This window comes from Eleutherodactylus coqui, chromosome 3, assembly GCF_035609145.1.
Source record: "Eleutherodactylus coqui strain aEleCoq1 chromosome 3, aEleCoq1.hap1, whole genome shotgun sequence".
Lineage (NCBI taxonomy): Eukaryota > Metazoa > Chordata > Amphibia > Anura > Eleutherodactylidae > Eleutherodactylus > Eleutherodactylus coqui.
In genome coordinates, this window is record NC_089839.1 from 123,879,732 (window position 1) to 123,951,820 (window position 72,089).

A 72,089-nucleotide genomic window follows, 5' to 3' on the forward strand; every position below is an offset into this window, starting at 1 on the left:
GAATTGAATAATCGACTTGGGACCCATTAACTTTTCCTATTTATGGCATAATCAATGCCTGTGCCAAGTTTCAAGTTTCTATGTGAGAAAATGACATTGCGTACGTAAAATTTGGACGCTAATTCTTTTGCGCATAGAATTGAATAATGGATTTGGGACCCATTAGCTTTTCCTATTTATGACATTCAATGCCAGTGCCAAATTTCAAGTTTCTATGTGAGAAAATTACATTCCGTACGTAAAATTTGGACGCTAATTCTTTGGCGCATAGAATTGAATAATCGAGTTGGGACCCATTAGCTTTTCCTATTTATGACATAATCAATGCTCGTGCCAAATTTCAAGTTTCTATGACATTGGGAAGCGAGAAAATTGGATTCCGTACGTAAAATTTGGACGCTAATTCTTTGGCGCATAGAATTGAATAATCCAGTTGGGACCCATTAGCTTTTCCTATTTATGACATAATCAATGCTCCTGCCAAATTTCCTGTTTCTGCGACATCGGGAAGTGAGAGAATTAGTGGCAACGATGGAAATCGAACGATCTACGTGGGGGGGTCGTAACTGTCGACGATGCTCGCATGCGTGCCATTTATCATAGAATATTTGTACTATGCCTATAATCTTCCCAGGAGTGCACTCAACAACTTCCCAAAGTTTCATGGCGATTGGATGAATGGTGTAGTAGCGCATAAAGGACAAACACACACACAGACAGACAGACACGCATACATTCAATTTTATATATATAGATAAATGGGCTCCATAGTCACCTGTAGATATGGAGAATGGAGAAGATTAATTGACATCAATGCAATTGGCGGCGACAGATTCCTCCTTATGGTCTGTATTCAGACAACGTGGAGTCAATATTTATGACCATGTGCAACTGTTTGATGTCTGCTTCACACAGGAACGTGCTGGTGCCTTTTTCTTATTAGCTTTTGGAAGCTAGAATGAGAAGTTTTGGAATCTAGGAGGACAAGCTCTTGGAAGCTCTGTTGGAAGGCTGAGAAGCTCTGCGTAGTGTGGACACTTCAGAGACAGAATGAGAATGTCATCTGTTGAACCCCCAGAAGTGAGGAGAGCCTTTGGTGATGGTAATATGTGATCTGTAACCAGGGGCATACCTAAGTGCTCAGGGGCCCGGGTGCAAAAGTTCAGCTCGGGGCCCCCCCTGGGCCTCCACCCCACATTCCCCCGTACCCATACCTAACTTGTGCTGCAAACATGATCTGCCCCTTGGTGTAATCTTTCCAAACGTGACCCATTTCCTGAACATGAAAATTTGTTTGCAGCCCCGCAGGCCACTCTCACACACACTGCTTTTTACCGCCGTGTCCCGAGCGCCATACTAACCACGGTACAACACTCCCATTGATTTTAATGAGCTTACATAAAATCTGCGCTCAAACAAGGTGTTTCTAACGCTGTGATTTTTGAGAGCTGTCTGTTCTATTTTTGCATTTTCGTGGTTTTTAACACATCTCATCACCTATCACAATGATGGGGTGCATTAAAAAGTGCGGTCACACGCTGTAATCTGTGTTCGAAAACGCTCCTCGAAATTCAGGTAAAAATGCCACAATTTCAAGCTGCGTTTTCTGAACACATGTGATAGCGGCCTTAGGGTGGGTCATGTTTTTGTTGTACTTAATAAAGAAAAAACACATAAAAAACCTATGACAGAGTTAGATAGACATGAGAGATAGACAGATAGACATGAGAGATAGACAGACAGATACACACAAATATATATATCTCCTTACCCCAGGGCCCGGTCCACTTCTCCACCATGTGACAGCAGCAGGAGAGGCAAACTCAGAAGCTTCCCGTTCAGCAGGAAGCAGGGGGCAGCACATGTTCACATGATCACTGTGCCCTGCCAGCCCATGTGACTACCTCCCTCCTCCCCTGCCAGCCCATGTGACTACCTCCCTCCTCCCCTGCCGGCCCATGTGACTTCCCCCCTGCTCTGCCGGGATTCCTCTCAGGCTGGCCGTTTTGGCTGCCGCATGATGGGAATCTTGCTGCAGACAAAACCGCCAGCCATTAATGCACTGCATGTGCATGTGGGTATTGCGGAGGGCGACCCCAGCACCCCCTGACGCTACGCCCATGTCTGTAACTTCTAGGTAATGTAACTTGCTATCTTTACACTTTGTAATGTGATGTCTGCAACTATTATTTTTTTGGATATAGCTATCATCATCTGTATGCAGGTATTATTTGTATATAGATCCAATAGTTTACAAACATAGGACAATTATTCACCACTATGCTTGATTATTATACATTTAAACAAACAATATAATATCAAACATTGCAAGTCAAATGAATCAAGTTTACAACTCAATATTAGATTTATCATCAGTAAGGGCCCCTTCCCACGAACAGATTTCCGCCGCGTAAGGCCACCTGCAGACGAGCGGGTCGGATCCATGAATCCTCGCCATGGGACCCGACCCCAGCACCTGCAGGGAGGAGCGCGTACTTACCCACGCCCGGCGGCCCCGTCTCTTTCATGAGCCGGCTGCCAGGCAGCCGGCGCATGTGCAGACTGGAGCCGGCGGCTGGGTGAGTGACATTTCTGTGCGGGGCTCTGCGAGTCCCGCACAAAAATAGGCCATGCCGCGGTTTGTTTTCCGCGCGAGATTTCGCGCAGCCAAACCGCGGCCGTCTGCATAGGAGTGGGTATTGTAATGCACTCCTATGCAGGCTTTCAGTGGCGGAAATTCCGCGGGAAATCCTGCCGTGGGATTTCCGCCCGTGTGCAGGCGGCCTAATTAGCGGCAGAAATCCGCTGCGTTGCCCGCAGCTATTAGGTTCAATAGAACCTAATAGCTCAGCGCTCACGGTGCGGAATTCACCCAACCTCATCCGTGGCATGCTCTATTTGCCGTGGGTCTACGCGCGGACGACTTCCATTGCAGTCAATGGAAGCCCGTCCGTCACGCTATCTTCCGCTGTAGCACAGCGGAAGATAGCGTGAAACCGCTTCCCCGCCTACCGCCACCGCGTCATATGATTCGGCCGGCACGTCATATGACATGGCTGGCCACGTCATATGACGCAGTGGGCGTGTCATATGACATGGCTGGCCACGTCATATGACGCAGTGGGTGTGTCATGTGACGTGGCCCACGTGTCACATGACGCTGCAGCGCGTCACGCCGAAGCATCATGCGGGAGCGAGGACGTCGGATCCGCAGGTAAGTTTGGGGGTCTCTGGGGGGCGCCGTGATGGGCTCCACTGCGGAATTCACAGCTGTGTGCAGCCGGCCTAACAGTTATTTGTTTAGCACGTGTTATTAAACACTGCAAGTCAAGTTGATCAAATTTATAACACAACTAGCTGATATACCCGGCTTCGCCCGAGTTAATTTGGTACTGGTGTTTATCTGGTGTTAACACGGAAAATCTTATGAAGTCGTGGTTACTTTAGAGATACTGAGGAAAAACACATGTTCACCATTTTGCATAGTTCTCTGCGTTACCCAGGAACACCACGTGGAGGTAACCATGCGACGTTTCCTTCATATAAAATGACATCAGGAAGTGAGAGAATTAGATTACGTACATAAAATTTGGACGCTAATTCTTTTGCGCTTAGAATTGAATAATCGAGTTGGGACCCATTAACTTTTCATATTTATGACACAATCAATGCTTGTGCCAAATTTCATGTTTCTATGACATCAGGAAGTGAGAGAATTAGATTACGTACATAAAATTTGGACGCTAATTCTTTTGCACTTAGAATTGAATAATCGAGTTGGGACCCATTAACTTTTCATATTTATGACACAATCAATGCTTGTGCCAAATTTCATGTTTCTATGACATTGGGAAGTGAGAGATTTAGATTATGTACGTAAAATTTGCACGCTAATTCTTTTGCGCATAGAATTGAATAATGGAGTTGGGACCCATTAGCTTTCCCTATTTATGACATAATCAATGCTCGTGCCAAATTTCCCGTTTCTATTACACCGGAAAGTGAGAAAATTACATTCCGCACGTAAAATTTGGACGCTAAGTCTTTTGCGCATAGAATTGAATAATCGAGTTGGGACCTATTCGCTTTTCCTATTTATGACATAATCAATGCTCGTGCCAAATTTCACTTTTCTATGACACCGGAAAGTGAGAAAATTACATTCCGCACGTAAAATTTGGACGCCAATTCTTTTGCGCTAGAATTGAATATTCGAGTTGAGACCCATTTGCTTTTCCTATTTATGACATAATCAATGCTCGTGCCAAATTTCATGTTTCTATGACACCGGAAAGTGGGAAAATTACATTCCGCACGTAAAATTTGGACGCTAAATCTTTTGCGCATAGAATTGAATAATGGAGTTGGGACCCATTAGCTTTTCCTATTTATGGCATAATCAATGCTCGTGCCAAATTTCCTGTTTCTATGACACTGGAAAGTGAAGAAATGACATTCCGCACGTAAAATTTCGACGCCAATTCTTTTGCGCATAGAATTGAATAATCAAGTTGGGACCTATTAACTTTTCCTATTTATGACATAATCTATGCTCGTGCCAAATTTCATGTTTCTATGACACCAGAAAGTGAGAAAATTAGATTCCGTACGTAAAATTTGGACGCCAATTCCTTTGCGCCTAGAATTGAATAATCGAGTTGGAACCCATTAGCTTTTCCCATTTATGACATAATCAATGCTTGTGCCAAATTTCCCGTTTCTATGACACCGGAAAGTGAGAAAATTACATTCCGCACGTAAAATTTGGACGCTAATTCTTTTGCGCATAGAATTGAATAATCGAGTTGGGACCCATTAGCTTTTCCTTTTTATGACATAATCAATGCTCCTGCCAAATTTCCCGTTTCTATGACATTGGGAAGTGAGTGATTTAGATTATGTACGTTAAATTTCGACGCCAATTCTTTTGCGCTAGAATTGAATAATCGAGTTGGGACCCAATTTATTTTCCTATTTTGGAGATAATCTATGCTTGCGCCAAATTTCATGTTTCTACGACATTGGGAAGTTGGAGAACTTTTGGCGAGTCAGTCAGTGAGTCAGTCAGTGAGTCAGTCAGTGAGTCAGTCAGTGAGTCAGTCAGTGAGTCAGTCAGTGAGGGCTTTCAGTGAGGGCTTTCAGCATATATATATATATATATACACTACCGTTCAAAAGTTTGGGGTCACATTGAAATGTCCTTATTTTTGAAGGAAAAGCACTGTACTTTTCAATGAAGATAACTTTAAACTAGTCCTAACTTTAAACAAATGCACTCTATACATTGCTAATGTGGTAAATGACTATTCTAGCTGCAAATGCCTGTTTTTTTGTGCAATATCTACAAAGGTGAATAGAGGCCCATTTCCAGCAACTATCACTCCAGTGTTCTAATGGTACAATGTGTTTGCTCATTGGCTCAGAAGGCTAATTGATGATGTTCACACATCTGAAAACAGTCTAGCTCGTTACAGAAGCTACAAAACTGACCTTCCTGTGAGCAGATTGAGTTTCTGGAGCATCACATTTGTGGGGTCAATTAAACGCTCAAAATGGCCAGAAAAAGAGAACTTTCATCTGAAACTCGACAGTCTATTCTTGTTCTTAGAAATGAAGGCTATTCCATGCGAGAAATTGCTAAAAAATTGAAGATTTCCTACAACGGTGTGTACTACTCCCTTCAGAGGACAGCACAAACAGGCTCTAACCAGAGTAGAAAAAGAAGTGGGAGGCCGCGTTGCACAACTAAGCAAGAAGATAAGCACATTAGAGTCTCTAGTTTGAGAAACAGACGCCTCACAGGTACCCAACTGGCATCTTCATTAAATAGTACCCGCAAAACACCAGTGTCAACATCTACAGTGAAGAGGCGGCTGCGGGATTTTGGGCTTCAGGGCAGAGTGGCAAAGAAAAAGCCATATCTGAGACTGGCCAATAAAAGAAAAAGATTAAGATGGGCAAAAGAACACAGACATTGGACAGAGGAAGACTGGAAAAAAGTGTTGTGGACGGATGAATCCAAGTTTGAGGTGTTTGGATCACAAAGAAGAACGTTTGTGAGATGCAGAACAAATGAAAAGATGCTGGAAGAATGCCTGACGCCATCTGTTAAGCATGGTGGAGGTAATGTGATGGTCTGGGGTTGCTTTGGTGCTGGTAAGGTGGGAGATTTGTACAGGGTAAAAGGGATTCTGAATAAGGAAGGCTATCACTCCATTTTGCAACGCCATGCCATACCCAGTGGACAGCGCTTGATTGAAACCAATTTCATCCTACAACAGGACAATGACCCTAAACACACCTCCAAATTGTGCAAGAACTATTTACAGCAGAAGCAGGCAGCTGGTATTCTATCGGTAATGGAGTGGCCAGCGCAGTCACCAGATCTGAACCCCATTGAGCTGTTGTGGGAGCAGCTTGACCGTATGGTACGCCAGAAGTGCCCATCCAACCAATCCAACTTGTGGGAGATGCTTCTAGAAGCGTGGGGTGCAATTTCACAAGCTTACCTCAACAAATTAACAGCTAGAATGTCAAAGGTGTGCAATGCTGTAATTGCTGCAAAAGGAGGATTCTTTGACGAAAGCAAAGTTTGATGTAAAAACAATGTTATTTCAAATACAAATCATTATTTCTAACCTTGTCAATGTCTTGACTCTATTTTCTATTCATTTCACAACGCATGGTGGTGAATAAGTGTGACTTTTCATGGAAAACACAAAATTGTTTGGGTGACCCCAAACTTTTGAACGGTAGTGTGTATATATATATATATATATATATATAGAGAGAGAGAGAGAGAGAGAGAGAGAGAGAGAGAGAGAGAGAGAGATAGATAATCTTAGATTTGTCATAATCATTTCATCAGTAGTTGCGCATTTACAACATCCCATTTCAAGATTTGTCACACTTTTTCACAAGTATATTATGCAATATATATTCACATCATTTTAATAGTTTCCCAACAGAACAAAAACCAAATACATATACTATTAGTCCAACTCATGTAAATGAATTTGTACATAGCAATATCCCAGCACACAGTCATCAATTATGTGTATCTCACAAGCACACTTTCTCTGCCTTCAATCCATTCATTCAATATGCAGGGAAGTCTCCTATGTACACAAAGAACCATACATTTGTATTACACTCTGCATTTTCTCAGATGTAGGTGCAAACCTGAGTCTTGGATTTCCTTTTGTGTCCAACGACTTACTCAATTTGGAATGTTTACACCCTTCCAGATTAATTCTGATTTGATTATATGCGTATAAGAAGATTTCACACTGACACAGGTTCAGCATGTATAAGCTTCCTCAATTCTGCTTTAATGTTGGGCGCGCAGCCTCTTTTAAAAGAGTTTAACATATCTGCCCATCTGGGCAGGTCAAAGATTACATAGATACAACGTATTGTTTGATTATTGGATAAGCATCTTGCAATTCTTCCATCCTCCGGTCATCTGTAATTGGCCATCAGATGGTGAACGAGATGAGTGGGTTGTCTTGGACCCACGTGTGGTTCCTTCAATATGATTGGATATTACAGCTTGAACTATTAATTGCATAAATTTCCCGTGTTATTTGCATAAGTTTCCAGTAAAACTGCTTGGGTTATTATTGCGGTAGCTGTTTCAGACTGCGGTTATCTATGTCTGATTTCTACTTCTTCTAAAATTACAAAACAGATGGAAAATGTAACGTGTTTATACTATATATCATCTTGTCAGCGTTTTGAGAACAGAAGTTTCATTAAAGGAAGTAGATACATTGGATACATGAAAAAAGGCATATCTATATTTGTATCAGTAATGGAAAAGTACTAGCATTTAGTATACAGAATAAAAACAGGTTCATTGTCCACTACAAAGGTCCACAGTATAGGTCCAAAATATAGATATATTGGGTTTCCACTACAGACCTCCCTTAAAACTATCTGTTTCACTAAACTCACCACACTCCATGTCCCTACTCTGTCCCACCCCAATCCCCCACCGTTGACCCTAGACCTGCATTGTGTTGTAGACTGGAGCTACTGCTGCCATGGGGGTATAGGATGGTTCGACATCATCATATTCTGGATCCATGATGACGACATTTGCACTGACAGTGGGCTTTTTGTTGGACATCATAGTGAAACAGGTGGACCGGGTAGTCATCAGGGTCGGAATTCACTGTATGCAACAAACAACAGAAATTAGGACAATTATAATGGCAACAAATATAGTTATCTTTTTTTTTTTAATCAGGAGTAACCTCTTATGTAGAACCCGCCTTCTTGACACTACCTCGATTCATCCACAAAGAGTTCAAAATTAGGGCTATCTAATGCCTGATCAACATGACTGAACCTCTGCCCTATTAGTACGTGCGTGATCATATCTATCAGTCTGGAAGGAAGAAACTACAAGGTGATTATTCCCACTTCACTTTCCCAGAGGCGGCAAGGTAACAGGACCAGGGGCGTTGTAACACCGGCATGTTGCGTGGACATATGCAGAGTGCACTGCAGATAAAAATAAGCAAAATCTTAGCGAAAACCTATCACAGTGTTCTAAATACACAATGTTTTAAAACTTATTTTTTATATATTTTTTCTTCTCCTGTTAGGTACCTTACTGAGGAAACAGACTAAGGTTAGCTCTTTTTAGTTAGTGCGGTCAGCTTCTTAATGGCAACTGCGTCTTTACCTGCGGGTCACGTGTTGTCTGGAATGTAGGTACAAGTCACCCCTATCATCTTACAGACACTCCCCTTTTTGGCTAAAATCGTACTTAGTGCCATTCTATTTTGAAAAGTCATAGTCGAGGTAGGTCCTATTGGTCGACTAGTCCCTATAAGGCATCTCTAGTATAATTTATAAATCGCTGCTAATTATAATAAACATAATTAATCCAGTCAACATTTTATTTACTATAATGATCAGAAAAATGGACTCGAATCTAGCTCTAATTTTTAAAACTCGTCAGGTACTCCCCTTGGCTGTCCTATGACGTCAATGTACATGTGTAGGTCAAAACTACCACCAGGAGCCTCTCTTCTCACTCTAGTGTGCTATTACAATGCTAGTAGTGTGCACAGGTACGCACGGCGTGGGACTCCCTGATCTTCACCCACACCAATGTCCCTCCTGGAGATAGCCCGGATGGTGGACACGTCCAGGCAGCCAACACTGACCCTACACTACCTAGTGACAAGACTGGAAAGAACCGCCGTGCCTATGCAGAAAACAAGGATAGACCAACATGACAGGATAACTATAGAACACAGCAGAGTTGGATCGAGATAAAGTAACTATTGGGGGTAACCTCATTATCCTCAATGCTGTCTGACAGGATATGGAGGAGCATAAGGGCTTTACTAAGGCACACTCCCCTGTCCAATTACTTTCCAGACATGATGTCACATTATTTCACCTATGAAGTGTGTACCTTCGTTTACCTTATTCACTTCCGGTACCCTGTATCTGTAGATTACCTCATTCATGAGCTTCTGTGTGGTTACCTGCTCATTTACCTTAGTATCAGGGTGGGCCTCAAACCTGAAAAAGACTCGAGCAACAACAAGCACATATTCATACTCCCCAACAGGTGTGAGCTGAATGTGGTCAAATTGGCAATCTCTGAAATAGGTAGAGTGGTCCAGGCAAGTGTTATATGGCCACCTTACTTCTGTCCTGACTCGCATATGGCAAAGATCATGCAAACTGGACAAATGATGCAGCAGCTACAGAGAACCCAGGTGTCACCCATTCTTGTTCAGTGTCAATGTCATTGCTGCTTTTGATTCTGTGTACCAGTTGGGCCATCATGGGGAACAGGGACCTCTGTAGGCAAGTTCTGCTGACTGTTCGCCATACGCCGTCCTGTTCTGTTGCTCCCGTCTTTTAGCCCATCTTGCTTTCCTTCCTCGTTGGCTTGTAACTGTAAAGTCCTTGACATATCAATGTCCAAAGTTTTGTCAATGTCCAAAGTTTTTATCAAAGTCCAAAGGTTTTATCAATGTCCAAAGTTTTTACCACTGACTCATGCTGTCAGTATCTTTTCTTTCTTTCACGGCTTGATGGCCGCTGCCTTTACTGTACTGTCGGCGAGGGTGTCGTCTCTTGCTTCTCCATTGTAGAAATCGGTGTGAGCTCTCCATTGCCAGGTAGTAGTAGTAGGGTTTCCATGAGACTCTGCACCGCTGCACCATTCTTAATTGGCTGTCCTGCTGAGATAACAAGCTCTCTGGCCTTCCATATTGGGCCATAATTATGAGCTATGCCAAATGCATTCCAGGAGTCAGTGTAAAGAGTTGCCGTCTTACCTTCTACCACTCTACACGCCTCAGTGAGGGCCTTCGGTTCCGCTTCTTGCACTGAGACATGCGGAGGCAGAGCTTCTGCGTTTAGGACATCTTGTTGTGTGACCTCTGCATATCTGGTTCGGAGTCATCAATCCTCACCCTGGTACCATCTACAAAAGAAAACTCAAAATATACATCATTAACAGTGGATTCTAATAACAGTTTTTGTCAGAATCTTGTTGCACAGAATTTTAAAAAATTTAAAAATAGCTGATCTGCCATACTCAGATCACCTATGCCTCCCCTCCCCTGTTTGAACCGGAATACCTGATTAAAAGAAGAGTAGCCAGGTTCAAGGTAGTACAACATCGGAAAGAAATATTGGGGGAGGCATGGAAAGAGCACATTGTAGCCAGATCTAATAGGCCAGAGATAAGTGCTTGGGTTGCACTTGCATGAGTATGTTCTGGATGTCATTTGGGGTGTGGACCACTAGGGGGTAGTCCAATACCAACTTAGAAGATTTGTCAACCATTGCCTGTACTGCTGCCACTGCACAAACACATGAGGGAGCTCCTCGAGTCACTGGATCCAACCTCATGGAGTAGTATCTCAGTGGCCGTGGTTGTCCTCCGTGCTTTTGTGTCAATACTGTCGTATGGGCGGCAGTATGAAACAAGGCCCAGAAAGGTGCGGAATTTGGCAACGGATGTAGGTACAGGTATGGCCTGGCCAGGAGAACAACCTTTCTTGCAGAACTTGGTTAGTCTTTGGAGGCCTCCAGGCCTTACAACTTCTGCAAGGGAAATTAACAGTGAAATTGTGGCCGGTCGGTAGTTTTTCCAAAGCATCAGCACACAGCACCTAACATGCGTGGCTAACCCTTCACCCCTTTTTTTTTTTTTTTAAACTAGGGGGATACTGTTTGACCCAGGGGTGTGTATCTGGGTCTCATATATATTATCATGGTGGGTATACTCAATTTCCCTATGCCTGTCTTGTGGGTGTCAGGAACCATGGAAAGCTGAGTTTCCGCAGTGGCTATCAGTGCCAATAACAGAGACATGCCTTCCATCCGGGCAGCCTTATTTAAAATGTGATATTCTTTAAGAGAATTCATTATTAATTTAATCTGATCCTGCCGGCAATGTCATCAATTTTGAGACAGGAGAAAAAAACAAAACTTTTTCCTGGCTATCTATGATTCTCACCCCCTCGTTATACAAGAGACCCATTACGTATTCTTGCATCATCTAGCTCCACCCCTCTGAATTTGGCTGATCACTTGCTTCCTTATTTTCTCATTTAAGGGTTGCAGTCCTCGAATACACATCACAAACAAGTAAAGTCTTATGCATCACACAATTTACATTTTTTCAATTTACGGGTCAACCTGCCCCGTCCCTCCTGTGAATACCAGGCCTGATCGTTACCTGCCTGTTTCCCATTCTTCGGCTTCTCCGCTTAACTTAGATCTACCTCTTACTCCCTGTAATTATTTATTTTAACTTCTATTAAATTTAACTATTTAAACTAGTCTAAACTATTTAAATTTAACTTCCCTGTGACTGCAGCACCAGTAACTTCCTCTTTTTAAAATCTCTCCCTCCCGTGACAGCCCCTCCTTTCTCTAACACAGACCAGAAGAGACAGACAGGATTATAAGGTAGAATGTGGTTAATTTACTTTTACAACAGGTTTGTCCCAGGTTGTTGAGTGACTGAGATATTATTCTATTTCCTTATTTACTGAACTGTTATATTGAATGCTGGTGTCTTTGGTATGCATTGGTACCGACGCCATTTCAGCCCGCCTTCTCTTCCTTTGACTGACATTAACGTCTAATGTATAACTACTATGTTGTAACTTTATGGTCACAGCTGTGACCACCTAACATTGTATGTGGTATCTGGCAAACATAGATGTATTTTCTAGTGGGCACGGCGGACTATGCAGTTTGTTACAGTTTGTAACGCTTGTATTCTTAAAAGCCCCCACAGGATGTGAGTGGCATATAACTTCTTACATTTGTATGACGGACGTATAACAAAGATTAGATTACATAACAAGACCAGTAGTTGTAGTACATAACAAGAACAGTAGTTGTTATTTGTCACGGCACATGAATTTGCTTTCTCCTCTATCGCTTGGGTTTAATCCACATGCTCTAACAATTTAGTACAACACAGAACATCCAACTGTGACTCTAGCCACCGGTAAAAATGCACTTTACAATACTTCTATCTTTACCTGCCTTTGTAAGACAGTATAACTCATTATATTCCTTTATTTTATTAAACAACAAAGTTATTTCCTCCTGGAGAATGAGGAAGTAAGGGGGTCTGAAGGCTGCAGATTCGGTCAAGCAGCCTTTCTCTCTCACTAAAATTTCAATCATGGCAGCCAGATTCATGATTATAGAAGTCTCCTCAGACGCCGGACACAGTATGTCCCGCCCTAGAGTCTCTAGCATTTCTGTCGCTACACAGTTTATTAATCTACCCTCAGACAGAGGGATCCACTCATGAACGTTCAAACGATAAACAAATATTTGTGGACACACACAAATAGACAGAGCACCAGTACGGCTGGCTTAGTCTCACTGCCCCTCGGGATGCTGTCTGGCAGTTCCCTCACTCCTAGGTCTCTTACCAGACTTTACCGAAGCAGCGGTACCTGTCCAGACGTTTGACAGTTCCCTGACTCTTAGGTTTTGTAACCAAACCGACCCGAGCAGGAACACCTGGTCAAACTCTCCTGACAGGTCCCTTACTCTTAGGTTTTCGTCACCAAACCTGACCCGAGCAGGGACGCCTGTCCAGGGTCTTCCTCTCCCTTAGGGCAACTTACTGACCTCGCCAATCGACCAGTACTCTCAAGACAACAGGCATGCAAACATTCCTTTTATATCTTATGACAGGTTCTTAAAAATATCTGTCGTGCGAATCCAAATCGATCGGCCTTGACACGGCACATAGGCAAACTTGGAGTCAGCCACACAGGTATAGATAATTAATTTATCTTACCATGTTCTGATGATTTGTTGGGCCCGCCAAGTCCAAGGTTGCCTATGTCCGCGCCTTGCGTCTGATCTGTTTGGAGCCAATCGATCAATCCCCGTATGGGCCACCAACTGTCGTGGATTTCCTTTTGTGTCCAACAACTTACTCAATTTGGAATGTTTACACCCTTCCAGATTAATTCTGAATTGATTATATGCGCATAAGAAGATTTCACACTGACACAGGTTCAGCATGTATAAGCTTCCTCAATTCTGCTTTAATGTTGGGCGCGCAGCCTCTTTTAAAAGAGTTTAACATATCTGCCCATCTGGGCAGGTCAAAGATTACATAGATACAACGTATTGTTTGATTATTGGATAAGCATCTTGCAATTCTTCCATCCTCCGGTCATCTGTAATTGGCCATCAGGTGGTGAACGAGATGAGTGGGTTGTCTTGGACCCACGTGTGGTTCCTTCGATATGATTGGATATTACAGCTTGAACTATTAATTGCATAAATTTCCCGTGTTATTTGCATAAGTTTCCAGTAAAACTGCTTGGGTTATTATTGCAGTAGCTGTTTCAGACTGTGGTTATCTATGTCTGATTTCTACTTCTTCTAAAATTACAAAACAGATGGAAAATGTAACGTGTTTATACTATATATCATCTTGTCAGCGTTTTGAGAACAGAAGTTTCATTAAAGGAAGTAGATACATTGGATACATGAAAAAAGGCATATCTATATTTGTATCAGTAATGGAAAAGTACTGGCATTTAGTATACAGAATAAAAACAGGTTCATTGTCCACTACAAAAGGTCCACAGTATCGGTCCAAAATATAGATATATTGGGTTTCCACTACACCTGTTACAAGGATCCACAAACATTTAACATATACAAAAACAAATATTAAACAAGGGTCTTTCTGCAGCTAATATGCATAAGAAAGACACTGTCTGTTTTTTCCACACATATGAGTTCTTCTGAACTCAATATGCACTGAAGCTCCAAAAATGAAAATTCAAAAACCTTGTCTGAATTTAGACCTTTTTTTGGTTGTTTTTTTACAAAAGCATAACTAAAGGTCCATTTACATTGAGCAATGATCTCTCAAAAGTCACTAAAAAGCGATCGTTTGAGCGATAATCGTTGCGTCTAAACACACGGCCATCGTGCACTTTTCGTGCACTGCTAGCTGATCGTTAAATTCAGTCCAACCTAAAAATTGTCATTCAGCCTTATCAGCAGTTCTCCATGGGTAGTGCTGATATTATTGTTTCCCTGCTGGTGATTGGGGCGGGGAGGCTGACAGCAGCAAGACCCAGACATAAGGTAGTGAGGGCAGAGACCCAGACATCCAGCAGTGCAGAGCATGCTAATTAGGGTGTCATGGCAACGGGGATACAGCGCGGGATAGCATCCGCCGTGTCCCCATCAACCCGATTACCCAGGCGCCGCCCCCTGCGCACGGGAGCATATGCCTGGAGCCAGCGTCCGGGACCCCCGGCGGCCGGTGAGGTCACAAGGACCGGAACTCCCTTGCGCTATACCCCAGCAGCCCGGGTGACAGGACCAGCTGTGCGGGCACAGAGCCCCAGAGAATCGGTGGTCCTGACACTTCTTTGTTCTTAGTTCCCGACATTTTTGTACTATGGTGGATTTTCTTAAATACTGACATTTTCACACTATGCCAAATTATCAAAATGAATTCTTTAAATTTCAGATTTTCAGAATTTTGCTTTAAAATAACTATTGCTCTCTGCGTAATCGTGTTCACAGTGCCATTTATGTATTGCTGCAAGGAGCAAAACTTAAGTTCAGACTACGCTTTTAAGAGAGTACAACACTCTGGAAGGTTTAACAATAAGAATTTATTCAAGCCAAATGATAATCAAGCATAGTGGTGAATAATTGTCCTACGTTTGTAAACTATTGGATCTATATACAAAGTATAATACCTATATACAAATGATAATAGCTATTTACAAAACATAATGGTTGCAGACGTCACATCACAAAGTATAAAGTTAGCAAGTTACATTACATCATTAGCTACACATTATTACCTAAAAGTTACAAATCACATATTGCCATCACCAAAGATTCCCCGCACTTATAGGGGTTCAACAGATGACATTCTCATTCCGTCTCTGAAGTGTCCATACTACACAGAGCTTCTCAGCCTTCCATCAGAGCTTCCAAGTGCATCCCACAATACAGGATTATAATTCACACTGACATGACAGTGGGTTGCCCCGTATCTTAACAATGGCTGACATCTTGGGCTACCCCAGAAGTCCATAACAAACTGTATAAAGTTGTAATCCTGTATTATGGGATGCACCCATCTATTGGCTGGCTTCTGTGGTATCGTTCACATTGCAGATTTAGTTACATGCAGTTGCTCCTCCCCAATCTGGGCTGGGTTGAGTGGGTGGCTGCATATACGTCTGCAGTGGACAGTTTAGCTCCCCTGGTTTATAGTCTGGCTTGCTGCATATTGCTAGGTTCTACGGCTATTGCACCGACCCTACAACCATTGGGCCGGTCTTATGGTGATCGTGCCTGTTAGCGGCTATCGTGCCTGCTTCGCACCTTATCAGGTATTGCATGTTTGGCTTTTTTCCAGTGAAATATGTTTTTGTGTTCCCCCTCACCTCTGTGATTTTAATTTACTTTGCAGTAAGATAGTGTAGGTTCTGACGGATGCGATGGGGCCTAGAATGCACTGTGTACTGGATAAGCCAAGAGCAGCTACCAGGACCTGTGATGCAGCACCATCATGTGATCATCTTTGTAGATGGAGTCAGGAATCACATCACCAGGAGCGGATCACTGCATCCAGAAGTGTGCTGTGCTGGTTGTCATCCCTGCTGGGTAAACTGAAGGCATAAGGATGTAGTAGAGCTGTGGTGTGAGATGTCCGAAAATCAGATTGAATGTGAATGTAGCACAGCTGTGTGTGTGATGTATGGGAATCAGGATGGATGTAGTTGAGGTGTGTATGTGTGATGTGTGAAAATAAGAATGGTTTTCAATGTACCACAGCTGTATGCGCCATTTGTGGGAATCAGCATGAATGTAGTAGAGCTGTTTGTGTAAAGTGTGGGAATCAATATGGATGTAGTAAAGCTGTGTGTGTGTCATGTGTGCAGATCAGCATGGATGTAGTAGAGCTGTGTGTGTAATGTGTGGGAATCAAGATGCATGTACCACAGTTGTGAGTGTAATGTGTGCAAATCAGCATGAATATAGTACAGCTGTGTGCATCATGTGTGGGAATGAGGATTGATGTAGTAGAGCTGTTTGTGTAATGTGTGGAAATCAAGATGGATGTAGTTAAGCTGTTTGTGTAATGTGTGAAATTCAGGTTGGACGTAGTAGAGCTGTGTGTGTAATGTCTGTGCATCAGTATGGATGTATTAGAGCTGTGTATGTAATGTCTGTGCAATAGTATGGTTATAGAAGAGCTGTGTGTGTAATCTGTGGGGATCAGGATGGATGTAGTACAGCTGTGTGTGCCATGTGTGGGAATAAGGATTAATGTAGCACAGGTGTTTGTATAATGTCTGAAAATTAGGATAGATATAGCAGAGCTGTGTGATGTCTGAAAATCAACTTGGATGTAGTATAGCTGTGTGTGTGATGTCTGGGAACCACGATGGATGTAGCAGAGCTGTGTATGTGATGTCTGAAAATCAGGATAGATTTAGCATTAGAGATGAGTGAGCATACTTGCTAAGGGCAATTACTTGAGCGAGTATTGTCCTTAGCGAGTACCTGCCCTCTCGGAAGAAAAGATTCGAGTGCCGGCAGGGGTGAGCGGTGAGTTGCGGGGGTGAGCAGGAGGGAGCGGAGGGAGATCTCCCTCCCCCCCTCCCCCGATCTCCCTGCCGCTCCCCGCCCTCCGCCGGCACCTAAATCTTTTTTTCCGAGTGGGCAGGTACTCGCTAAGGGCAATACTCGCTTAAGTAATTGCTCTTAGCGAGTATGCTCGCTCATCTCTATTTAGCATGTAGCACAGCTGTGTGGCGCATTGCACCACCAGAAACACTGGTACTATAATTTCCTAATAAAGTATGTTATATATAAAAATCTCTATGGTATGCAGAGGCATAACTACCACTATAGCATTTGCAATGGGTTCCGTCTCTCAGGTGGGGGTGCTATAAAACAAAAGTTCAACCTAAACTCATCTCTATTATTCCCACTGCCACTCACGTCTCTCATTCCTTTGCATTCCAGCAGCTATTCACTTGCCTTACTTTACATTCCCTAAACCTAATATATATTTACACTTATATATTGTTATATATAATATACAGTTAGACCCCACACTCAATCTGTCTAGTAACACTCACTTTTATATAAATTTACAAAAGCCACACACACTTGCAATCCCATTTCGCAAGATCAAAATGAGAAACAAGACTGTTTGGAGATGTTCTAAATAGCCATCTTAATAAACTTTAGCTTTGATCACAACTGAAACACGTGGAGGAGTCAACTGCACCTCCAGTTATAAAAGTACAGGTAAATCATAGGAACTACAAATTATTATTCAGTACTTGTGAATAGTTGGTCAACACTGCTGTAAATTCTTCCTTAGTTGTCAGATTTAGAGAATGGAACCAACTGTGCATGCTTCCCCTCCTATAAGCAGAGTTACTACAGTTACTATGCTGTCTGATCAGTAGTCCAGAGAAAGGGAACAGTGAGGCTTACAGCCCATGTAGATCTACCCTGATTGCAAAACAGTGGACCAGCATTTCAGCCACAGGACAAACAGCAGGGAGTGCTACCAGAGATGAATGTGAGTTAAATATATATGTAACAAAAAATTATAGTGGGTGTATATTGCTTTCTATCACTGACTACTTGCACACACTCTCGCCCAGACCAAGTTTTCTAATTTTATATACCAACCTTTTATAAGGGACAATGTCGAACACTCTGCCAAAATCAAGATATACAAGATCCAATAACTCTCCACAGTCCAGTCTAGAACTTATGTACTCATAGACGCTGATCAAAGTTGTTTGATTAATGCTGATATGGAGTTACCCAAAAATAAAATACTATAACTTGAGGGAGTACTGTGTCACATTTGCCAAATATACAGAAGAGAGACAGAACCAGGGTTGCAAGGTAATAGCATTTTTTGTGGACTGTGTAGTACTTGAAGGTGATTTTTCACATGACAACTGCTCAGTACTATTAACTATAGAAAAAAACTGCTTATTCAAGCTATGTAATGCACATATATTTTATTTTAGGAGGAGGAGAACATTTATCTTTTGCGGCTTTTTACAGAGAAGCAGTCACAAATGTTTAAAGACTTTTGGCAACAACTTGAATCCTGTATCTGTAAGCTGAAAAATGATGTGGCATCCATTGTGAAGAAAAAAAGACAAGATGTTGCTTTTGAAAGAAGTTAATCTTGTGATATTCACTTATACTTCATTTTAGGTATTCTTATGACTGACAGGCACAATTCAAAAATATAAATATTTTACAATATTGATATGCCTGCAAACCATACCCAAGGCAGGCTGACTTGTGGCAGAACCAGAAATCAAGACCCAATAGCAAGATTTGAAACAGGGCACTCTCCCTTTTTATGAAAGTCAGAGGTGTAGAACCAATATATTTTCTTGCAAAATGTTTTTTAAATTTTTTTTTATTTGTTAATCATTCAATAGAATACAAGAACATTTGCACAGTATTGACGAGAAGCATCACTTTACATGCTGATCACGCAGGATCACTTAGACAGAAAATTACATATTTCTTAAACAAACGACTCCGTGCTGAATTGTACAGTATTTTCCTGCCATCTGCTTTTGTTTCTTAACTTGGTTTTTACTTTTTTTTTATTTGGTGGCCGGAGCAGTAGCTTTCTATCATGAGGAAGTTTTTAGGACAGTCTTGACTCATAATGTCTCCTCCGGGGGGGGTCCGGTGGGAGGAAGGGGTATGGATATGGGAGGGTTCAGGAGAGGGTAGATGAAGTGGATATGTTTACTACAAGAGACAGACCAGGATTCGTTTTGCCTTATAGTCGGAGTTCCCAGCCCCTAGCTTTCTCTCCGCTCACCACTAGCATGCCCAGTGTTCCCCTCAGTTCCTCCATTAGGTACCATTCTGCATATCTAAAGGGAGTTATTATTGTGGATATGTCTGTTTCTGAGGAGTGGGAAGTAAGAAATCCCTTCCATTTTTGAAGTGTTTTTTGCACACTTATTCTTGTGCCTTTTTACTTCTATTCTTTCTATGGTCATTACTTCTGCTACCTCGGGGAGTGTATGTGAAAGCCAGTGTTTTAAGATTGTATGCTTGGTGGCTAGGAAGAACACATGGAGAAAGGGTGGGATTGATCTGGATTATGGTTTTCTCCAGCAGGTTTCGGGGTATTTTGTAGCTTCCAAATTGTATAGTGTGCACACATCATCGACCAGACACAAATGCTGGTCTAAAACCGGGAGAGTCTCTACACTGTGTAGAGGCTCAGGCTTTTTATTATAACACATCATAATCGCCCTTTAATGGGCGTGCAACAGATTACATCAGTAACATATAAGATTCTCATTTGTCGGATCATATAGAATCTCCCGCCTCTCTGCCCACCCTTCCTCAAGTCTTGATGTAGCGTGGACTTTGTCCTAGCTGAAGGCATTTCTGTGTGCGTGTCAACTCATTGTTTAACTAACTTCAGTATGGGGGGGGTGGAAGAGGGCTAGGTAAACACTCAGTATTGGATACAGGTATGCATATAACACTATGACCCTTAACTCTTAGAGGCTTCTTGTGCAACTTTATGTACTCAGCTAACATTACATCACACATTTCACCATCCCATTGTCTAGCAAATAGCATGATGAAATTGTGTGGCCATTACCCTCCACTAAGTTAAAAGTCATTACAGCTGCATAATACATTTGGTTTATACAAATCAATAGACATTTTATACTAACTAATCATCATGTCTATCACAGGGTAGATGGATGTTTTGTGATATCTGTTGTCTGCTGCAGTTCGGCATGGGAGAGTAGAGAAAGCCTGTTCACACCTATTTTTATCTTCCATGTAGTTTGGATATAGTGTGCGATCATTTCCCAAAATCGTTTCGTTTGCGTGCATGACCATATAGCATGCTCAAAGTCTGTGTCCGGAAGGCCACATTTTAGGCAATTTATCAGTCTGTCATGATTTGCTGCTGTGGCTGGAATGTTAAAACCATATATGGCATAATGCATTTTTTTGAAAAAAAAGACTCTTTTTACACCTCATGTTTGCATATCATGTTCCAGCTTCGAAGAAGCTCAGTCTCTAAAGCCTCCCTCACACAATTGTTTTTGTACAGAGTTTAGCGCTGCGTTTTCAGCACTGCACTAAATGCTGTACAACTCTCCCATTCATTTCAGAGGGACTGCTCACACAAGGCTGAAAATGCAGTATTTCCAACGCTGCTTTTTGAAAGCGTTGCATGATCTATTCTTGGCCGTTTTCAGCTGTGTCTCCCATTGAAATGAATGGGCTGCATTTTCAGCACTGCTGAAAATGCAGCACAACTTTGTACTGCAATTTTATAGCATTAAACGCAGATTGCTATCCCAGCAAATCTTAAAAAAAGTTTCTAGCTTCCTTGGCTACATTTTCAGCTGTGCTAAAAACGCAGCCAAAACGCTGTCAAAACGCATGCTAATGCTACTGAAAATGTAGTAAATGCAGCATTGAAAAATGCAGCGTTTTTACAAATGCCTGTGTGAGGGAGGCCTTAGTCATCCTTGGACATGAGGAAGTGGAGGCCGTAGGCCTTCCTCAGTTCCTTTCACATGATTATGGTATCTCAGTAAGGGCTCCTTTCCACTGGTGATAGCGATATCTGTGAGAAAATTGCAATGTTAAAGTCGCAAGCTTCTGTGTTACGATGCGAGAATCTGTTTTGCCATTGCACTGTATAGGCGACAGAAAAATGCAAAACGCTGAAACAATCCTCCTGCTGCGATTTTTAATCCTCGCATCGCAGCTTGCCCTCAAACATCGCTAGTGGAAAGGTTGTCATTGAACAACATGTGTGGGACTTTCTTGCGAGAGCTCGCTCTCTCACATCGCACTGAAAACATGCGATTACCTTGCCAGTGGAAAGGAGCCCTTAGTGTGATTTTTTATGTCTGCTGGGAGGGTCGCATAGGCTGTATAAGTCCCAGGGTGCAGCTAAGTTATATTCAATTTATCTGCAGATTTATGCATCAGTCTTCTTTATCTAGTCTAGTATGTGGTGAGTCAGGCAAGTTATGTTCTGACTTCTTATATTTGGAAAGTTTATTCCTCCCTACTCCTTATCCAGCTATAGCTTTTTGAGTGAGATGCAGGTTTTTCTGCCTGCTCAGATAAATTTAGTGAATTCTGAGATTAAGAGGGTCATGTCTCGATGTTTGAGCAGTAGGGGATTGCTGCATTGGGAAGAAGTTTTGAGAAGCTCATCATTTTTATGAGGTGGCATCATCCCAATAGGGATAGCGGCAGGTGTAGCCATTGCTTTAGTTCTTTCTTTATTTTGTCAAATAGTGGTAGTTTAGCGTGTAAATGGAGCTTGGTGTTATTCCTATTTCTATATATATAGTAGCTGATATACCCGGCTTCGCCCGAGTTAATTTGGTACTGGTATTTATCTGGTGTTCATATGGAAAATCTTATGAAGTCGTGGTTACTTTAGAGATACCGAGGAAAAACATATGTTCACCATTTTGCATAGTTCTCTGCGTTACCCAGGAAACACCCCACGGGGAGGTAACCATGCGACGTTTCCTTTATATAAAATGACATCAGGAAGTGAGAGAATTTGATTAGGTACCTAAAATTTGCACACTAATTCTTTTGCGCTTAGAATTGAATAATCGAGTTGGGACCCATTAGCTTTTCCTATTTATGACATAATCAATGCTCCTGCTAAATTTCCCATTTCTATGACACCGGAAAGTGAAAAAAATTACATTCCGCACGTAAAATTTCGACGCTAATTCTTTTGCGCATAGAATTGAATAATGGAGTTGGGACCCATTAGATTTTCCTACTTATGACATAATCAATGCTCCTGCCAAATTTCCCGTTTCTATGACACCGGAAAGTGAAAAAATTACATTCGTATGTAAAATTTGGACGCTAATTATTTTGCGCATAGAATTAAATAATCAAGTTGGGACCCATTAGCTTTTCCTATTTATGACATAATCAATGCTCGTGCCAAATTTCCCGTTTCTATGACACCGGAAAGTGAAAAAATTACATTCCGCACGTAAAATTTCGACACTAATTCTTTTGCGCTTAGAATTGAATAATCGAGTTGGGACCCATTAGCTTTTACTATTTATGACATAATCAATGCTCGTGCCAAATTTCACGTTTCTATGACACCGGAAAGTGAAAAAATTACATTCCGCACATAAAATTTCGATGCCAATTCTTTTGCGCTAGAATTGAATAATCGAGTTGGGACCTACGAACTTTTCCTACTTATGACATAATCAATGCTCGTGCCAAATTTCGAGTTTCTATAACACCGGGAAGTGAGAGAATTAGATTCCGTATGTAAAATTTGGACGCTAATTCTTTTGCGCATAGAATTGAATAATCGAGTTGGGACCCATTAACTTTTCCTATTTATGTCATAATCAATGCTCCTGCCAAATTTCGAGTTTCTATAACACCGGGAAGTGAGAGAATTAGATTCCGTACGTAAAATTTGGACGCTAATTCTTTTGCGCATAGAATTGAATAATCGTGTTGGGACCCATTAACTTTTCCCATTTATGACATAATCAATGCTCGGGCCAAATTTTAAGTTTCTATGACATTGGAAAATGACAGATTTAGATTACGTATGTAAAATTTCGACGCCAATTCTTTTGTGCTAGAATTGAATAATCGAGTTGGGACCAAATTACTTTTCCTATTTTGGAGATAATCTATGCGTGTGCCAAATTTCATGTTTCTACGATATCGGGAAGTTAGAGAACTTTTGGCGAGTCAGTTAGTCAGTGAGTGAGTCAGTGAGAGCTTTCGTATTTATATATATAGATATAAAGACGAAAGCCCTCACTGACTCACTCACTGACTCGCCACTAATTCTCCAACTTCCCAATGTCGCAGAAACATGAAATTTGGCACAAGCATAGATTATGTCCTAATTAGGAAAAGCTAATGGGTCCCAACTCGATTATTCAATTGTAGCACAAAAGAATTACTGTCCAAATTTTATGTACGGAATCTAATTCTCTCACTTCCCGATGTCATAGAAACATGAAATTTGGCACAAGCATAGATTATGTCCAATATAGGAAAAGTAAAGAGGTCCCAACTCGATTATTCAATTCTAGCACAAAAGAATTAGCGTACAAATTTTACATACATAATTTAATTCTCTCACTTCCCGATGTCGTCGAAACATGAAATTTGGCATGAGCATTGCTTATGTCATAAATAGGAAAAGCTAATGGGTCCCAACTCGATTATTCAATTCTAAGTGCAAAAGAATTAGCGTCCAAATTTTACGTACGTAATCTAATTCTCTCACTTTCCGATGTCATAGAAAATTGCAATTAGGCACGAGCATTGAATATCTTATAAATAGCAAAAGTTAAGGGTTTCTAACTCGATTATTCAATTCTAGCGCAAAAGAATTAGCGTCCAAATTTTACTTACGGAATCTAATTCTCTCACTTGAAATTTGGCAAGAGCATTGAATATGTCATAAATAGGAAAAGTTAATGGGTTTCATTTCAATTATTCAATTCTAAGCACAAAATAATTAGCGTCCAAATTTTATGTACGGAATCTTATTCTCTCACTTCCCAATGGCATAGAAACTTGAAATTTGGCACGAGCATAGACTGTCATAAATAGGAAAAGGTAATGGGTCCCAACTTGATTATTCAATTCTAAGCACAAAAGAATTAGCGTCCAAAATTTACGTACAAAGTCTAATTCTCTCATTTCCCGATGTCATAGAAATTTGATATTTGGCACGAGCATTCATTATGTCATAAATAGGAAAAGTTAAATGGGTCTCAACTCGATTATTCAATTCTAAGCACAAAAGAATTAGCATCCAAATTTTACATAGGAATCTAATTCTCTTACTTCCTGATGTTGTAGAAACATAAATTTGGCACAGGCATAGATTATGCCATAAGTGGGGAAAAGCTAATGGGTCCCAACTCGATTATTTAATTCTAAGCGCAAAAGAATTAGCGTCCAAATCTTACGTACGTAATCTAATTCCCTCACTTCCTGATATCAGAAATCTGAAATTTGGCACAATCATAAATAAGAAAAGTTAATGGGTCCTAACTCTATTATTCAATTCTATGTGCAAAAGAATTAGCGTTCAAATTTTACATACGGAATCTAATTCTCTCACTTCCCGATGCAACAAATAATTAAACAAATTTTTACCGCACAAATGTGAAATTTGCCATGACCGTTCTTTGCGTACTAAATATTGGAAATTTAAAGGGTTGCAACTTGATTATTCAATCCTATGCATAAAAGTGAGTGACCCCCTCTGTCATGTAACTAATATCACACATCTGCACTGCACAAACTTGAAATTTAGCATGACCATTCCTATTTTATGTAACTAATAACATATCTGTACCCCGCAATGTATGGGACAGTTATCTTCTCAGCAAAACAAAAGGCATTTAGAAATATGAATATATACTGACAGGAATAAAACTGACTGTTGTATGTATTGGAAGACTGTCAAGTACAAAATGAAGTGGACATGGACTGCTGGGATGGAGTATGCCTTTAAGTATAACAAGGGGCTGCAACCTTCAGTCTGGGAAGGAAATTTGAATAAAAAGGGGTGTTACCTTTCAGGGTAAAAATGAGCAGCGTGTGAGGTGGCACATTCTGTGGGGTGACATTTTCACATACAGTCTGAGATAAATCTCTCTATCTGCCTATACACTGAGAGGAATGTATCTGATTATGTTATAAATAGGAAAAGCTAATGGGTCCCAACTAGAGATGAGCGAACGTACTCGTCCGAGCTTGATACCCGTTCGAGTATTAGCGTGTTCGAGATGCTAGTTACTAGAGGCGAGCACCACGCGATGTTCGAGTTACGTTCACTTTCATCTCTGAGACGTTAGCGCGCTTTTCTGGCCAATAGAAAGACAGGGAAGGCATTACAACTTCCCCCTACGACGTTCAAGCCCTATACCACCCCCCTGCAGTGAGTGGCCGGCGAGATCAGGTGTCACCCGAGTATATAAATCGGCCCCTCCCGCGGCTCACCACAGATGCATTCTGACAGAGATCAGGGAAAGTGCTGCTGATGCCGGAGCTGCTATAGGGAGTGTGTTAGATTGATTTTAGGCTTCAAGAACGCCAACGGTCCCTTCTTAGGGCCACATCTGACCATGTGCAGTACTGTTGAGGCTGCTTTTTGCAGTGTTGCAAATTTTTTTTTTTGTTTGTATATCGGCCGTGCAAAGCATTGCGTCCAGAGCATTGCGTCCTACAGTAATTTTACATAGTCCACGGCCAGTAGTGGTGGTGAGGCAGGGACAGTGAAAGACATATCCAGTCTATATAGGCAGTGGGCTTTCCAAAAAAAATTGGGAAAGAAAATCTATTTGGGCTGCCTGTGACCGTCCTGACTGTACTGCGTCTCTGCTGGGGGTAGTTGTCCTAATTCATACTCAGCCAGCTAAGTGTTACAGCAGGCTTGCGCAAAATTCTTTCCTGGCTCTGCGTTGCCTCTTACATCACCGCTGTCATCCTGTCCAGAGTGAAACAGTCTGCAGTAATTTTACATAGTCCACGGCCAGTAGTGGTGGTGAGGCAGGGACAGTGAAAGACATATCCAGTCTATATAGGCAGTGGGCTTTTCCAAAAAAATTGGGAAAAAAAATCTATTTGGGCTGCCTGTGACCGTCCTGACTGTACTGCGTCTCTGCTGGGGGTAGTTGTCCTAATTCATACGCAGCCAGCTAAGTGTTACAGCAGGCTTGCGCAAAATTCTTTCCTGCCTCTGCTGTGCGTTCCGTAAGCGAAGTCAGCCTTCAACCACAGGCCAATAAGCGGCACATTTAATTACAGCGTTCTGTTTCTGCACTACTGGTAATACAGCATGCTGAGGGGTAGGGGTAGGCCTAGAGGACGTGGACGCGGGCGAGGACGCGGAGGCCCAACTCAGGGTGTGGGCACAGGCAGAGCTCCTGATCCAGGTGTATCGCAGCCGACTGCTGAGGGATTAGGAGAGAGGCACGTTTCTGGCGTCCCCACATTCATCTCACAATTAATGGGCCCACGCGGTAGACCTTTATTAGAAAATGAGCAGTGTGAGCAGGCCCTGTCGTGGATGGCAGAAAGTGCATCCAGCAATCTATCGACCACCCAGAATTCTGCGCCGTCCACTGCTGCAACTCTGAATCCTCTGGCTGCTGCTCCTCCTTCCTCCCAGCCTCCTCACTCCATTACAATGACACATTCTGAGGAGCAGGCAGACTCCCAGGAACTGTTCTCGGGCCCCTGCTCAGAATGGGCAGCAATGGTTCCGAATCCTCTCCCACTGGAGGAGTTTGTCGTGACCGATGCCCAACCTTTGGAAAGTTCCCGGGGTCTGGCAGATGAGGCTGGGGACTTCCGGCAACTGTCTCAAGAGCTTTCAGTGGGTGGAGGAGGACGATGACGATGAGACACAGTTGTCTATCACTCAGGTAGTAGTAATTGGAGTAAGTCCGAGGGAGGAGCGCACAGAGGATTCGGAGGAAGAGCAGCAGGACGATGAGGTGACTAACCCCACCTGGTTTGCTACGCCTACTGAGGACAGGTCTTCAGAGGGGGAGGCAAATGCAGCAGCAGGGCAGGTTGGAAGAGGCAGTGCGGTGGCCAGGGGTAGAGGCAGGGCCAGACCGAATAATCCACCAACTGTTTCCCAAAGCGCCCCCTCGCGCCATGCCACCCTGCAGAGACCGAGGTGCTCAAAGGTCTGGCAGTTTTTCACTGAGAGTGCAGACGACCGACGAACAGTGGTGTGCAACCTTTGTCGCGCCAAGATCAGCCGGGGAGCCACCACCACCAGCATGCGCAGACATATGATGGCCAAGCACCCCACAAGGTGGGATGAAGGCCGATCACCGCCTCTGGTTTGCACCGCTGCCTCTTCCGCTGTGCCCCAACCTGCCACTGAGATCCAACCCCCCTCTCAGGACACAGGCACTACCCCCTCCTGGCCTGCACCCAAACCCTCACCTCCGCTGTCCTCGGCCCCATCCACCAATGTCTCGCACCGCACCGTCCAGCCGTCGCTAGCGCAAGTGTTGGAGCGCAAGCGCAAGTACGCCGCCACGCACCCGCACACTCAAGCGTTAAACGTGCACATAGCCAAATTTATCAGCCTTGAGATGCTGCCGTATAGGGTTGTGGAAAAGGAGGCTTTCAAAGGTATGATGGCGGCGGCCCGGTGCTACTCAGTTCCCAGTCGCCACTACTTTTCCCGATGTGCCATCCCAGCCCTGCACGACCACGTCTCCCGCAACATTGTACGCACCCTCACCAACGCGGTTACTGCCAAGGTCCACTTAACAACAGACACGTGGACAAGCACAGGCGAGCAGGGCCACTATATCTCCCTGATGGCACATTGGGTGAATTTAGTGGAGGCTGCGACAGAGTCAGAGCCTGGGACCGCTCACGTCCTACCCACCCCCAGAATTGCGGGCCCCAGCTCGGTGGTGGTATCTGCGGTGGTGTATGCTTCCTCCACTAAACCACCCTCCTCCTCCTACGGAACCTCTGTCTCGCAATCAAGATGTGTCAGCAGCAGCACGTCGCCAGCAGTCGGTGTCGCGCGGCACGGCAGCACAGCAGTGGGCAAGCGTCACCAGGCCGTGCTGAAACTACTCAGCTTAGGAGAGAAGAGGCACGCGGCCCACAAACTGCTGCAGGGTCTGACAGAGCAGACCGACCGCTGGCTTGCGCCGCTGAGCCTAAACCGGGCATGGTCGTGTGTGACAACAGCCGTAACCTGGTGGCGGCTCTGCAGCTTGGCAGCCTCACGCACGTGCCATGCCTGGCCCATGTCTTTAATTTGGTGGTTCAGCGCTTTCTGAAAAGCTACCCACGCTTGTCAGACCTGCTCGGAAAGGTGCGCCGGCTCAGCGCACATTTCCGCAAGTCCCACACGGACGATGCCACCCTGCGCACCCTGCAACATCGGTTTCATCTGCCAGTGTACCGACTGCTGTGCGACGTGCCCACACGGGGGAACTCTACGCTCCACATGTTGGCCAGGCTCTATGAGCAGCGTAGAGCTATAGTGGAATACCAACTCCAACATGGGCGACGCAGTGGGAGTCAGCCTCCTCAATTCTTTACAGAAGAGTGGGCCTGGTTGGCAGACATCTGCCAGGTCCTTGGAAACTTTGAGGAGTCTACCCAGATGGTGAGCGGCGATGCTGCAATCATTAGCGTCACCATTCCTCTGCTATGCCTCTTGAGAAGTTCCCTGCAAATCATAAAGGCAGACGCTTTGCGCTTGGAAACAGAGGCGGGGGAAGACAGTATGTCGCTGGATAGTCAGAGCACCCTCCTGTCTAGATCTCAGCGCGTTGAGGAGGAGGAGGAGCATGAGGAGGATGAGGAGGAGGGAGAAGAGACAGCTTGGCCCACTGCTGAGGGTACCCATGCTGCTTGCCTGTCATCCTTTCAGCGTGTATGGCCTGAGGAGAAGGAGGAAGAGGATCGTGAAAGTGATCTTCCTAGTGAGGACAGACATGTGTTGCATACAGGTACCCTGGCACACATGGCTGACTTCATGTTAGGATGCCTTTCTCATGACCCTCACGTTACACGCATTCTGGCCACTACGGATTACTGGGTGTACACACTGCTCGACCAATGGTATAAGGAGAACCTTTCCACTCTCATACCCGAAGAGGAAAGGGGTTCGAAAGTGATGCTATACCACAGGACCCTGGCGAACAAACGGATGGTAAAACTCCCATCCGACAGTGCTAGTGGCCGAAGGCGCAGTTCCGAGGGCCAGGTAGCAGGGGAGGCGCGGAGATCAGGCAGCATGTACAGCACAGGCAGGGGAACACTCTAAGGCCTTTGACAGCTTTCTGGCTCCCCAGCAAGACTGTCACCGCTCCCCAGTCAAGGCTGAGTTGGCAGGAGCACTGTAAAAGGATGGTGAGGGAGTACGTAGCCGATCGCACGACCGTCCTCCGTGACGCCTCTGCCCCCTACAACTACTGGGTGTTGAAGCTGGACACGTGGCCTGAACTTGCGCTGTATGCCCTGGAGGTGCTTGCTTGTCCTGCGGCTAGCGTCTTGTCGGAGAGGGTGTTTAGTGCGGCTGGGGGAATCATCACAGATAAGCGTACCCGCCTGCCAACCGACAGTGCCGACAGGCTTACACTCATCAAGATGAACAAAGCCTGGATTTCCCCAGAGTTATCTTCTCCACCAGCGGACAGCAGCGATACCTAAACAATACGTAGGCTGCACCCGCGGATGGAAGCATTGTTCTCTATCACCATCAAAAACGTGGACCTTTTAGCTTCATCAATCTGTGTATAATATTCATCCTCCTCCTCCTGCTCCTCCTCCTGAAACCTGACATAATCACGCCGAACGGGCAATTTTTCTTAGGCCCACAAGGCTCAGTCATATAATTTTTGTAAGCAATTTTTATACGTGTCAATGCTCATTAAAGCGTTGAAACTTGCACCTGAACCAATTTTTATTTTAACTGGGCTGCCTCCAGGCTTAGTTACAAATTAAGCCACATTAACCAAAGCGATTAATGGGTTTCACCTGCCCTCTTGGTTGGGCATGGGCAATTTTTCTGACGTACATTAGTACTGTTGGTACATCAATTTTTGGGGCCCTTGCCTACAGTGTAATCCAATTAATTTTTTGCCCACCTGCATTAAAGCTGATGTTACATCAGCTGTGCTGGGCACTGCAATGGGATATATTTATGTACCGCCGGTGGCTTCCTGGCACCCACCCATGCTGTCGGTCCACACGGAGTTGTAACTGCATGTGTCCACTTCTAAAGAACCCCAGTCTGACTGGGGCATGCAGTGTGGGCCGAAGCCCACCTGCATTAAACATGACATTACCTCAGCTGTGATGGGCACTGCAATGGGATATATTTATGTACCGTCGGTGGGTTCCAGGGAGCCACCCATGCTGTCGGTCCACACGGAGTTGTAACTGCATGTGTCCATTTCTAAAGAACCCCAGTCTGACTGGGGCATGCAGTGTGGGCCGAAGCCCACCTGCATTTAACATGACATTACCTCAGCTGTGATGGGCAATGCAATGGGATATATTTATGTACCGCCGGTGGCTTCCTGGCACCCACCCATGCTGTCGGTCCACACGGAGTTGTAACTGCATGTGTCCACTTCTAAAGAACCCCAGTCTGACTGGGGCATGCAGTGTGGGCCGAAGCCCACCTGCATTTAATCGGACGTTACCTCAGCTGTGATGGGCACTGCAATGGGATACATTTAATGTACAGCCGGTGGGTTCCAGGGAGCCACCCATGCTGTGTGTGCACACGGAATTCCCATTGCGGAGTTGTACCTGCCTGTGACTATTTATAAAAAACCGCGGTCTGACAGGGGCATGCAGACACCTTGACAGAATGAATAGTGTGTGGCACATAGGTTCCCCATTGCTATGCCCACGTGTGCAGCTCCTGATGGCGGTGGCACAGGATTATATTTCTCATTGCTTCTGTACAGCATTGTGGGCTATCGCCCCGCCCCTTTTAAAGAGGGTCGCTGCCTAGCCGTGCCAACCCTCTGCAGTGTGTGCCTGCGGTTCCTCCTCATGGTAGACGCACTTATAAATAGACATGAGGGTGGTGTGGCATGAGGGCAGCTGAAGGCTGCGCAGGGACACTTTGGTGTGCGCTGTGGACACTGGGTCGTGCGGGGGAGGGGGGGAGGGTTGGGCAGCATGTAACCCAGGAGAAGTGGCAGCGGAGTGTCATGCAGGCAGTGATTGTGCTTTGTTGGAGGTAGTGTGGTGCTTAGCTAAGGTATGCATTGCTAATGAGGGCTTTTCAGAAGTAAAAATTGTTGGGAGGGGGAGGGCCCACTCTTGCCGCTATTGTGGCTTAATAGTGGGACCTGGGAACTTGAGATGCAGCCCAACATGTAGCCCCTCACCTGCCCTATCCATTGCTGTGTCGTTCCCATCACTTTCTTGAATTGCCCAGATTTTCACAAATGGAAACCTTAGCGAGCATCGGAGATATACAAAAATGCTCGAGTCGCCCATTGACTTCAATGGGGTTCGTTACTCGAAACGAACCCTCGAGCATCGCGAAAATTTCGTCCCGAGTAACGAGCACCCGAGCATTTTGGTGCTAGCTCATCTCTAATCCCAACTCGACTATTCAATTCTAAGCGCAAAAGAATAATTTTGGCACGAGTACTGATTATGTCATAAATATGAAAAGTTAATGGGTCCCAACTCGATTATTCAATTCTAAGCGCAAAAGAATTAGCGTCCACATTTTATGTACGTAATCTAATTCTCTCACTTCCTGATGTTGCTTTATATAAAGGAAATCTTGCATGGTTACCTCCATGTGGTGTTTCCTGGGTAACGCAAAGAATCATGCAAAATGGTGAACATATGTTTTTCCTCAGTATCTCTAAAGTAACCACAATTTCATAAGATTTTCCATGTGAACACCAGATAAACACCAGTACCAAATTAACTTGGGCGAAGCTGGGTATATCAGCTAGTTAATTCATAAATATGTGATGAGGGGGGTTTGCTATGTTGGTCGGCCAATCGAGTGACATCCATAGCACAGTAGAACAAGACACACCTAGTTCTATGATTTCACTTTTCAGGGGATTTATTTTATAGTCGGAGAAGACCCCGTATTCAGCTATTATTTTTAATAGCAGCTTCAGGTGCCTTTCTGGGTGTTCTAGAAACAGTAGAATATTGTCTGCGAATAGGGTCAGCTTCAATTCGTGGTAGCCTATATTTATGCCCTTATACACATCTGAGTCAATTTTTTATTTAGTGTCTATAGTGCTAGGTCAATTAGCTTGGTGATAGTGGGCAGCCCTTTCTTGTGCCTTTGTGGAGTTCAAATGGGGCTTACAAAAAGCCTGGCATGTGTATTCTGGCTTCGGACTTGCGGAATAAAATTTCAATGTAGGTTCTAAAGGTTGTCACGTTTGCCGGGCACACTTCGCTACAGCACAGACACAGGATGACATTCAGAACGCAAAAAAGAATACACCAATGCTGGACAATGCTGGACAGTGAACACCACTCCAGGAACATTAGATGGAAAAAAAACTGTCCCTTACCAAACAGGTAAGTGAGGAGCCCCTGCCTACAATCAGAGTAATTGTCCTGATAAGGACAGCTCCGCTGTCTTTTCCTGGGCCCTGACTATCCCTTGCAAAAACCCCTGAAAAGGTGCACGGATGCAGCAAAACAAAATACAGGTAAAAAAACAACAGAAATGATAACTAGTACTTATCTGAATAGGAAGCATTTCACCCAGCATAGAGGCACCAACCACTCCTCTATAGAACTGAAAACAGCAGGGAGAAGAGGGCGTGGAATATAAAGCTCTTCACACCAACTGGTAGGTAGAGCAGCTAGAGAAACACACCCCAAACCCTCTCTTAGGCCTCATGTCCACGGGGAAAATAAAATTAAAAAACCGCAGCAGATCACCCGCATGTGTGATCTGCACCTAAAATTTCCCTTTGGAATGCATTGACCACCCGCGGGTAGATAAATAGCCGCGGATGGTATTTTAAAGTGATTTAAAAATTTCATGAGCATGAAAAAAATCGCGACATGCTCCATTTAAGTGCGGATCATGCATGCAAGAGCTCATAGCTCAAATTGATCTCCCGCATGAAAAAAAAGGAATTTGCGCTCATCCGCAGCAGAAATCGGCGTTACATATCCGCAGCGGACCTGATTTTCCCTGTGGACATGAAGCCTTAGGTATGACTAATAGCATACAAATATGCAGTAAACAGACAGCAATCTCTGCACAACATGCATTAACCCTTGTCACCATGTCACAACACCATCGCTACAGACAAGCCGTGACAGTTCCTTTGATGTTCATTTTGTTTAGCACCAAGGTCAGCCAGTCCCAATTTACATTATTGAATGTCTTTTCTGCATCCACTGCTAGTAGGATTGGGCTGTGCTTCTTTGATTGGGGCAAGTGATTTAGGCACACTCATCTTGCATCGAATGGTGCCAGGACTTTGCGGATGTTTGTGACTGCCGAGCGGCCTTTCAAAAGCCCTACCTGTGCCGGGCCTACTAGCGAGGTCATGTGTTTGCTGAGTCTGTCAGCCATGATTTTAGACAATAGTTTGGTATCCTGGTTGATGAGTGATATTGGGCAGTATGATTCTGAGAGTTCCCTGTCTTCGTTTGATTTTAGGATTAGTTTTCTGTGTGCTAGGTTGACTTGGTCAGACTGCTTAGCGTTTTGCAGTATTGGGTTGAAAAGAATTGTTAGCTTGAGGGATATCCTTATCTTGAAGGACTTCCCTCAGGTATCACACCTGGGTATCTATCTGGGCCTGGTGCATTATTGTTGGATAATTGTGTTATTGCCTGTTTGACCTCCTCCTCTGTTATTTGTTCATTTAGTTATGCTAGTTGCGTTTGACTTAGGGTGGACAAAAAAAGCTCCTTTAGAAATTCTTTCCCGCATTCCTTGTTTGTCCGGGGCTTGTATAGTGTTGCGAAATATCTCTGCAGTATTGAGTTTATGTACCTTGGGTGTTTTTGTGTTTGGCTGTTTTTGTCTCTCATGGATGTTGTGTGTGTTGGGATAGTGTCCTTTCGCTAGTCCCACCAAAAGCTGGCTGCTTTGTTGCTGTGTTTGTATAGCACTGTTTGCAGGTATTTTTGGTGCGATCTTTATTTCCTATCTAGCCAGGGTTCAAAGTCAGCTTTAGCGAGACACCATTTTTCTTGGTCTTGTGTCATCTGTGCCTGCAAGAATGCTGTATATATTTCACGAAGTTTGATACTTGTCTCATCATAGTGTGTTTATCTTTTTGCATAGTTTGGACATGTACCCCATTAGGTTGCCCTATATGACAGCTTTCGCTGTTTCCCACAATAGGGTGGGGCTTGCCATGTGTCCCTTGTAGTGTTCCACGTAATCTAGCCACCATATTTCAAGTGCTGCTAGGAAGTTTTCATCTTTGGTTAACTAGGCTGGAAATCTTCATATGAATTCAGTGCCCTTTTGGGTATGTATTTTGTAGCTTTATCAATACTGGTGAGTGGTCAGAGATTACCATGTCTTTGTGTGCCAGATGTTGCGATACGAGTAGGAGGTCAATGTGTGACCATGATTGGTGTGTGTGAGCAAAATTAGTATTCCCTGCCTCCAGGTTGTAGATATTTCCGTGTGTTACATAGGTCAGCAATTTGTGTGAGAGGTTTTAGTGTTCTGTCTCTCTTGCGTACTAGTTGGGACATTCCCCTTCGGTCTTCTAGCATATTCATTACTGCATTTATGTCCCCGCCAAACACTTTTTGGTCCATAGGGTAATTGTCGTTCTATTTGAAGAAGAGATTATTCACTTCATTTGGGGCATAAATGCTGTACTTGGTTCCCTCGTGCTCTAGGAGCACGTGAGACTATCTGCCCTCGTTATTATTGTCCGTAATCAGGATGTCCTGGAAGGATTTGTTAATTAGGATAATGACCTGCTTTTCCATTTACAGCTGATGATCCAACTACTGCACCCACCATGTTTTTTTCAGGCGGTAGAATTCTTTCTCTAACAGGTGTGTCTCTTGTAGCAAAACTAGGTCAGGTCCGAATTTTTTGAGGTGACGTAGCACCATATTCCTCTTGTGGAGAGAGCATAGGCCTTCAGCATTCCACAACATGATATGTATCTTGTGGTTTCTTGGCTATGTAGGCTGTTGGTGTATTGCCACCCTTCTGTTTAAATGATCTGGTTTGGGTGTGGGTGGGTGGGGTAAGTGTTCTGTTGTCCAGATTGTCAATTTTGTCCACCATTCTCTGGTTGTTTGATTGTTCCTGCAATGTTTGTCTTAGATTTTCTATCTCTCTTTGCTGCTGTCGCATTGATTGTTCCAGTTTGTCTGTTCATTTGGAGCTGGCCGCTAGTTGAGCAAAGATGCGAATGAGAGAGGTTTGCAGGGCTTGTTCTATATTTTTTTGTTTGTTAGGCATTATGCATGCTGACACTTCTGCTATGATTTGTTGTATTTCTAGACCTCTGCTGTGTGGTGTTCGGGTTGGTTGCTTGTGCCCGATGCTTGTTTTTTCTGGGCTGCTGTGGTGTCGGATGTCTTTGGAGACACTGACATTCTATCCTTCCTTACAGTCCTGAGTATAAATAGATAATGGGAGTGATCTCTGTACTGACCCCTGATATATCTATACATAGGAATAAAAAAGACTGGTGGTGATGGTGCAACACTCCAAGTTAGAAAATACTGATAATGACGAAGCGGTGTAGAAAATTCTCCCTTTATTGAATAAAGTACGTGGCCAGCAACTGAAAACGCAATTCAGGGATAACTGCTTTGTCAGTTCAGCTGGTATTAGAATATAAAAAACACATTAGGAAATAGGGATTAGGGTTAGAGGTGAAGAGTAAAAAGTGAAGACTAAAAAAACGTACATAGAGGGGGAAAAAGTGCCTGTGTGTGTAAATGTATAATACTAGCTGATATACCCGGCTTCGCCCGAGTTAATTTGGTACTGGTGTTTATCTGGTGTTCAGACGGAAAATCTTATGAAGTCGTGGTTACTTTAGAGATACTGAGGAAAAACATATGTTCACCATTTTGCATAGTTCTCTGCGTTACCCAGGAAACACCACGTGGAGGTAACCATGCGACGCTTCCTTCATATAAAAGGACATCAGGAAGTGAGAGAAATAGATTACGTACATAAAATTTGGACACTAATTCTTTTGCGCTTAGAATTGAATAATCGAGTTAGGACCTATTAACTTTTCATATTTATGACACCATCAATGCTTGTGCCAAATTTCATGTTTCTATGACATTGGGAAGTGAGAGATTTGGATTATGTACGTAAAATTTGGACGCTAATTCTTTTGCGCATAGAATTGAATAATGGAGTTGGGACCCATTAGCTTTTCCTATTTATGACATAATCAATGCTCGTGCCAAATTTCCCATTTCTATGACACCGGAATGTGAGAAAATTGGATTCTGTACGTAAAATTTGGACGCTATTTCTTTTGCGCATAGAATTGCATAATGGAGTTGGGACCCATTAGCTTTTCCTATTTATGACATAATCAATGCTTGTGCCAAATTTCCTGTTTCTATTACACCAGAAAGTGAAGAAATTACATTCCCCACGTAAAATTTCGACGCCAATTCTTTTGCTCTAGCATTGAATAATGGAGTTGGGACCTATTAACTTTTCCTATTTATGACATAATTAATGCTCGTGCCAAATGTCATGTTTCTATGACACCAGAAAGTGAGAAAATTACATTCCGCACGTAAAATTTGGACGCTAATTCTTTTGCGCATAGAATTGAATATTCGAGTTGAGACCCATTAGCTTTTTTTTATGACAATCAATGCTCCTGCCAAATTTCACGTTTCTATGACATTGGGAAGTGAGATTTAGATTATGTACGTAAAATTTTGACGCCAATTCTTTTGCTCATAGAATTGAATAATCGAGTTGGGACCCAATTTCTTTTCCTATTTTGGAGATAATCTATGCTTGTGCCAAATTTCATGTTTCTACGACATCAGGAAGTTGGAGAACTTTTGGCGAGTCAGTCAGTCAGCTTTATATATCTAGACAGATATAGATATATAGATATATAGATATATAGATATATAGATAAAGCTGAAAGCACTGACTCACTGACTCACTGACTCACTGACTCACTCGCCAAAAGCATTGATTGTCATTAATAGGAAAAGCTAATGGGTCCCAACTCCATTATTTAATTCTATGCGCAAAACAATTAGCGTCCAAATTTTACGTACATAATCTAAATCTCTCACTTCCCAATGTGGTAGAAACATGAAATTTGTCACGGGCATTGATTATGTCATAAATAGGAAAAGTTAATAGGTCCCAACTCGATTAATCAATTCTATGCGCAAAAGAATTAGCGTCCACATTTTACGTGCGGAATGTAATTTTTTCACTCTCCGGTGTCATAGAAACGGGAAATTTGGCAGGAGCATTGATTATGTCATAAGTAGGAAAAGCTAATAGGTCCCAACTCGATTATTCAATTCTAAGCGCAAAAGAACTAGTGTCCAAATTTTATGTACGTAATCAAATTCTCTCACTTCCTGATGTCATTTTATATAAAGGAAACGTCGCATGGTTACCTCCCCGTGGTATTTCCTGGGTAAAGCAGAGAACTATGCAAAATGGTGAACATGTGTTTTTCCTCAGTATCTCTAAAGTAAGCACGACTTCATAAGATTTTCCGTGTGAACACCAGATAAACACCAGTACCAAATTAACTCGGGCGAAGCCGGGTATATCAGCTAGTTACATATATATGCAAGTTTAGATGTATATTTATACATTTATGTTTACAACACATTAATACATATAAAATATAGTTGATGAGAAAATGTATATGCATAAAAATATTTAAAAAACAATACAGATAAAATAAATGACCTTGAATATCTTGTAGACACAATAAAAACTGTACAAAATGATGACAAAAGCATGTGTATTAATAAGTGTACAAATATATATATATATATAATTGTAAAACTATAATATAACTCAATTTAGTGTATAAAAGATGCTATAATATATAAATCACTATATTCCCTGTGTCTATAAGATATACATGGTATTTTATTTCATTTATATTTAATATTCTTATGTATATACATTTCATCAACTATCTTTTCTATGTATTAATACATGTACATTTATTTCCATCTAGACACACACACATATGTGTGTGTATATTATATATATATTATACACACACACACATACATACATACATACATACACACACATATACACACACACACACACACACACACACATATGTGTGTGTGTATGCGAAAGCCCTCACTGATTGACTGACGCACTGATTCACCACTAATTCTATAGCTTCCTGATAATGTACAAACATGAAAAATTGGCACAACCATTCTTTAGGTCATAAATAGGAAAAGTAAAGGGGTCACAACTTGATTATTCAATACTAAGTGAAAAAGTAAGTGCACTCCTATGTAATGTTCCTAATGTACGGTACCAGATCTTTGTTTTCATTATATGTAATGTTCCTAATGTAATTCCCTAACTTCCTGGTGTCGTACAAACCTGAAATTTGGCAAGACTATTCTTTAGCTGCTATATAAGAAAAGTAAATCACAACTTGATTATTCAATGCTAAGTGCAAAAGTAAGTGACCCCCCTATGTTATGTAACTTCCTGGTGTACAAACATGAAATTTGGCATGACCATTCTTTATGTCCTAAATAGCAAAAGTAAAAGGGTCACAACTTGATTATTCAATTATAAATGCAAACATAAGTGACCCCTTATACAATGTAAATAAGAACACACATCTGTACTACACAAATGTGAAATTTGGCATGAGCATTCTTTAGGCTGTACATAGGAAAAGCAAAGGGCTCGCAACTTGATTGAATTCTATTTTAAGTGCAAAAGTAAGTGACCAAAGATGTTATGTACCTAATTTAATTCTCTAACTTGCAGGTGTTGTACAAATGTGAAATTTGCTATGACCATTATTTACATCCTAATAAAGAAAAGTAAAGGGGTTGCAACTTCAATATTCAATTCTAAGCGTGAACAACTGAAAATCTGCGATACATGACATAGTTCTTTCATAAAAACCATAAAGCCTAGGAAAATAATTGGTATACTGTCATAAATGTATATGACCAAATTCTTCTGTGACATTCAGACTTGAAGTTGCCCTTCATTATGATAACTGTCATCTGCTCTTCCTGTGTGTGTCACATTCCTTAGCTCAGTACTACCGTGTTTCCCCAAAAATAAGACAGTGTCATATTAATTTAGGTTTAACTTTTTTTACACGTATAGCTACCTGGACACTATTTTAATTGACCTTTTTAATTAACTGTTAGCAGGGCTTAATTTTGGAGTAGGGCTTATATTTTAAGCGTCCTCAAAAAGCCTGAAAAATCATTTTGCATCCTCAAAAATTCTGGAAAATCATACTATGTCTTATTTTCAGGAAAACAGGGTACTTAGTTTGTATATTCTAACTAGCTGATATACCCGGCTTCGCCCGAGTTAATTTGGTACTGGTGTTTATCTGGTGTTCAGATGGAAAATCTTATGAAGTCGTGGTTACTTTAGAGATACCGAGGAAAAACATATGTTCACCATTTTGCATAGTTCTCTGCGTTACCCAGGAAACACCACGGGGAGGTAACCATGCGACGTTTTGCTTTATATAAAATGAGATCAGGAAGTGAGAGAATTTGATTACGTATGTAAAATTTGGACGCTAATTCTTTTGCGCATAGAATTAAATAATAGAGTTGGGACCCATTAGCTTTTCCTATTTATGACATAATCAATGCCCGTGCCAAATTTCATGTTTCTATCACATTGGGAAGTACGAGATTTAGATTATGTACGTAAAATTTGGACGCTAATTCTTTTGCGCATAGAATTGAATAATGGAGTTGGGACCCATTAGCTTTTCCTATTTATGACATAATCAATGCTCGTGCCAAATTTCCTGTTTCTATGACACCGGAAAGTGAGAAAATTACATTCCGCACGTAAAATTTGGACGCTAATTCTTTTGCACATAGAATTGAATAATCAAGTTGGGACCCATTAGCGTTTCCTATTTATGACATAATTAATGCTTGTGCCAAATTTCACGTTTCTATGACACCGGAAAGTGAAAAAATTACATTCCGTACGTAAAATTTGGACGCTAATTCTTTTGCGCATAAAATTGAATAATCGAGTTGGGACCTATGAACTTTTCCTATTTATGACAATCAATGCTCGTGCCAAAATTCCCGTTTCTATGACACCGGAAAGTGAGAAAATTACATTCCGTACGTAAAATTTTGACGCTAATTCTTTTGCGCATAGAATTGAATAATCAAGTTGGGACCCATAAGCATTTCCTATTTATGACATAATCAATGCTCGTGCCCAATTTCCCATTTCTATGACACCAGAAAGTGAAAAAATTACATTCTGTATGTAAAATTTCAACGCCAATTCTTTTGTGCTAGAATTGAATAATCGAGTTGGGACCCATTAGCTTTTCCTATTTATGACATAATCAATGCCCGTGCCAAATTTTAAGTTTCTAAGGCATTGGGAAGTGACAGATTTAGATTATGTACATAAAATTTTGACGCCAATTCTTTTGCGCTAGAATTGAATAATCGAGTTGAGACCCAATTACTTTTCCTATTTTGGAGATAATCTATGCTCGTGCCAAAATTCATGTTTCTACGATATCGGGAAGTTGGAGAACTTTTGGCGAGTCAGTCAGTCAGTCAGTGAGGGCTTTCAGCTTTATATATATAGATATCAACTGAAATAGGTTTTCATACGCTGGCCATGTACTTTATTCAATAAACGGAGATGTTTCTGCACCACTTTGTTACTATCAATATTTTCTAACTTAAAGTTTTGTGCCATCACTGTCAGTCTTTGAATCCTACTTTCTCAATTCTTGCTTCTCTGTGTAATATGCAAATAAGGGAGATGGAGATGGAACAATACTTCCACGGTGCCACCGATTGGAGTCTGGCTTTGCTTTCAATTTCCAGTCATTGCAAGGCTTGTATAAGGAGTCTGACATTGATGAAGAAATGTTGTTTTCCAATAGGTGGCACTGTGGAGGTATTGTTCCATCTGCCTTATTTGCATATTACCCAGAGGAGCATGAATGGCCATTTAAATCTCCTCTCACACACACTCATCATCTAGGTGCTCTCCCTAAGGAGAAAAGATAGTGTTTCTGACCTCTATCACAGGCCTCTCTCTAGCAAAGCCAAAATCCTGCTGCACACTGATGAGGGGCAAGCACCCTGAAAAAGCTGTCTGTGTCTGGCCTTGCTTTCAATTCGGGTCATTGTTACAAGGCTTGTATAAAGAGTTTGACATTGACTTGAAGGAATGCTGCCTTGTGATAGGTTGCACTGTGGAACTATTGTTCCATATCCCTTATTAGTTTATATAGAGGGATGACCCCATGTACTTCACGTTACCAAGCAGCCCTAGTAGGATTTTTTTGGGTGTTTACAGTTAATCAATACCACTTTTTTAAGCTCAAAAGAACTGCAATTTGTATAGTGTATGTGTTACTGTGTCAACCGGAATGTCTTCCACAAGGACAAGTAGTCAAACTTTAGGATGCATGAGGCCCCTAGGTGTAACTCCATAAATTCAAGGACATCCCTCAACCATTTTGGACAGTCTGCATTGGGAATTAGGCCCATGGTACACAAGCGAGTGGGAGTATAATAGATTCTGTGCAGGAACTTGACTTGGATTAACCTGTCTCTTGCGCTAATCAAGGGCGACCCTGAGGTGGCCAGGAGGCCGCTTCAGTTATCAGAATCTAGGTCTGGTATGTCTAAGCCCCATTTTTCAAGAGTCCCATCTCTCAGTAAAACAAGACCCCTATTCAGTTTTCTATAGAAAACGGAGAATGGCTTCAAATTGTTGGCCATCTGTGCCAGCTCTTCTAGTCGGGTCAGTGCAAGGGGTATGGTCAGACCTCCGAATTGGGCTCCAAGGGCATGACGGAGTTGGAAGTATCTGAAGAGGGAGTTATTAGGAAGGTCCAATCATATCTGTAGTTGTGAGAAGGTACTAAGAACACCATTCTCAACCACATCCGAAAGGGTAAGAAGGTGATGAAGGCAGCACTCCACACAGCAACTTATAATAAGTGTACGACCTTTATTAAGCCCATGGTCCTGAGCGTCAGCGACGTTTCAACCCAAACTGGGTCTTTCTCAAGGTTGAAATGACGCTGATGCTCAGGACCATGGGCTTAATAAAGGTTGTATACTTACCGTATATTCCGGCGTATAAGGCGACGGGGTGTATAAGACAACCCCCCAACTGTCACCTTATACGCCAGGAATACAACGGAGCAAATAAAAAAATCATTACTCACCTTCCCCGGCGTTCTGCGGCGCTGCTGCAGGCTGTCGCTCCCTCCTGGTCCCCGGCAGAGCATTGCTTTCTGGACGCAGGGCCGTCAGCCAATCACAGCCATTCAATGACATCATTGAATGGCTGTGATTGGCTAAAACACACGTGCCTTCAGCCAATCATTGATTGGCTAAAACACACGTGCCTTCAGCCAATCACAGTCATTCAATGATGTCATTGAATGGCTGTGATTGGCTGACAGCGTGTGTTAGCCAATCACAGTATTAGCTTTCTGGAGGCGGGGATTTCAAGCCCTGCGTCCAGAAAGCAATGCTCTGCCGGGGACCAGGAGGGAGCGACAGCCTGCAGCAGTGCCGCAGAATGTCGGGGGAGGTGAGTAATGATTTTTTTATTTTTTTTTTGACACTTTCTTTTTTTTGTATTACCGGCGTATAAGACGACTCCCGACTTCAGAGCAGATTTTTCGGGGTTCAAAAGTCGTCTTATACGCCGGTATATATGGTATTATAAGTCGCTGTGTGGAGTGCTGCCTTCATCACCTTCTTTCTCTGGATTACATGGGATTTGGGATCCAGTCCCTTCTAAGGCGTGCACCATTTGTTCTGGGTTCCTAAGAGTGTGGCGAGTGCTGGTGAGAGCTGCTGACAAAAACTGTGTCTTTGTAAACATCCGAAAGGGTAGTTATCGCATGATGCCTCTAGAAGATAATGTCCGTCACTTCTTGCAAGTTTGGGAGGTTGTAAATGTGGGTGATGACCATGAAATGTTCGCCATTTTGTGTATTTTCTGTTGTAATCTGTGAAGATAGGGGAAGGGAACATCCTCCACAAGAATTGATGGAGCAGCAGGTCTGACTGGTTTCTTGACCAGTGGAAAACTTATACAAGGCTCAAGTTACAGCCACATGGCCAAAAGGAATGTCTTTGTGTTAAAGGACAGGAAATGCCTGGATAGAAATAGGAAGTATCTCCTTTGGACAACAAGTCAAGAATGAATAGAGCATGCTCAATGGAAGCTCCTCCCTGGTGAATACGCTCACAGCTACCTCACAAATACCTCCCTATGAGAATGACCTATCAGCACTAGAGTTGAGCGAACGTACTCGTTTCGAGTAATTACTCGATCGAGCACCGCGATTTTCGAGTACTTCCGTACTCGGGTGAAAAGATTCGGGGGGCGGGGTGAGGCGTGGCGGAGCGGGGGGTAGCAGCGGGGAACAGGGGGAGCCCTCTCTCTCCCCCCACTCCAACCCCTCACTCACCCACGGTGCCCCCCGAATCTTTTCGCCCGAGTACGGAAGTACTCGAAAATTGCGGTGCTCGGGCGAAAAAGGGGCGTGGCCGAGTAGGTTCGCTCATCTCTAATCAGCACATAAAATGCTGTAACTGGACCCTGAATGACCAAACTTCCTGTGTTTGAAACCTTATATAAACTTTTACCCGCCTAAATAAAGGTTAGATCCCTTTTGGTGTACACAATGTAGATGTGTGTTCTGTTCATTTGGGGGGGGGGGGGCTCCAGGCCTGTATATTAATCAAATCTAATATGGCACCCACAGTATATCGAATAGCGAAAATTGCACTAACAAACAATTCTTAAATAATAGTTACATTGATACTCCCATTACCAAGAACCTTATGCATACGTCATCTGTTTTGTGCATTAACCCGAGAAGCAGCGGTGAAAAAAATTCAGAGAACAGGGGGCCTCTTGGAAACCACACTGTGAGAGGGTTTCATCACAGGTCCAAAATTCTTCTAACTGTCCAAAACCCTCTCCTGTCTTTTATAGTTAGTATGAATTATTGCTTGAATATTTGCATTACAAATATCAATGCATAGATTTGTTTCTCAGAAAATGCCACAATCTGAAATAACCATTCCTCAAATAGAACCATATCAGACAAATAAAACGGACTCTTAAAAATGACAAAACTAAGCTCCAAGTATACAGAAAATCCTATTTACACACAGATAATCTTTCAAAAGACTAAAAGATCAGTAATAAGAATAATAAGTCTCGGCAGAATCAAATGTGCAAATCCATGAACAAATTTATTTACCCATCACAAAAACACAGCAACGTTTCAACCTGTGGCTTTTTTCAAGCTTAGTTACAATATCCTACATTTATATAGACCAACACTTAAACCAGACAACCAATGAAAAACAATACATACAAAGTTACCACCCCTTCACAGGTGCTACAACACATATTCACATACATTACTCTGTAGGTGCCAGTGCTCCAGATTCTCCCCTGCTCCTCCATAGCTGCTCGTCTCTTCTGGCGTCCAAATAGAGCTCCCGTGCATGCGCGGGATCAGACCCATGATGCTAATGCAAGGGGATAATCAGTATCGCGAGGGTTACCCACCACATCACTCCTCACTGCCCTTTCACATAGGCAGCGCATGCGTGAGGATATCATCTGCCCCATAACAGCGCAATGCCTCAGTTGCTAAGATACCACCTTAAAGCCGTACAAGCGCACCTCCATGCAGCGATAAAAACTGCAGAGACACTATATAGAGATGACAAAGCGGCATGATTGTGAAGCAGAGGGCACCCATAATGGGTATCTCTTACAAATCATGTAATAGAAATGCTCTCCACTTCCACTCCATACACATAATCCGTTTGCAGAGCACTAACGGCTCTCACTGTAAAATGTACACATCATCTATTACCATACTGATGATGTATACTCTAATGCATACACACATATATCCAACGTATCAAGTAGCTATAACAAACGAGAGAAAAAACAATCATGCATAAATTTTTAATATAGATTTTTCATTATATTGAATTCCCACTATCACAAGATAGACCCCTCTTCCTGTTGAAAATATCCAGAGACGAGTTAGAGGAAGATACACTGGAGAAATCGGTTATGTATACCTGCAAATCAAGAAATACATGTACATTTTTTTAAATGGCAATGTAGAATCTAAAATCCAATTATTCTGATCCAAAGTCAAAAGATTTAAATATGTGGCATGTACGCATGTTCCAAATTAAATCCTCTGGGGAACATAGTGTCCAGCTTATAGAGCCAATTGAGCTCACATTTTTTGAGCTGTAAACAGCGGAATCCCCCGCTTGGCAGTGAAGGGAAATGATCTAATCGCCCGATACTTAAACTGGTTGATGGAGTGTGGGCACTCCACAAAGTGTTTAGACAGCGGCAATTCCAAGTTTCTTCTTCTAATCGTACTGGTTGTCTGCTTTAAGTGTTGGTCTATATAAATATTGTATATTGTAACGAAGCTTGAAAAAGGCTACGTCGCTGTGTTTGTCATGGGTGAATAAATCTGTACATGGATTTGCATCTCTGATGCTGCCGAGACTCTTATTCTTATTACTGGACTATTCTTGGGAGCGAGGATTTGGTCTCCTACACACTTTGGCTCTTGCATCTCTTAGCCCCACCTACAGTAAGGTTTTTAGTGGTGCTGCTCATGTAAACTTTATTACTACATTAAAACTGAAAGATCAGTGTTCATTTTGCATATAGTACTAATAGGCACTAATTGCTACTATTACTTTTATCAGCTTCATTTGAATGCAAATGAGCCTCTGGGACCTGTTGCAAAACACAGCAAGAGGTCTGAGCTCTGTAATTAGCCCCACTGTTCAGCCTCAGGCTGTTAAGAAAAAATAATGTTAACTCTAGCTCCCCATAGAGAATTCAGCACCATTGACAGCATACGGCCCTGCTTATCAGCTGTTCTGCCGAACAATGGTTTTCAAGCAGAACTGAAAACCCTCGTTTGGCAGAAAACTGAAAGATGGGCACATTTAGACAACGATTATCGCTCAAAAGATGGCTTTTGAGCGATAATTGTTGCGTCTAAACTGGCCTTTAGGCCCCAGTTCAGTCTTAAGAGAAAATGATAATAGATTTGCATGATTAATTAGACTATAGAGTCTTGTGATTCTATTGACAATGCTGGTAGAATTACAAGACAATGGTGACACTATGTCCAGATACTAACATAGGTCAGGGAAGTCTATAAGACTCAGTTATACAATCTTTCTAATTTATACATTGAACATTGATGGCTGTTGGAATACAAAATGGAGGGCTCCAAATAGCCAATTATATTTGCACCACACCAGGGAAAACTGTTTAGATATATACCTATAATATTTGTCTGTATCCGAGCCACCGGGAAACAGTACAGCGTTTGCATCCATTTAATGAAGCTCACCCCAAAACCGAAATGATTCCTCACCTTCCACAGATATCTCCATTGCACTGAAGCAAAGGCCTTAGCTTGGTCGATGAAGACTAGTGTATGTTTTCCCCAGTTGGAGTGCCATAATGCAAAGTTAGCGAAACGTCATCTAACATTCATGGTCACACTCTTGCCTGGCATGAATCCCGATTAGTCAGCATGTATGATGTGACTAAGGGCCCTATTGATGCGTTTTATTGCCAGTATTTTTGATAGGATTAGCTAGGATTAATATAGTTAGGAGGGAGATGGGTTGGCATGAACTGCAGTCCCTGGGTTTTTCCCAGGTTTGGAGATTAAAACTATCAGGGCCTTGCACTTGGTTGCTGTCAGAATACCTTCCCAAAGCATTCTTTTATATAACTCAGGGAGTTTTGGCGCTATGAATTCCGTATTTCTTTTGTACCTCTCGATTGGGAGTCTGTCCGGGCTTGGGGATTTCCTGTTCTGGAAGGATTGGATAGCCTCTACTATCTCCTCCAGCTCTAATTTCCCATATAGCATAGTCACGCTACTCTGGAGCAATGTCGGGAATGTAATAGTGTTGAGATAAGTGCTTAGGTTTTAACCAGGGCAATTGAGTTTAGACACATACAGGGTTGTATTGAATTTAGTGAATGTATTATTGATAAGCTCAGGGTCCGTGATCCTGCCTCCAGACAGGTCCCAGACCACCACAATTGGGAATATGGTATTGGCTTCACTAGCAAGATAAGCTGAAAATCTACTATTTTTGTCCCCTTGGTCAAAATTGCCGTGTTGAGTGTGCAAGAGCTTTTTCTTGATGTATTCAAGCAATAGTAGTCTATATTGTCGTATATTTTTAAACACAGTGGTTGGCTTCAGTGGGGTTCCTAGCATAGCAAGCCTCTGCCTTAGAAAGGCAGCATTCTAAGCTGTCTTTCCTACTGTAGGGACTTCCTATGGGCACAGACAGCTTCTGCAAAAAAGCCCACTGCTAAAGGCCTCCCAGACCACAGACTCTGACACCGAAGCAACATTAACTCCCTAAATGGTCTCCGCCTCCTGATTAGTATAGAAACAGACCTCCTGTTGATCTAGCCATAGAAAATTAAGCTTCCATGGGGGCCGAATTTCCGCCCCCTCCTTCAAACTGAGAACTAGCTGGTATGGTGAGTGATCAGAAATACCTCGAGGCAAGTAAGAGATGTCACACACCAAGAGAAGAAACTGGGGACCCAAAGCACAAATCTATTCTGGAAAAAGAGCAGTGTGACACTGACTGTCAGTATGCAGTCTCAGAGACAACATGTCCTCCAGCAGGTAAGGGGAAGCCCATGATGGTAATTGGGTTCCCACTGAGGTCATCTGACGAAGACGGTCTTGTACCGGGTTCATAAGTTGGTTAAAATCTTCCATCAGTATTAAAGGGCCTGCTTTCAAGAGCACCAGTCTAGCATTGATGTCATGCAACATTTAAGTGTCAGTTGAGGAAGGTATATAAACATTAACTATGGTTAGGAGTTGCCCGCTGAAGGTGCCCTGTAGTATAAGGAAATGGCCATAAGGGTCATTATGTAATCTTTCAAAAGTAAATGGTACAGATTTATCCACCAGAATTGTCACACCTCTAGCATAGGTAGAGTATGTGGCATGGTAGGCTGAGCCAACAAATGCGCATTTAAGTGCCATAACCCTAGAGCCCTGTGCGTTTCCTGCAATAAGAGGATATGGGGGAGTAACATTTAAGGAAATTGAACACTAATTTAATGCTCTCTTTACTTTAAAATTAAGGCCTCTGATGTTCCATGAAATCAGTTTAAGTTTATCAGCCACTGGGAATTAAGGCAAAACTCGGAAAGGTCACACCAGCACAAGGCAACTGCATAACCTTATGTAGATTGTTGTATCATGGGTTGAACTTGAGAATCAAACTACACAAAAACACCAATTTCCCTTCCCACCCTACCCATTCAAACCAACAGAGGAGAGGTTTGAATCCCCGAAATATTTCAATTACAAGAAAGTGGTGCATGGGCTCACCAAGCAACTTCTAAGGAACAGAAAAGAATGGAAAAAAAGAGCCCATATCAGTACAACAGGCATAGTTCTATATGGAGCATAGTTCTGTATGGGAGCAGCGTTTAAATGGCCAGGAGTCCGAAAAACTGCAGTTGCTGCTGGAGCAGCATTTAAAGGGCCAGAAGGCTGAATGTGCAGTTGCTTCTGGAGCAGCATTCAAAAGGCCAGGAGGCTGAAGCTGCGGTTGCTTTGGAGGGCAACAAAGGACCAGACTAAGGACATCTGCAGGAGGCAAGTTGGTGAACTTGTTGGTGTATTTGTTCATTTTGGACTGAGAAGTCAAGATGGCAGGTGGTACAGGAGGCAACCAAAAAGAGCCATGCTGGGGGTGTCTGCAAATGGACTTGTGTATGTATGGATGTCCAGTGGCAAAGTGGCAAGTAAAACCCCACTGGTCTGTGTTGGAGGCTGATTGCAGGGCTTTGTGCTCACAACAGGAGGTGTCCCTGCCAAAGGACTGTGAAAAAACCCCGGAGAAGACTCCATGGAGTGGTGAGGCCACTAAAAAGACTAATAGAATGAGAAGTGAGAAAAATAAGTATGAGGGATGCCTTTCAAAAGCCCATGAAGAGATGCAAGACCTCAGACATGTAGCAAAAGATGAGGCTGATCGCAGAGTATGTCTGGAGGCACAAGCTGTGCAGTGTGAACAGGACTGTAAGAAACTGCAAATGAAAACCCAAGAGTTGAAGATGACAGGTTACAAGTTAGAAAGAGCTTCTACAGATGCATGGGATCAAATTACAGGTTTGCAGAATCTAGTTGCAGAATTGAAAATACAGTTGGCAAAGAAAAATGGTGAATTGCAGTGCCAGATAAGTCAGCTTAAGGGAAAGCTGGAAATGGAGAAAGCTGCTTGCAGTCAGGCAGAGAAGCAAGCAGAGATCTTGAAAGGACAAGGAAAACCAGGAAGCACTCCATAAGAGACTGGTGTCCCAGCTACGGATAAGCTTGGATGAGAAAGCTGAACTACATGAAGCCCAGATCCAGGAGCTGGAACGGAGTTATGTTCAAGTTATTGGGGAATTGTCCAAGCAATTGGAGCAAACTGAAAAGGTGAAAGAAACATTGAAAAGTAAGTATATTGAGCTGACCCAAAAGGTGGAGGTGTTGTTGGAAGACAAACATGAATTTGAATGCAAGAGAAATGCAGTAGAGATGCAGCTTCAAGAGCTACAAGGTAAAAGCACTGAAGGTGACAGAGTGCAGACAGCGCTGTCTGAGAGGGTGAATAGACTGCAGGTGGAGCTGGAAACTCAGACTGAAGAGTCTCAGAGGCTGGTGCAAGGAGAGATGCAGCAGAGGCTTGGTCTTAGTGCACACCGGAAGACTATGCAAGATGAGAGCTGTGTTCCTCAAGCAGTTAGAGGAAGATGCAGAAACAAAGAGGAATGTTAGAGCAGATTGCAACACTTCAGGCACAAGTGTCAGTTCTGGAAGAGAAACTTGATGAGAACCCTGCATGCTGGGTCTCCGCTGAAGAGCATGAACAAGGGAAGCGGACTGCACTTGGATGTTCCGATGCTGCTCTACATGAACACAACAAAAGACTTAAAATGGCACTGGCAAAAAGAGAGGCAGATTTGGTTCAAGTGAACTTGCAGGTTCAAGCAATCCTGAAACTTAGAGAAGTAGAAGACAGTCAAATGAGAGTGCTAGTAGGAAGTCTACAAGATGCTCTGAGAAAACAGGATGCAAAGGTCAGCGTTTGGGCTGACGCACGGTCCCAGTTAGGATTGGAAGAAAGGGCTCGGGAGGAAAATACTGAAGCGCTACCCTTGACACGCCCCCGGAAAATGGTGTCAAAAGAAAAGGTGTGGTTTCAAAAGTTTGCCCAGAAGTCAAGCGCAAAGATGAAACTCGTGGAGTCAAATAGTTGTGTTGCTGAAAAGAAGGTCCAGAGACTAGAGAGGTCTAGGGCCCAGTTCAGACAAGTGAAAAAGAAGATCTTGTTGAAATCTAAAAAGGAGATAAAATGGTGAAAGTCATTGAGAAAGTGATAGGTGAGCTACAGATGGAGGTTGAGCGATCCTCTGAAGTTCAAGTGACCAAAGAAAAGGCAGAAGGTGAAACTGCTTAAGCAGAGAAGGCCACTAAGGTAGCAGAGACTGGGGAAAAGGCCTCAAAAATTACTCCTGTCCTGGATAAGGAAGTCATGCAAACGAATGAAAGTATTTCTGTGATAGAGGGCACACAGGTGGAAATAAGTGCACATGCCACTACTGAAGTGCAGGCTAAAGAAATAGCTCCTGCAACAGTTGAACAGATGAGTGATGTGCAATATAAAGTATCCAGTGTGAAAGCAGAGAAGGTTGCCGTATCAGTTTAGATGCAGGATAAGGGAAAAGCCAGTGCTGCTGTAGGTGAGGACCAGAGTGAAGATCCTACTGCAAATGTTGTACATGCTGAAGAAAATGTGAAGGCAGTCAAGGCTCAAGCAAATGGAAAGACCCTTAATATTAGAGAACATAAAGAAAATGAGCTTGAGAAACTGCCAGTTAGGGTGAGAGACCACCAAGCCTGGAGTTTTGACCCTGGACGGCAAAAAGAGTGTGATATGGCCTACAGTCTTTATCAAAGAGGGGGATATGTAGTGGTGCAGTATCAGAATGACCTGCAGAGGTGCTAGTCAGGCAGTCTGATACCTGGAAAGGGAAAGATAGGGTTAACACCTGATGGGTGTAGCATGAATTGGCTGCATTTAAGCCAGTTCCTGCCAGAAGCAAGGGTGGAAATTACAGCTTGGCAGTGTAGGACAGGCTGCAAGCTGAGGTCCAGTGTGGACCTGTTGGGTCTGTCACCCGGTCTGATGGAGGAAGACAACCCAAGCTTATGTGGACTGTGTATGATTTGTTGGATATGCTGTTAATAAAGGCTGGCAGGAGCCAGATCTAAAGAGACTTCTGTTGCTGGAGCCTGTTTTCGTGTGAGGTGGCCATTCCAGTATCCACCGTGGCAAGCAGACCCCAACTTGTCACAGCACGGATCAGCTCTCTGTAATATCTCTGAGTACATCTGCAACAGTTAGACTTGGAGCACTGTGTCCAGAGGGAGAACCTGGAGGTGTACTGGGTGTAAGAGGTTGGGCATCTGCCATAGCACCAGGTTTCGCATTCTGCTGCACCCTATTAGGGAGTTTCGTTTGCTTTGTAGCAGCCATGAAGACAGGAGGCATTTAATAAGTATACAAGATCGTAGCCAGAAGTGAAGTCGTCACCTGGTCAGACATGTTATAGTATAACAGGGGAAATCCTCTGGGAATTTTATTTGTGTACTGCATCTCAGGGATCTTGCACATAGCCAAGTGCAGAATGTATATCCTTATGAGCCTGTCATGTAGGCTGCAGTCTATTACTGTGCTTACAATTTCAAGCTCAATGTTTCATAGCAAGGATATAATGCAGCGTGTCCTTCCAGTAAAAGAACATTTGTTGGTGGCAGAAGTCTTATTTCTGCCAGTTAACAGCTTCTTTCTCACTTCACCTGCAGACCTGCGCTTCCTTTACTCTTCAGTCCACAGGCTTCAGCTGGTCATACAGGTAAGGAGAAAGGGAGCAGTGGACAGCTTTACCACTCTAGACTTGAGGTACTGTATATTTAGGGGCACTCCACTGGGCCTGCACTTCTCTTTCCCTCTTCTCCACTACCTCTGTCTCCCCCTCTCTATCCCTTTGTGCTTTTTTCTCTCCTCTTCAGAGAGCTCCACAGCTGCAGGGCAATGCAAGTGGGATGTTAACCCAATATCCCCAGCTCAAAGATAGCAGATGCCCACATTGGAATATATGGCAGTGGGTTTAGCACTGTCCCTGGCAGTCAAATATCCATGGAGCACTGGGACTGCTGTGCAGAGAGCCTGGAGCAGAGGCTATGTCACAGGCTGGGTCCCTACCGGTGAAGCTGCCAGTGGCAGCTTCACTCATCCAGCTGCAATGGAGGAAGAAAGCAGCTGCGTTGTCCCTTCATAGGCTTCCGGACCGCTTCCCTCTTTGATCCACTGGGCAGGAGGACTCCAGCTGGGCTCTCCCCGAGCGCCAGCACCCGGTAATTGAACCTGGGGCTTTCAGGCCTACTAGGCTGCAACTCCACTCCACTGCTGGTGAGACCTCTAAATGATCCCTGGAGGCAGGAGAGGCTTATGCATACAGGGTCAGATCACGCGGTCCTGGGTCTAGCAGAAGCCAGCCTACCACTGCAACAGCAGTGGCGCATCAGAACAGTGACCACAGATTGTTGCATGTAAAGGGTTCACAGAGGGAGCACGCTCCCTATGTGACATCAGCCCCCCACAACGTAATCACAGAGGACCGATGGATGGCCATGGCAACAGGATGCCAGATACAGGTGTCCTGCTTTACCATTGCCTATGATCGCTATTACAAGTAATAAGGCATTGTAGGACAAAAGTCTTGCAATGCTTTACCATAGGGATCATAAGTGTCAAAATTTTAAAAATGTATAATCAAATCCCTTTTTTGTGCTTTTTTCCTTATTAGTATAATAAATAAATACCACAAATACTGTTGTCATATCCGTAATAACTCCTACAACAAATTGCACACACTTTTTATCCTGCATGGCAAAAAGCCTAAAAATAAAAAAAATAAATAAAAAGCTGAGGCAAAATGCTTATTTTTTCATTTTGCCTCCTGATAAATGCAAGAAAAGTGACCAAAAAAGCCATATGTACCGCCAAAATGGTACCCATAAAAACTACAGCACTTCACACAAAACACAAGCCCACACATAGCTCCATCCATGGAAAAAAAAAAAAAAAAGTTATAGGACTTTAGAAAAAAGTATTCCCAAAAAAGGGTTTTCATTGTGGAAAAGGCTTAAAAAAGGAATAATTTTAGTATCTTTGCAATCGTACCAACCCGCAGAAAAAAAAATGTATTGTGTCATTTATGCTGCATGATCAATGCTGAAAAAAAAACAATGGCAGAATTTGTGTTTTCTCTCCCTGCTATCATAAAAAAGATTTATAAAAGTTTTATAATCTAGTCAATGTACCCAAAAATGGCGCCAATAGATACTACAGTTCGCAACGCAAAAAACAAGCCCACATACAGCCATGTTGATGCAAAAATAAAAGTTATTGCTTTTGAAAAGTGGAGATGGAAATTCCCCCAGAAATCATTGCGTCCTTATGCCCAAAATAGGCCATGTCCTTAAGGGGTTAAACGCTTAGTGACCAAGTCTGTTTGCTTCTTAATAACCAAGCCAAATTTTGAAAATCTGCCATGTGTCACTTTAACAAAGAATAACTCTGTAAAGATTTTGCATATCCAAGTAATTCTGACTTTGTTTTTTAGCACAAATTGTACTTCATTGAGGTGGTAAAAATAGATCAATAGAATGTGTATATTTATTAAATCAGCAATATTGGGAACATTTTGAAAAAAATATTTTCACATTTTCAACTGCAATATGTCAAATGTGCAAACATACTGTACGATTTTTTGATAAGATATATGAAATATTGCTAAAATCCATCCGTTCCTCACTACAGACCTGCCTAAAACACTCGTTGTCGCCCTCATCCACTCCCGACTCGACTACTGCAACTCTCTATTCATTGGCCTTCCCCACACCAGACTCTCCCCTCTCCAATCCATACGCAATGCGGCAGCTAGGCTCATTTTTCTATCCAGCCATTTCTCAAACGCACCCTGCACTATACCAGTCACTGCACTGGCTGCCCATCCACTACAGAACTAAATTTAAACTCCTCCTCCTCGCCAACCGAGCTCTCCATGGCGCCGCGCCACCTTACTTCGCTTCCCTCCTGTCTATACACTACCCAGGCCGCACACTCCAATCTGCTACCACACTCAGACTGAACACTCCTCTTATAAAAATCTCACAGGACTTTGCCTACAGGACTTCACCAGTGCAGCACCCATCCTCTGGAACGCTCTACTCCAAGGCATACAGACAATTCCTGATGCACAAAACTTCAGACGCGCCTTAAAAATGCTCTCCTTCAAGGAAGCATACCAAATCTCCTGATCTAGTTCCCCTGCCCCTCCCTATGGCTCCCCACACCTTCCTTACTGCATACAACTTCTACCCCTGCACCTCCTTACAGCTCCCACCTGGTTTGCTTCTGAATAAATGATTTCCACATGTAATTCCCGTACGGCCTGTGTTCTTCCAAAGCCTTACCACACCTTGTACCTCTTGTATCACCCACATCTGGTTTGTTTCAAACTGATTGTATATCACATGTAATTGTATTGTCTGTGTTCTCCCATGCTTGAAAATGCTGCGAAATAAGTTGGAACTATACAAATAAATATTATAATTATATCCATCTGTTTACTTTATTCTGGAAGCACATTTAGTTTTTTTAACCATTTAGGAAACAAATGTAAAAATTATTTAAAATTCATTTTAAATTCAAGCCACTGAGGGGTGTCATTAATATTTTGACCCCACAGGTTTTTTTTCAGGAGTTAATAAAATTCAGAGGAGAAAAAAATAAAAATTTCATATTTTTGCAAATAGGTCATTTTAAAGGCAGCTTTTTTTTCTATAGTGCACATAAAAATGAGGATTTGCACCTTAAATGGATGCAACTGATTGGATAGAGATAAGACTAATAGACAAGGTCGAAAAATTCTTACCACTATCGACACCCCAGGTTTTTATGTGTCATTTTCTCCCTGCTAAAACTGCAATCAAGGCATTTCATCCATGCTGCTCCTATAGTAAGCAAATGTTGCCTATTAACACAATGGCTTCAGCCACTAACTCCAAAACTCAGACATAACACACCAACTCAAACAATTTTTGTGTATGGAAACACTGGAATTTAAACATAGGGTGGAGTCACGAGCTTCAGGTTTTTTTTTGTTTTTTTTAAATGGCATGCGTTCATGTTTCACCACACAAGAGATCGTGGAATGTATAAGGAATTCATGTCATCACTTCTGTTTGCCCAATACAATGCACTTTATATAATTGTAATATACATTGTGCATTGTAAATTAGGCAAACATAAGTTATTCACTTACCTTTAGGGGGGGGGGGGCAGGCGCTGAGCTGTCACTAGTCGGGGGGGGGCATGGTGTCAGTAGTCGCGGGGGGGCAGGCGCTGAGCTGTCACTAGTCGGGGGGCTGTGGGTGCGAGCTGTCAGTCGCGGGGGTTGCGGGTGCCAGCTGTCAGTAGAGGCGTTGGAGTTCGGTGGGTGCGAGCTGTCAGTAGTCCAAGGGGGTGCGGGTGCGAGCTGTCAGTAGTCCCAGCCGGGGGTTGCAGGCGCTGAGCTGTCACTAGTCAGGGGGAAGTGCGGGTGCGAGCTGTCAGTAGTCACGGGGGGGTGCAGGCGCTGAGCTGTTAGTAGCAGCAGGGGGTGCAGGCGCTGAGCTGTCACTAGTCGGAGGGGGGGTGCAGGCGCTGAACTGTCACTAGTTGGGCGGGTGCAGGTGCGAGCTGTCAGTAGTCACGGGGGGTGGGGTGTGGGTGCGAGCTGTCAGTAGTCACGGGGGGGGGGGGGGTGCAGGTTCTGAGCTGTCACTAGCCGGAGGGCCGTGCGGGTGCGAGCTGTCAGTAGGGGGGGGTGCGGGCGCTGAGCTATCATAGACTTGTTGCCTTGGAGCTACATAGACTCGCCGCGGTGGGGTGCGCCGCCGCATAGACTCGCCGCCGCATAGACTCGCCGCGGTGGGGTGCGCCGCCGCATAGACTCGCCGCGGTGGGGTGCGCCGTCGCATAGACTCGCCGCGGTGGGGTGCGCCGTCGCATACACTCGCCGCGGTGGGGTGCGCCGTCGCATAGACTCGCCGCGGTGGGGTGCGCCGTCGCATAGACTCGCCGCGGTGGGGTGCGCCGTCGCATAGACTCGCCGCGGTGGGGTGCGCCATCGCATAGACTCGCCGCGGTGGGGTGCGCCGTCGCATAGACTCGCCGCGGTGGGGTGCGCCGTCGCATAGACTCGCCGCGGTGGGGTGCGCCGTCGCATAGACTCGTCGCGGTGGGGTGCGCCGTCGCATAGACTCGTCGCGGTGGGGTGCGCCGTCGCATAGACTCGTCGCGGTGGGGTGCGCCGTCGCATAGACTCGTCGCGGTGGGGTGCGCCGTCGCATAGACTCGTCGCGGTGGGGTGCGCCGTCGCATAGACTCGTCGCGGTGGGGTGCGCCGTCGCATAGACTTCTTACCGGGGTCGTGGTGCTGTCACATAGACTTGTCAAGGTGGAATGTGCTGCCGCATAGACTTGCCGCGGTGGGGTGCGCTGCCGCATAGACTTGTCATGGTGGGGTGTGCTGCCGCATAGACTTGTCATGGTGGGGTGTGCTGCCGCATAGACTTGTCGAGGTGGGGTGTGCTGCCGCATAGACTTGTCGAGGTGGGGTGTGCTGCCGCATAGACTTGTCGAGGTGGGGTGTGCTGCCGCATAGACTTGTTACCGGGGTCGTGGTGCTGTCGCATAGACTTGCCATGGTGGGGTGTGCTGTCGCATAGACTTGTCGCGGTGGGGTGTGCTGCCACATAGACTTCTTACCGGGGTCGTGGTGCTGTCGCATACACTTGTCGCGGCGCGCTGTCACACCACAGACGCGGCTGTGCGGGGCACGCTGTCACACAGACGCGGCGCGGCGGGGCGCGCTGTCACACAGACTTGCCGCGGTGGGGTGTGCTGCCACATAGTCTTCTTACCAGGGTCGTGGTGCTGTCACATAGACTTGTCGCTGTGCTGTTTGCTGTCACATAGACTTGTCGCTGTTGGGTGCTGTCACATAGACTTGTCGCGGTGGAGTGTGCTGTTACATAGACTTGCCGCGGTGGAGTGTGCTGCCACATAGTCTTCTTACCAGGGTCGTAGTGCTGTCACATAGACTTGTCATGGTGGGGTGTGCTGTCACATAGACTTGTTGCGGTGGGGTGTGCTGCCCCAGACTTCTTACCGGGGGTCACTGTTGGGTGCTGTCACAGACTTCTTGCGGGGGTGTGGGTGCTGTCACATAGACCTGCCGCTGTTGGGTGCTGTCACATAGACTTCTGGGGGTGCTGTCACAGACTTGTCGCTGTGGGGTGCGCTGTCACATAGACTTCTTGCGGGGGTGGGGGTGCTGTCAGACTTATCGCTGTGCTGTTTACTGTCACATAGACTTGTCGCTGTTGGGTGCTATCACATAGACCTCTTGCGGGGGTGGGGTGTGCGGTCACAGACTGGTCGCTGTGCTGTTTGCTGTCACATAGACTTGTCGCGGTAGGATGTGCTGCCACATAGACTTCTTACCGGGGTCGTGGTGCTGTCACATAGACTTGTTGCCGGGGTGGGGGTGCTGTCACAGACTTGTCATGCTGAGGTGTGCTGTCGCATAGACTTGTCGCGGTGGGGTGTGCTGTCACATAGACTTGTCGCGGTGGGGTGTGCTGTCACATAGACTTCTTACCGGGGTCGTGGTGCTGTCACATAGACTTGTCATGCTGAGGTGTGCTGTCGCATAGACTTGTCGCGGTGGGGTGTGCTGTCACATAGACTTGTCGCGGTGGGGTGTGCTGTCACATAGACTTCTTGCCGGAGTGGGGGTGCTGTCACATAGACTTGGCACTGTGGAGTTTGCTGTCACATAGACGTGGCACTGTGGAGTTTGCTGTCACATAGACGTGGCACTGTGGAGTTTGCTGTCACATAGACGTGGCACTGTTGGGTGCTGCCACAAACTTCTTGCGGGGGTGCGGGTGCTGTCTCAGACTGGGCGCTGTGGAGTTTGCTGTCACATAGACTTCTTGCGGGAGTGCTGTGCGCTGTCACATAGACTTGTCGCTGCGCGGTGCGCTGTCACATAGACTTGTCGCTGCGCGGTGCGCTGTCACATAGACTTGTCGCTGCGCGGTGCGCTGTCACATAGACTTGTCGCTGCGCGGTGCGCTGTCACATAGACTTGTCGCTGCGCGGTGCGCTGTCACATAGACTTGTCGCTGCGCGGTGCGCTGTCACATAGACTTGTCGCTGCGCGGTGCGCTGTCACATAGACTTGTCGCTGCGCGGTGCGCTGTCACAGACTTGTCGCTGCGCGGTGCGCTGTCACATAGACTTGTCGCTGCACGGTGCGCTGTCACATAGACTTGTCGCTGCGCGGTGCGCTGTCACATAGATTTGTCGCTGCGCGGTGCTCTGTCACATAGACTTGTCGCTGCGGGGTGCGCTGTCACATAGACTTGTCGCTGCGGGGTGCGCTGTCACATAGACTTCTTACCAGGGTCGTGGTGCTGTCACATAGACTTGTCGCTGTGCTGTTTGCTGTCACATAGACTTGTCGCTGTTGGGTGCTGTCACATAGACTTGTCGCGGTGGAGTGTGCTGTTACATAGACTTGCCGCGGTGGAGTGTGCTGCCACATAGTCTTCTTACCAGGGTCGTAGTGCTGTCACATAGACTTGTCATGGTGGGGTGTGCTGTCACATAGACTTGTTGCGGTGGGGTGTGCTGCCCCAGACTTCTTACCGGGGGTCACTGTTGGGTGCTGTCACAGACTTCTTGCGGGGGTGTGGGTGCTGTCACATAGACCTGCCGCTGTTGGGTGCTGTCACATAGACTTCTGGGGGTGCTGTCACAGACTTGTCGCTGTGGGGTGCGCTGTCACATAGACTTCTTGCGGGGGTGGGGGTGCTGTCAGACTTATCGCTGTGCTGTTTACTGTCACATAGACTTGTCGCTGTTGGGTGCTATCACATAGACCTCTTGCGGGGGTGGGGTGTGCGGTCACAGACTGGTCGCTGTGCTGTTTGCTGTCACATAGACTTGTCGCGGTAGGATGTGCTGCCACATAGACTTCTTACCGGGGTCGTGGTGCTGTCACATAGACTTGTTGCCGGGGTGGGGGTGCTGTCACAGACTTGTCATGCTGAGGTGTGCTGTCGCATAGACTTGTCGCGGTGGGGTGTGCTGTCACATAGACTTGTCGCGGTGGGGTGTGCTGTCACATAGACTTCTTACCGGGGTCGTGGTGCTGTCACATAGACTTGTCATGCTGAGGTGTGCTGTCGCATAGACTTGTCGCGGTGGGGTGTGCTGTCACATAGACTTGTCGCGGTGGGGTGTGCTGTCACATAGACTTCTTGCCGGAGTGGGGGTGCTGTCACATAGACTTGGCACTGTGGAGTTTGCTGTCACATAGACGTGGCACTGTGGAGTTTGCTGTCACATAGACGTGGCACTGTGGAGTTTGCTGTCACATAGACGTGGCACTGTTGGGTGCTGCCACAAACTTCTTGCGGGGGTGCGGGTGCTGTCTCAGACTGGGCGCTGTGGAGTTTGCTGTCACATAGACTTCTTGCGGGAGTGCTGTGCGCTGTCACATAGACTTGTCGCTGCGCGGTGCGCTGTCACATAGACTTGTCGCTGCGCGGTGCGCTGTCACATAGACTTGTCGCTGCGCGGTGCGCTGTCACATAGACTTGTCGCTGCGCGGTGCGCTGTCACATAGACTTGTCGCTGCGCGGTGCGCTGTCACATAGACTTGTCGCTGCGCGGTGCGCTGTCACATAGACTTGTCGCTGCGCGGTGCGCTGTCACAGACTTGTCGCTGCGCGGTGCGCTGTCACATAGACTTGTCGCTGCACGGTGCGCTGTCACATAGACTTGTCGCTGCGCGGTGCGCTGTCACATAGATTTGTCGCTGCGCGGTGCTCTGTCACATAGACTTGTCGCTGCGGGGTGCGCTGTCACATAGACTTGTCGCTGCGGGGTGCGCTGTCACATAGACTTGTCGCTGCGGGGTGCGCTGTCACATAGACTTGTTGCTGCGGGGTGCGCTGTCACATAGACTTGTCGCTGCGGGGTGCGCTGTCACATAGACTTGTCGCTGCGGGGTGCGCTGTCACATAGACCTCTTTCAGGGGTGGGTGGGCACTGTGGGGAGGGTCACTGGAGGGGGACACTGTGGTGGGGCACTATGGGGTGGTCATTGTGGGGGGTGCACTGTGTGTGGTGAGGCACTGAGGGGGTGTACTGTGGGGGGGCACTGGAGGGGTGGGCTGAGGGGGGGGGGCATGTGTGTGGGGTAGTGTGAGGGGAGCACTGTGTGTAGGCACTGTGAGGGGGGGGCATGTGTGTGTGTGTAGGGCATGTTTGGTGCTACTTTCACTTTCAATAGCAGAGGATCGCGATCGCGTTGTCACAGTATCCAGTGATGAGAGGGCACGCCGGGAGATAACGGAATCTCCTGCTACAGCTGTCACAGCAGTAGCAGGAGATCGCACTGCCCTCTCATTGCTTTGAATGGAGCCGGCTGGCTGCATTCAAGGCAGTGAAGCGTGCGTCTCCATTATGACGCCGGTCCTCCAGTCATGTGAGCGGCGTCATCGGGAGCGCGCACGCTGAGGAGAGGCAGCAGTGCATCATGGGAACTACCCAGCGGCGCCATCTTTGAAAAATTCTTCAGGCCAGCTTTATAAGGGAAGAAAAGGAATAAAAGGTGAGAAAAATATTGTTTTTTATGTGTAAAGCTGTAGTGTATGATGCTTTTATTCCACAGGCCATTAATAGGAAAAAATAAAATCAGTTTGGGCGGCGGGACAACCCCTTTAAGCAGTAGCTGGTGGCTTTCAGAATGTTTAATTTTTCAGAAGTTTTACTTGAAGGTGTTTTAGGCCCCATTGCACACTTGTAGAGCCCTTGAGTTACTGAAATGATGGAGAGCCGACAGAAATGAGTCCATTTTCAAAACTAGACCCCTTAACAAATTCATCTAGGGTCTATTTTGACCCCACAGTTTTAGAATGAGTCTAAGCAAAGCAGAAGGGAAAAAAATTACAATTTTCATTTTTTTGGCAATTGTGTCATTTTAAAAACTATTTTTTGTATAGCACACATATGAATGAAGACTTACACACCAAAAATGGATACCCCTCCTTGTCCTGTGTTCAGAAACATACCTATTGTAGCCCTAATCTGCTTAGTGGACACATGGCTAGGTCTGCAATGGAGGGAAAACCCTTTAGTTTTTAGGGCACAACTGAATAAATTCCAGTCGCACTTGTAAAGCCAACAAGCTGCCAAGATGATAGAACCCCCCTCCCACAAATGACCCCATTTTGAAGTCTAGACACCTTAGCCCATTTATCTAGTTGTGTACTGAGCATTCGACCCCACAGGTTTTTGCAAAAATTAATATAAAGCATGTGAAAAATAAATCAAATTTCGTTTTCGTCATAAATGTTACTTTGTTTTAAGCATGGAAAACTAGGGAGACCCACCCCAAATTTTATACCACTAGTTCTGTGTTCAGCAATACACCCATTGTAGACCCAATCGACTATAATCGATTCCTTAAATCTTAGATAAAAGTAATAATGTAAAACTGTGTGTTATGTATTAAAACGGGTAATTACGGAGGCTTGGGGCACATGGGGCAATGATACCAAGTATCCCTTCTCCTCCTATGCTTGCTACAAACCCGAGACTTATTGGGGAGTATTTCTGGACCTTAGTGGCAGGAATAGGGTGTAAAAGGTGGTGCTCTGTGAGGCTTCATAAGCTTGCTGAGGTGTGCTGGTCTCAAACAGGAAGCGTCTAACAAGCTGCTCCTGAAATTGCAGGAAGGTAAGCGTTCCCAGCATTACAGGTAGTGATCTGAATAATGCTGGACTCACATGGCTATATGTGGAATCCACTTGCAGATTCCCGCAGTGGGTCCCAGCTGTGGGCACGGCTGAGGCTTTGTGTATGGTAGCCTAAGGTAGATCGCTACCTTTTTATACCCTTGATGCCTGCAATCATGTGACCAGGGACTGCTCAATGAGACCTTCGGTCACTGCTTCAGGCTCTCGGGCCACCTTTAGAAGCCAGGAGCAAGGAGAATTTTAATTTCCTGGGCCCTACCCAGCTTCTGTGCTTGCGTCTGCCATTTTGCTGACTGGCACATGTGCATAAGCTGGGGAAAAGTCCGCGGGTAAAGATCTTGTCAAAGGAAAAATCTGTGAGCCTTAGGCCATCTGCACACGAATGGATTTGCATTGCGGAATCCACAGTCGGCGTCTGCATACCGCAGCCCTCGGTGACATCTCCCTGCTGTGGGCTGTCTTTGTTAGCTCGTATCAGGGAGATTTTAAATTTTCCAGGCTCTCTGGCCCTTTGTGCATACACCCGACATCCTGCCTTTTGTGCGCATGCACAGAAGGTGGTGGCAGGTCATTGCAGGACCAGATCGCCACGGGACATCGCGGAGACCAGAGGTGAGTGGTTTCATCTCTCCTCACGGATCCGATCCATAAGGGGAGATGAAACCGGAACTTTATTTAACTTTTTTTTTACTTTTATGCGATCAACATTATTTATTAGATAACGACGAACACGTGACTGGGAGGTCGCACACTGGTGCCCCCGATGACAGCTCCAGGCTATCAGCAACCTCCAGCAGTCAAACTTGCAAACCCCGCTCCTGTAAATTAAAGCCCAGACACCCATTAAAGCCCAGTAACCTCCCATATGTGAAAACACGTATGGAAGGTTACTAAGAGGTTAAAATCACCCCCAATTCTCCTTAATCCCCTCCATTCTGGCATATAAATCACTAAGCATAGTGGGGGTCCATGGACTAGCTCAAGGCACTATACATGACATTATAAAAGGCACCATGATATCTAGCATGAGCTAAGTCAACATCCTGACACAAGAGAACCGAACTAATTTTCTGGGCAGAATAGACTTCTACAACTCATTGAGGAAGCTCCAGAAAATGTGCTATAATAGACTCAGAGGTCACCTAATGTTTGAGACGTACCTCTCCCTTTCTTGACCTAAGAAACTAATAACGCATTTACTCACAGGGTTACTTTTGCAAAGCTCCTCTGCTAGACCTTGGTTTCTTAGGGATGGGAGAGGGATATAAGCTCCATCTTTAGTAGAGAAGATGCGATTAAGATTTTCAAAAATTTGCATGGTACAGTTACTTTAGCGAAAGTATACCCTGAGAGGTCTGAGACTTGTTGGAGGTGTGATACCCAGAGAGGAACTTTCCTCCACATATGGTGGCAGTGCCTGACTATTAACGTCTACTGGCAAAAGATATTTGGCCACATAAATAAAAATCTGTGGAGCATCCCATATTTTCTCTCTTGAGGAGATTTTGTTGTAGAAACCCTCTAAGTACTTTAAGCCATATAGGAACTCCCTGTTCACCATTCTCTTATCAGCTGCAAAACTAGTCATATCTCTATACTTGAATGAGAAGTAGGTCCCCACATGGGCCTAATGGAGAGCGTCTCACAGATTCTCCGCTTCGAGGAAATCGCAGTCTGGGAGTCAGACACAAGAGACAAATTCCTGTTGAATAAGAAGCAAGATAACTGGAATTACTAGTTAAAAACTGATAAACACTTTATGCATAATCATGACCCCTTATAGACTTTATTTAATCTTTTACATTTTTGTCAGACAACGACTCAAGTCCTCTGGCCGATTGTCTCCCCCCCCCCCCCCCCCCTCCCCCCACATCTTCTCCCCCTCTCTCCATCCATGAGGTGTTTTTTCTTAGTTATTTATCCTAACTTCTACATTAGGAAACAGTTTCAACTACCATTGTAAAATAGATTGCAGCTGTTCTGCTTTTTCAGTTCATATCACATGGGATTATTAGCATATCTTCAAAAGGTTGGTAAAGCGCTGCGGAATAAGTTGGCGCTATACAAATAAAGATTATTATTATTATTAAAGTTTGTTGAGGTCCTGCGTGTCTTTTTCCTCCAGTTTTAGGGGACAGGTGACACTGTCCTTGCTTGTAGGTTTGAAAATCATTAATAAAAAGAGAATGTTTTAAAAAAAAACACCCCCTATTATTAAATGGTCTGTTGCGTAATGTAGCAAAAGCTGCAACAGGGCTGAGTAAAAAGACATGAATAGGTGTGTATACTTTCACCAAGCAGTATGTTCACGATTCTATTTTCAGCAGCAAAAAATATCTACCCTGTGGGTCTTCTATTGAGTCTTGGTGGATGGGAAGCCTTTCCTAAATGAAATATCTGCAGCAAGGAGAGTAGCTATGTGTGATGTTTGATAGGATGAATGAATCTACGACGCCCACAACCCCCTTTAAGTGCCATGTCACCAGTGTGTCTCCTGAAGATTATCAATATCCTGGTTACAACAATTTTAGTAATTGAGGGCTTTTCTGGCCTTATTTACCAAGCCCTCTCATATTCCACGATACAAATCGCAATGTTGTGGGAGTATTGATGGGTTTATGTTATCGATGAGGAATAGGATACATCCGTAAGAATTATACATTATACAAAGCTAGGAGGGATAGCCCGCGGCTCACTGTTGTCCCTACCGGTCCCAGTGAGCAGCGGGCTATCCCTCCTAGCTTTATTTTGTCTGTAAACTTGATCAGTTTCCCATCAATTCCCTCCTCCAGATCATTTATAAAAATTCTGAACAACACTGGGCGTAGGACAGTGCATTGTGGTACCCCACTTGATACATTCTTCCACTTGGATATGCAGCCATTTATGACCACTCTGAGTACAATCACTCAGCCAGTTGTGAATCCATCTAAATGTTGCCTTGTCAATCCCATATTTGGTCATTTCTAGAATAAGTATGGTATGTGATACTTTATCAAATGCTTTACTAAAGTCAAGATCTACTATATCCACCGCATTTCCCTGATCAACTCAGTTGATGATTCTGTCATAGAAGGATATTATATTTGTTTGGTATGACTTGTTTGTTACAAACCCATGCTGGCTCTGTTTAATTACTCTATTTTTATCCACATACTTGCATACATGCTGTTTATTAATTTGTTCAAATATCTTTCCCAGTATAAAAGTCAGGCTCACAGGTCTGTAGTTTCCTGGATCCACCTTCTTCCTTTTTTTAAAGATAGGGACAACATTTGCCCTTTTCCAATCTTCGGGGACTTTTTCTGTTTTCCAGGAGTTTTAAAATATTATGGCAAGTGGTTCAGCAATTGCTCAGAGGCAGTGAGTACAACGCTATGATGGATGGGAAGATATGAATCGGATGAACCTGTGATATCCGATGATACTGGGTTGTTCAAGCGCAATTTCGAGGGAAAGTTTATTCCTTTTTTTCCTGCTAGTCTTACACATCATAAGGATGTATAAGACCTTTTACCTATTTTACGCCTTTTAAGGAATTTGTCCATCCCTGGGCAGCTTGGGGCCTTTAGGAAACCAAACAAGAATAGGACTACTTTCAGTAGGCCAGAAATTAGGTGAGAAATCTGCTCAACTATAATTGATGAAAGCAAAGTTTTTGAACAAGGAATGTCTCAAACAGATGTTTGATGTACCACTGCAATGAGTTGGAGAGGCTGCAATAATCAGATACCGTATTTTAACAATCTGAAATAAGTTCCCATCAGAATATGATGTTGTGGTGACCTCTTGTAACATTAAACCACTGGTATTCCATAACTATCAAGCTGCAGTCAATATTTGCTGAGGACACAAAATTACACAAGACAATTAATACAATGGAGGACAATGTGTGGCTACAAAAGGACCTAGATAAACTGGGAGCTTGGGTAGAAAAATGGCAAATGAACTTCAATACATTGGTAAGATTATGCACTTGGGCAGGAGAAACGGATGTCACCAATATACACTAAATGGGGTACTGCTAGGGAAAATTAATATGGAGAAAGACCTGGGGGTACTCGTGGACTGTAGATTTTTTACTGGAGTAATCAATGCCAGTCAGCTGCTGCAAAAACAAATAATGTATTGGGGTGCATTAAAAGAGGCATAGGGGCAAGAGAGGAGAACATTATTCTTCCACTATATAATGCACTTGTCAGGCTTCACATGGAATACTGTGTACAGTTCTGGACACCGGTGCTCAGGAAGGATGTTGCAGTGCTTGAGAGAGTTCAAAGAAGGGCAACTAAATTAATAAATGGAATGGGAGGACTAGAATACCCAGAGAGGCAAATTGTGATTATTTACCCTGGAAAAAAGACAGTTAAAGGGCAATCAAATAACTATGTATAAATACATTAGGGGACAATATAAGGATCTTTCCCATGATCTGTTTATACCCAGGACTCCGACAGTAACAAGAGGGCATCCTCTACATCTAGATAAACGAATGTTTCATCACTAACACAGAAGGGGGTTCTTTACTGTAAGAGCAGTGAGTCTGAAACTTTATGGCTGAGGACGTGGTGATGGCAAAATCCATAGAGGAGTTTAAGAGAGGACTAGATGTCTTTCTAGAGCGCTACAATATACCCGATATAGACATTAGGTGACCAGCGGGGTTGTTTATCTCAAATGTTGATCCAGGGATTACACTGGCTGGCATTATGGAGTCAGGAAGGTGCTAATTGGCTCGCTGTTTTTTTGTGTTTTTTTGCCTTTTTCTGGACCAACCACGGGGAGGTTAAACATTGTCTTCAATCAGCCTAACATAGTATGTTACTATGTAATAGTGACTCCCAGTATTTTCCCCAGCAGTAATGCAGACCCCCAGTAGTTGCCCCAGCAGCAATAGTGACCCACAATAGTTGCCCCAGCAGTAATAGTGACCCCCAGTAGTTGCCCCAGTAGTAATAGTGACACCACCCACCCCCGCCGGTTCCCTCCCTGGCAGGACTAGTAAAAGTAACTGCCGATACTGCTCCCAGTAGTAATAGTAACCCTCCTCTTACCCTTCTGCTAGGCGGTCGACACTGCTGACGGTATCGGCTTCAGTGGCGGACTGTCAGCAGGAGTGAGTGGACAACTCTAAAGCTGTGACCAGGTCGCCAATGGACTGCACATGTGCGACGAATCAGACTCGCTTTCCTGAGAAAGAAAAGCTGATAAGCACTTCTGCGTCTGTGCGACAGAACAACAGAAGGGTAAGCTGAGGGGGGAGAGGGGGCATCAGTTCAGGTAAGTATATAACTTCTGTATTGCTCATTTACAAAGTACACAGTATATTACAAAGTGCTTTGTAATGGCCATACAGAAGTGAATAAATGTACTTCTCACGGCTGGATAACCCCTTTAAAAAGAACCTTGAACTGTAGCATACACAAGGGTTTACAAAAAAAACCCAGGAATCATCTTGTGTGAATCAGCTGGTATCCGAGCTGTTAGTGAATGCCTGTGTAACCCTTCTGAGGCAGTATGGTAGCCGAGATTGCTGGGGAAGGTTGTATTCGGCTCCAGTAAGATTTATTTATTTTCAAGAAGTTATTCAGTTTTTTCGCCTATTTTGTGATGACTGAGTCATACAAACTGTATATGGTTTTCCTTTTATTTGGGGGGTGGGGGTGGGGTGGGGGAATAAAAGCAATAGATACAGGTGTTATGCTACAAAGAGACTATACGGAAGCTGCCATGAGTAAAATAAAAGTTTACAAATGGTTCTCCCTTTACAATCATAGTGAAATGTCAATTACTGACCAACCTTGTCCTAAACACCCACCAGAACTGCTATTATGGAAAATCGTCGTTGGACTATATCAATGAACTTGCGGAGCTGACTAGAGATTCATAGACTTTCTGTCAGCAAACTTTAAACACTGAATGAAGAAAATGGCCCGATTCATGGATTACAGGTGACTAATTCTTCCACCATGACAACACACCTGTACACACAGCACTAAGGGTTAAGACATTTTTGATAGAAATGACACCCTTGCCTCACCCTGCTTTTTGACCGGATATCACTCTATGCAACTTTTTTCTTAGTTCATTGGGTTAAAAGAAAACTGAAAGAAAAACATTTTTTCTGACCTTTCCGAGGGGAAACCAAACTGAAGAAGTACTAGAAGGCATCAATAATAAGGAGTTTTAAAAATGCTATAGGGTATATTTACAGGTATCAGAAATGCTGCGGAATTTTCATGAAAAAATCTGCAGAATGTCCACATCCAAAACAGTCAAAATCCACTGCTCACTTCCACCGCACCTGAGCAGAAGTGCTAAACTCACTATTGGCAGATGGGTGCCCAGTGAGGAAAGCAGCAAGAGCGCAAAGACTTCGGCGATGAGAGGCAGTGCAGCATTTTCTGAAATCGGCTGCAGAATCTGTCTCTTTGGCGGAAACATGCACATACTAGAGTTACAAAATACACGGAAAGGGACTCCTGCATATTCTAACAGCAACTGTTTAATGGATATATCATGAAAAGCTATAGTTCATGGCATCTATGTTTAACAGATGACTGACACCATATAGTGGCATCTGTGACACATGGGTATCCATTTAAAACAATTAAATGTATACATACGAGTTACATAGCAATGGGAAATCCATGTGTCCCAACACAATTTATTCTGTGTAGGTGTCAGATAGCTCAACACCGCAATAGGAAGTCTTTGAGTTCCTTGGGCTCACCTATCCTGTCGGTGCACAAAGATGGTATTACACAGGAAGAAATCAGAATGCCCAAACATGGCAGAGTTTCACCCCGCCAAGGACCTCAGCCTCGGCCCACATTTCTGCCCTAGTCAGTCAGTATAATTGTGCCAGACAGGTAAAACAATGCAATGGGCAGTCTTTGTGCACCCACAGCATAGGCGAGCCCCTGGAACCCAAGGAAAGTATTACACATGAAGAAATCAGAGTGCCCAAACATGGCAAAGTTTCACCCCACCAAGGACCTCCGCCTCGGCCCAGATGTCTGCCCAATTCATTCTTTGTATGTGTCAGATAGCTGAAAAATGCAATGGGGAAGCCTTTGTGCACCCACAGTATAAGCGAGCCCCTGGAACCCAGGGACAAAATTAAACACGAAGAAAAGAGAGTACCCAAACATGGCAGAGTTTCACCCCACCCAGGACCTCGGCCCACACTTCTGCCCTAGTCATTCAGTGTATTTGTGCCAGATAGGTAAAACACCGCAATGGGGAAGCCGTCTGCACCGTAGCCAAGTCAGTCAGTGTATTTCTGCCAGACAGGTAAAACAACGCAATAGGAAGTCTTCGTGCACCCACAGCATAGGCGAGCCCATGAAACTCAAAGACGGTATTACACATAAAGAAATCAGAGCACCCAAACAAGGTAGTTTCACTCCGCCAAGGACCTCAGCCTTGGCTCACACCCTCAGTAATCGTGGGCATAAAGCGGACTCAGATGCTAGTACAGCTGTGAACGTCTCTTTAAAGCAGTTACTTTCATCGCTCCAAAGACTGGATGAACCACAAAGAAGTTCCACAGGCCATACCTGGTGCAGTTGATTCTTCCCCCCCCCCCCCAGGATCTTGGCCTCTGTCCACACCCTCAGTAATCTTGGGCCTCAAGTGGACTCGGATGCTAGTCCAGCTGTAAACGTCTCATTAATGTAGTAACGCTCCTTTTGTTTGGCCCAAACCACTGTCTCAGATAACTGTGGTAACACGAGAGAAAATACATGTTGTCCACCGCTGATCCCCAGACCCTAAGCAGGAGGAGGAAGTGGCATAATAAGGCTGAGAAACCATGACCGAGGTAGGACCCGCAATACTCTATGTGGGAAGTACGTGAGCAGGCCCTGGGTCAGGCTCAGTCCCAGCCTCCACCTAGTGTGATCCAAGGTGCCGTGAGTTAAATAGCTATGGGAAATCTATGTGTCCCCACGCACTTCATTCTGTGTATGTGTCAGGCAGCTGAACACCGCAATGGGAAACCTTTGTGCACCCACAGTATAGGTGGACCCCAGTAACATTTCTGTAGCAAGAGTATAGGCGAACCCCTCAAACCTTTGAAGTACCAAGTGTATAGGAGGACCCCTGTAACAAGAGTATAGGCAGACCCCAGTAACATTTCTGTAGCAAGAGCATAGGCGGACCCCAGTAACATTTCTGTAGCAAGAGTATAGGCGAACCCCTCAAACCTTTGAGTACCAAGTGTATAGGAGGACCCCTGTAACAAGAGTATAGGCGGACCCCAGTAACATTTCTATAGCAAGAGTATAGGCGAACCCCTCAAACCTTTGAGTACCAAGTGTATAGGCGGACCCCAGTAACATTTCTGTAGCAAGACTATAGGCGAACCCCTCAAACCTTTGAGTACCAAGTGCATAGGAGGACCCCTGTAACAAGAGTATAGGCAGACCCCAGTAACATTTCTGTAGCAAGAGTATAAGCGGACCCCTGTAACATTTCTGTACCAAATGTATAGGCAGACCCCAGTAACATTTCTGTAGCAAGAGTATAGGCAGACCCCAATAACATTTCTGTAGCAAGAGTATAGGCGGACCCCAGTAACATTTATGTAGTGTAGCAACAAGGGGGTTAATGAGTATGCCAAATGGTCACTTTTACTTGTTGGTTAGTTTATTCATACACGTTTTAGCAGGACATAAATGACTGGGTCTCCAGAGAAATAATAAAGTTTGCAAAAAGTCCTTTCAATTTAACCCTCCGTAGTCCACAGGAGGAGCAAGTAAGTCCACAGCTGAGGGAAAAAGTAATAATTCTGTTTGTTTTCACAGACCTGTAGTTGTCCAGAGCGCAGCTGGTCTTTAAGTCGTAGTGTCTCCAGACCCCAGTCCTAGGGCAGGCGCTCCACAAGGGTCCTGCTGGAACAGCGTCTCTCTGCTCACAAGAGAAGTCAGGTTATAACTGAAGTCTGGTTCTCCCAGACACACACAACTCCTCCTTACTTCCACCTGACTCTTTACATAGCTTGCTGGTTCAGGTGGAACATCTGGCCTGGGGTATTATTGGACTGATCTACATCACAGAAGCTAACAACCTTTGTGACATACATCTTCTATTCCATACCATACCTGTGGGTGTTTTTCCTCTTGTCTCAGGCACCAGACTGACTGTCTGTTGCCCCCTACAGGCCATTCTTTGTAGTGCACCTCTACAGTAGCAAGAGTATAGCATAGAGCAGGGCCCAAATAAATTACCCCACTGTACAGCGCTGACAATGGTGGCTAATTCACCGCACACAGAGACTTGTAGATAGCGGAGGCTCTATGCTGTGACTTGAAAAAATTTACTCGCCGTTTTGCGCTGATACCTAGGGGTGATGTACCGTTCACAGAGACTTGTAAATAAGAGAGGCTGTATGGAGTGGGAGAAAACTCTAAAGCCAGTGGATAGTGCTGGTAACTGCGGCTATCTCAACCCCCCTCAAGGAAAGGGTATTGTAAGACGCTCTGCACAGTGGCAGAGCTGAAATACTTGGCAGTGGCCTAGAAAATATTAGAGTACTGTTTCACGGTAAGAGCTTGTTGTAAGGCACTGCAGGCTGAGAATGTATAACTGCAAGGCTGGGAACAGGCCTAGATGCGTAATACAAAAGTTGGTGCACTACTGCTCCCAGCCAGCCACAACTATAATGCACACAGTCAGATATAGCCATAAGAAGGACCG

At 44.2% G+C, this 72,089-nt stretch overlaps 1 long non-coding RNA gene across 1 annotated transcript; it reads right to left on the minus strand.

Annotated features, from left to right (window-relative positions):
* Positions 1-7,299: 7,299 nt before the first annotated feature.
* Positions 7,300-55,621, minus strand: LOC136620943 (uncharacterized). Its single transcript, XR_010791200.1, has 2 exons — positions 55,442-55,621; positions 7,300-8,176 (listed from the first exon to the last, which is right to left on the minus strand). It is a non-coding gene; the product is annotated as an uncharacterized lncRNA (long non-coding RNA).
* Between the last annotated feature and the right edge of the window lie 16,468 nt (positions 55,622-72,089).